Source organism: Suncus etruscus, chromosome 10 (genome assembly GCF_024139225.1).
Source record: "Suncus etruscus isolate mSunEtr1 chromosome 10, mSunEtr1.pri.cur, whole genome shotgun sequence".
Taxonomy (NCBI): Eukaryota; Metazoa; Chordata; class Mammalia; order Eulipotyphla; family Soricidae; genus Suncus; species Suncus etruscus.
The window spans coordinates 61,793,771-61,865,859 of NC_064857.1; the positions used below are offsets into that span (position 1 = coordinate 61,793,771).

Genomic DNA, 72,089 nt, shown 5'->3' on the forward strand with positions numbered 1-72,089 from the left:
TCAACATGTCACATCATGATAAATCAACCAGGCTAATATCTAACAATAATATACTGGTTCTAAAGAAAAATAGAAGACAGTGGCTTAGAGTATATATTCATATATGTATATATACATATATGTACACTATTTTCTGGGAATCCCCAGAAAACTGGATACACATTCTTCTCCAATGAGCATGGTTTATTCTTTTTTTTTTTTTTGATCATAGTGGCTTACATATTGTTGACAATGATATTTTAGGTACATATTTACATAAAATCAGGGGGGATTCCCATCACCAAATTGTCCTCCCTACACCTCCGTTTTTGTCCTACCACCCATATCCTCTTCCCTCACCCCCAGGGTAGCCAGGATGTGTGGTCTCCTCTGTATCTAGCCTACTGCATAGTAGTCTTGCACCTATTTGGTCCTGGTGTCTCCCTGTTTCCCCCTCTAATTGGGGGGGCAGGATTAGCTAGTTCAAGTTACGTGGTTTTGTTTAAAGGAGAGAAAAGTAATAAACTGGGGTAAAAGTCTAATACGCCGAAAATAAGAGGAATTCTTCCAGAGGCTCTCAACATCGGTTTGAGAAATTAAGGAGAGAAAAAAGGTGAAACATTCCACCAGTACAAAAAGAAGTGTCAAATATCCCGTGAGGACTCCAACAATAAGCACAAGCACCAAAAAAAAAAAAAAAAAAAAACCATAACAAAAAAAAATAAATAAATAAAAACCCACAGAAACAAACACAAAACAAAACAAAACAAAACAAGCAAACAAACAAACAAAAAATGTCATGGTCTTGATATAGGAAACCTGGCATAGCATACAAAGGAAGAACAGAAAGGAAGAGAAAGAATAAGTATAACTGGGGACAACTTCAATTATCACACCCAAACAGAGAAATTGACCAAAAATAGATAGGTAAATAAAAATAATAATAATAAATGAAAATAAAATAATATATATATAAAAAATAATGATTTGTGCTTTTTTTTCCCTCCTGCCCAGGCACAGTAAATATTGGGGTCATTCGAAAAGGAATTCACTTGGCCTAAGAGATATGGGGTTTCTCCGCCCTTGGAGTGTATTGTCATGGGATCAACTATAGACTCTGTTCAGGATCATTTACTCTCCCGGTGGTGCTTTTGTGGTGTTTGTAAGACCTCTGCTCTGTCCTGGGTGATACTATCAGGCCTCTGTGTCTAGGGATCTCAAAATCAGTTTCTCAGCCAGTATCTTTTTTTTTTAATATAATTTTTATTTTGATCATAGTGGCTTACATATTGTTGACAATAATATTTTAGGTACATATTTACATAAAATCAGGGGGGATTCCCATCCCCAAATTGTCCTCCCTACACCTCCGTTTTTGTCTTACCTCCCTTTTCCTTTTCCCTCACCCCCAGGGCGGCTAGAATATGTGGTCCCCTCTGTCTCTAACCAACTACTTAGTAGTCTTGCATCAGTTTGGTCTTGATGCCTCCCTTATTTCCCCCTCTAAGTAGGGGCAGGGGTGCTCAGCCAGTATCTTTATCTAAGTAGCTCCTCTAGATTGAGATATAGAAATGGTAATTGGTTAGTTTACACAAAACGGTTACATCTTACCTGTAGCTCTCCCTGACACATCTTTCTGCAGCCACATAGTCATTTCTGTGCAGATGTACAAAGACTTGAGCGATTGTTTTCTGAAATAAAAGAGGTGATTATGGCTCAAAAAAAAAAAGGGGGGAACCTGAAAGATAGAATGGAGATAAAGCGTTTGCCTTGCATGCAGAAATACAGTGGTTCGAATCCCGGCATCCCATATGGTCCCTCGAGCCTGCCAGGAACAATTTCTGAGTGTAGAGCCAGGAGTAACTCCTGAGCGCTGCTCAAAATAAAAAAGGATGTGTAAGAAGGACCTGAAATACAAGTGCTGTTTAGTTTTCTTCTGAGGTTTACTGATCAGTGTGGTCACTTTAACTTTATTTAGTAATTACTCTAGGAGATTTTACCTTTACTTATTTTTTTCATAACGTTTCATGATTTGCTGTTGGTTTCAAGTGAAACTACAAATCTGGCATGTTAGACCCCTAGCTAACACCATGTATGAAGGTAAAATCTAAATGGATTAAAGACCTTGATATCAGATCTGAAACCATAAGGTAGGTAGAACACTCCATGACATTGAGACTAAAGGCATCTTTAAGGAGGAAACAGAACTCTCCAAACAAGTGGAAGTAGATATAAACAGATGGGTCTATATTAAGCTGAGAAGCTTCTGCACCTCAAAGGAAATTGTTCCCAGAATACAAGAACCATCCACTGAGTGGGAGAAACTATTCACCCAATACCCATCAGATAAAGGGCTAATATCCAATATTTACAAGGCACTGACAGAACTTTACAAGAAAAAAAAAACATCTAATCTCATCAAAAAATGGAGAGAAGAAATGAGCAGACACTTTGTCAAAGAAGAAATACATATGGCCAAAAGGCACATGAAAAAATGCTCCACATCACTAATCATCAGGGAGATGAAAATCAAAACAACTATGAGGTACCATCTCAAGCCACAGAGATTGGTGCACATCACAAAGAATGATAACAAGCAGTGCTGGTGGGGATGTGGAGAGAAAGGAACTCTTTTTTTCACTGCTGGTGGGAATGCCATCTAGTCTAACCTTTATGGAAAGTGATATGGAGATTCCTCCAAAAACTGAAAATTGAGCTCCCATATGATCCAACTATACCACTCCTAGGGATATAGCCTAGGAACACAAAAATACAATACAAAAATCCCTTCCTCACACCTATATTCATTGTAGCACTGTTTATAATAGCCAGACTCTAGAAACAATCAAGATTCCCTTCAACAGATTTAGGGCTAAAGAATCTGTGGTACATATACACAGTGGAATATTATATAGCTGTCAAGAGAGATGAAGTCATGAGATTTTCCTATATTTGGATGTACATGGAATCTATTATGCTGAGTGAAATAAGTCAGAGGGAGAGAGATAGATGCAGAATAGCCTCACTCATCTATGGGTTTTAAGAAAAATGAAAGATATTTTTGCAATAATTCTCAGAGACAAGAGAGAGGAAGGCTGGAAGGTCCAGCTCACTCCATGAAGCTCACCGCAAAGAGTGATGAGTGCTGTTAGAGAAATAACTACATTGAGAACTATCCTAACAATGTGAATGAATGAGGGAAGTAGAAAGCCTGTCTAGAGTACAGGTGGGGGTGGGGTGGGATGGAGGGAGATTTGGGACATTGGTGATGAGAGTGTTGCACTGGTGAAGGGCGGTATTCTTTACATGACTGAAAACCAACTACAATCATATTTGTAATCACAAATAAAGATATTAAAAATTAAAGATATTAAAAAAACAAATCTGGCATGTTTAACTGTGTGTAAACGCTATTATAATTTTGTCTGCCTTTTGGATCTTTTGTTTTGTTTTGTCTGTTTTATTATCATGTAAAAAGGGGCCTTTCTACTGTTTCTATGCCTGGATAACTCTTCTCTTTAAAGTTCATATTAATCAAGGTGCTGACCAACTCAATCATAGTTAATTAAGTGAAAAATCTAAAGTGATCAGAAAATGCCCTTGAAGAGAAAACTCCGAAATGTCAATGTGTCAATGGATTTTGCAAGCCTTGGCAAATTGTAAAAATCATACGCAATTTCATCTTACCCCTTAATAATAATATATCTTTTGTTGGCTTTAGTTTTTGTTAAATTAATTGAAATGTCTTGTGAGGATATCTCAGTCAGACAGTATACAGATGGCAGCACATTCTCCTTTAGGACATTGTGAATTGAGAAGACAGTCTCTCATAGACTACACATTGCAAGGTTGAGGGGAAGTTATGGTTTGAAGTGACATGTGCAAACCTAGGAGCATTGTACAAAGCATCTTAAGTAATAAATTTTTCTCACTTAAAATATCAAAAAAATTTTACCATGAGCTGCACAAAGCTGACATATGTGGGCGTTCCAAATTGTCTAAAAGAGCACTAATTGGAAAAAGGGTTTGAAATGCTAGGACCCCTTAGATGCACAGCCAGAGGACATGTGAGAGGCGGGGAGTCCGAGCAGTTGGGTGATTGCAGTGGCCATGCAAGCACTTGATTTGCTAATGGATTCCTTCCTTCCAGCCAAGACAGTGACTCCTTAATCTTATGGAGGGGGATGCTAGATTAGAATTTAAGAACCTCATAATTGGGGCCGGAGAGATAGCGTGGAGGTAAGGCATTTGCCTTTCATGCAGAAGGTCAGTGGTTGGAATCCCAGCATCCCATATGGTCCCCCAAGCCTGCCAGGAGTGATTTCTGAGCATAGAGCCAGGAGTAACCCCTGAGCACTGCCAGGTGTGACCCAAAAATTAAATAAATAAATAAATAAAAGAACCTCAGAATTGAGAAATTTTCCTAGATGACTCAGTGAATTAACACAAATCAACTCAAAGGAATACATGATAGCACAGCAGAGAAGGCTGCCAAATTGGGTTTTTTCCTAGGCATCCCATGTGGCCCAGAGCACTGTTAGGAGCAATTTCTGAGTACAGAGCCAGGCATAACCCCTGAGTGCTGCCAGGTGTGGACCAAAAACAAATAAACAAATATACTGATCATGAACTGTAGTGGAAACTTAAAAACAATCCAGACATAGGTACCCACTGCTAGTTGCTCCATGAATCAGAGGGAGCAGCCTCTGTCCTCAGAAATTTCCAACATACACTTCTCGAGTTGTTTGTCTTTTCAAAGCTCAGTTGCTCCTGTGCCCTGGTCCCTTAATGAGCCGAGCCAGGTTCCCTAGGGGACAGTTTATTATTCACTGTTTTTCTCTAAGAGCAAGTCAAGCTTGGCTGCTATAGCAACTGATCCTATCTGCTATCTTTGACTTTTTAAAGCATGTAGATTCTGTGTTTTTCCCTACCAGGCTTTAACCTAGAAGCATTCAACCCTTTTAAAGTCTCATTCTCCAGAGCTTGTCCATCATCGATCCTTTGGACAAAAAGAGCTGGAAAGAAAATTCCCTGGGTGTAGTAGACCTGGAGTATGTCTCCTGAGAAAGGTGTGTGAGCCTGTGCAGAGCAAGATGAGTCTGTGTAGTGCTCAGACCTGGGCAGGTAGATGTGGCCACACGTGGTTTCAGCAGATGTTTGTAGTTCTTTTTTTTTTTTAAAATAATATATTTATTTAAGCACCATTATTACAAACATGATTGTAGTTGGTTTTCAGTTATAAAAAAAAGAATACCTCCCTTCACCAGTGCAACCTTCCCCCCACCAATGTCCCTAATCTCCCTCCTCCCCCAAACCCTACCTGTCCTCAAAACAGGCATTCTATTCCTCTTGTTCAATACCATTGTCTTGATAGTTGTCAGTTTAATTATTTCTCTAACTGGACTCACCAATCTTTGTAGTAAGCTTCATATTGTGGGCTGGTCCTTCCAGCCCTCATCTCTGTTGTCTGTGGGTATTGTTATTATACTCTCTTCTATTTTTCTTAAATCATACAGATGACACTATTCTGTGTGATATGGAGATTCCTGACACAACTGGAAATTGAGCTTCCATATGATTCATCTATATCAGGGGTCTGCAACTTTTAAAACACAAAGAGCCACTTGGACTCATTTTAGAAGGGGAAAAAAACCCTGGGAGCCACAAAACCATTGACATTTAAAACAAATAAAGCACTGCATACATTGTTTTTTTTTTTTTTTAATGTTGTATACAGGATTGTGCAGTAGCTGTGGATTTACCTTTTCTTTTTTTTTTTTTTTTGTTTTTTTGGTTTTTCGGGCCATACCCGTTTGATGCTCAGGGGTTACTCCTGACTAAGCGCTCAGAAATTGCCCCTGGCTTGGGGGAACCATATGGGATGCCGGGGGGATCAAATAACAGTCCTTCCTTGGCTAGAGCTTGCAAAGCAAACACCCCTTACCTCTAGAGCCACCTCGCTGGCCCCTAATTTACCTTTTTAATGAGATTTTTGCTCCTGAACCTCAGTGAACAGTATCTGCACATCAGGGTTGTAAGACATTACCTTCATTTTCACATAAGCTTGTAAGTTATCATCCATGAGGTGTGATTGATGTTTGTTTTTAATATAGCTAATGTTGGAGAAGACCTGCTCACATACATATATAAATATAAAATGTAAATAATAATTGAATTTATTTATTTTAAAATATTTTATATAATTTTATATAATTGCCACAAATTTCCTACAATGTCACCTTACAAAAAGACCTGTCTCCCATGCTTAACCAACAACAAAAATTAATACCTGTTAATTTTTTTTTGTTGTTTTTTGGGTTACACCCAGCAGTGCTCAGGGGTTACTCCTGGTTCTATGCTCAGAAATCGCTCCTGGCAGGCTCAGGGGACCATATGGGATGCCAGGATTCGAACCAATGACCTCCAAGCTATCTCTCCGGCCCCTATTATTTTTTTTTACCTGGCTGCTGTTTTTTCTCTTTCAGATTCTTGTTTTCCATTCACTGTACTAGCCAGTACAGACTCCCAGTAAAAGTCACACTACAAGCCCCCTCTTTCTCTTACTCAGTCCTCTCTGCCCTCTCTGTCTTTTTCTTTTTCCATCTTTCTATTTTCTCTTATTTGCTTTTTTTTATTATTATTATTTTTCATTTTCCCTTCTGTCAACACTTCTCTTTTCCCTCATAGTAGTCTTCTTGTCCCCAGCGCAGAGGTGCATGCTTAGCTTACCCTCAGCGACATCATTAGCCCCCCTGCTATCGGCCCTGCTGTTGGAGCCTCAGCAAAGCTTCAAAGAGCCACATGTGGATCTGAAGCCATAGGTTTCCAACACCTGAGCTATACCATACCTAGGGATATACCCTAGCAACACAAAAACACAATATCAAAATGCCCTCTGCATCCCTATGTTCATTGCTGCATTATTTACAATATCCAGAATTGAGAAACAACTCAGATGTCCAACAACAGATGAGTGGCTAAAGAAACTATGGTACATCTACACAAAGAATACGATGCAGCTGGTAGAAAAAATAATGGCATAAAATTTGCCTATACATGGATAAATATGGAGACTATTTCACTGAGTGAAATAAGTCAAATATTGCAGTTCTTATTCAATCTGGAAAGCAAACCCTTGAGCTTCCTCCAAAGGGATAGAAGCACAGTAAGGAGGAAAATTGCCCCAACTGGTAGTCAACACATTTGGCTGGATGCCCATTTTCATCCTTAATAGTTGACCCTCCAGAAGCTCTAACCTAAGACAATGATGTTCCCACTCCAGGCAAATGGCTTTACTTTCTATTTATTAGTAAAGTAAGTTCTGGTCCTTAACTCCTAAAGCTAATAGGGGAGATATCTACAGATATAAAGATATCTGTAGGATAGATATGTAGGAGAAGAATGGTGTTCAAATACATCTTTGACACTGGTAAATTTGCTTTCCTTTTGGAAGCACTGGACCCTTCGTGATCTAACATCATCTGTAGATGAGCAACAGGGTTGCTACAAATCAACAGGTTCTTAGCACTTTCTTCAAAAACGCTGTGATCTCCAATGTAATCTCTACCTTTGGTGCCTCTTTGTCAAGTGCCTTGTTTGTGATTTCATTCCAGTAGCTGGTACCAATCTCTTCTTTCCCTATGCTCTTGCTAACCCCAGGCTAAATCTTAAAGGAACACAAACAAGCAAATTTTTAATTTCTATTCTTTTGGGCAGGGACCCCCACATGGCATTGGAGGGGTGGTCCCTGGGGTTGAATGAAGAAAAGCTGGGGAGACCACATGGTGGCAAGAATCTAACACCACTGTTATCTCCAGCCCATATTTCAATGTTTGAAGGCTCCACTCTATGACATGAATGTCTCCTCTCTTCATTATTTATTTCCTTTCCATTCAGTTCTCATTCTGGGGGGCCCAAGAGAGGTCCAACAAGCTAACCACATACTTCGTATGGAGGGTGCTGAGATTTAATGTCCAGTAAAGCCAGGCCTAGCCTGAGCAACCTGTAGTAGTGATTCCAAAGCACAGAGCCAGGAGTAGCCACTGAGTACAGCTGGATGTGGGCCCCAAACAGAAAATCAGAAACATGAGTGTGTGATTTTTTTATCCAAAAACTAAAATCATGGGCAATGTGACACACACACACACACACACACACGCACGCACACACACACGCACGCACAAGGAAACCAAACAACTACCTGTTTCATCCCCAAAGGAACCTGGACCACACTGACTCATTAATATTCTGGACATAACTTATGTACTTATATGTGTATGTATGTGTTTATTCCTTTATTTATTTATTTTGGTTTTGGGGTCACACCCAGATTTGCTCAGAAGTTACTCCGGCTCTGCACTCAGAAGTTACTCCTGGTAGGCTCTAGGGACCTTATGGGATGCCAGGGACTGAACACAGGTTGGATGCGTGCAAGGCAATCACCCTAACCATTGTGCTATCACTTCAGCCCCAATATTCTTGACGTTAATTTGAAGTGGTGATGGTGTTTTAAGGATTGCAAACTCATAAAACAAACTCATAGAAAAGCTTCCCTCCCAATACTGATATTTGAGAGAGAGAGAGAGAGAGAGAGAGAGAGAGAGAGACTCAAATACCACTGCAATGTAGAGAATGCTATGACATGACTTTAAATGTAATTTAAAGTGTACATGCGTAATTAATAATAAAGTTGCTCCACTGTCTGCTGAAAATGGATTGGGCATTGGCATCTCACATGGACTAGACTAAGGTAGAAATATAAAATCCAAAATATACCTTTTATTGCTCTTTGGGCCACACCTGGTGATGCTCAGGGGCTATTCCTGGCTATGTGCTCAGAAATCCCTCCTGGCTTGGGGAACCATATTGGATGCAGGGGATTAAACAGCGGTTCATCCTAAGTTAGCATGTACAAAGCAAATGACTTAATGCTTGTGTCACCATTCCGGAATATAGTTTTGAAATTTAATTTTAAGGGACAGTAACAGGGAATTAAAGCACTGGCTTTGCATGGAGCTAACCCAGGTTTGATTCCCAACATGACTGCCATATATGGTCCCATATATATATATATATATATATATATATATATATTTATGTAAGCATAGACTTTATTTCCTTAAAAATTCAGGGATTTAGAAAGAACACTGATTCTATACAAGGGAAAAAGAAGGTAGATGCAACAGAACTTCTGCATCAGAAAACAAGCCAAGGCCACATTCAAGGGTTAATGAGAGCAGGTCACAAAAAAATACAGGAGTCTAATTAGAGAGATTTGCATGACAGTATTAGCATCAAAAATACAAAAATGACTATGGTTAATAAGTATATAGATATTTGGGTTTTTGGGTCACCTGGCCGCGCTCAGGGGACCATATGGGATGCTGGGATTTGAACCACTGACCTTCTGCATGCAAGGAAAATGCTTTACCTCCATGCTATCTTTCCGGCCCAGTTAATGGGTATATTAAGTCTATTAAAATCCTGGATCTATACACAAAACAAGAAGCATTTGATGTGCTAAAATTAGTCAAGATAGGAGGAATATTCCTGTGGGTTGTTATTGATTCTCTTGGTGTAGCTATACAAATCATCATATTGATGAATTAAATATTAAATATTAAATTTATAATTTGAAATAGATTTTCTGACTCAAGAAAATAGCTTCTAAATATGACGGCTAGTCACATGAAGACATACATAGCTTCAAGATTAAGCTATGGTGAAGATTTAGGAATTCCTCTGAGTTGGTGTAGGACCTAGAAATATGGCTCCAAACAATTTTATTACAAGCTCAGGTAAAGACATCTCCCCAGAAGTGAACAACCTACTTAACTGAAATATTCCATCATTGAGAGGGCAGCAGCCTCAGAAGACATTAGAAGAAAATATGTTTTATGGAAAAAATAGAAGCGTGAGGTTTTTATGTTTCTATATTTGCAACAGGTAAGAATATCATTAGAACAATATCCTGGGGCTCAACTTCAACTATAAAAGAATTCATTTACATGATGGTTTACATTTCATATTTTGTGTTAAGACATCTAAGAGAAACTTTAGTTGATTGCATTCATAAATAGAAATTTTACTTTCTTGAAGCTCTTCAAGAATTCCCAATATTCTAACCAAACCTCAAATAGAAGTTGGATAGCATGGCAGTGAAGTATTTTAAAAAACGTTTTGAAGAAATAAACATCATTTGGGGGGGGGGGCAACACCAGGAAGTGTTCCAGGGTTCCATGCTCAGAAATTACTGCTGGCAGGCTCAGTGGTTAAGGAATGCCAAGATTGAACCTAGTCAGTTGCAGCAAGGCAAATGCTCTCCCCCCTGTGCTATTGCTTTGGCCCAAGTAGAGCATCTTTTTTGTTTGTTTGTTTGTTTTTAGGTCACACCCGGCAGGGGTTACTCCTGGCTCTACACTCAGAAATCGCTCCTGGCAGGCACGGGGGACCATATGGGATGCCGGGATTTGAACCATCGTCCTTCTATATGCAAGGCAAACGCCTTACCTTCATGCTATCTTTCTGGCCCCCCAAGTAGAGCATCTTACAAAAAGATCCTTGTGTCTATTCTTTTCTAAAGTGCCTTCTCATGTGATTTCCCATTAATTTAAATATTTGCTTGATATTTTTAATTGAAAAAAACTTTGCTTTTGTTTTTGGAGCACACCCAGTGGTGTTCAGGGGTTACTCCTGTATCTGTGCTCAGAAATTGTTCCTGGCAGGCTCAGGGACCATATGGGATTCTGATTCAAACCCTGGTCTATCCCAGGCTGGCAGTGTGCAAGGCAAATACCCTACTGCTGTGCTATAGCTCCAGCCCCCATTTTTAATTGAATTTTTAATCACTTCTCTAGAAATATTTACTGCACATAACCATTGCAACTCTACTGCTTGTATTTTCACTTCCTTGATGGAATCATTCAATATATTTGGTATATATGAGTGTGTAATGTATCTAAATAACTGCACTTTCTTTTGGGCTAGCAAACTCTGTATGTGATTCTTTTCTAGGGCTTAGTACTCTGTATATGCTCAAATATTTTTGTAAAGGGTTTACTTTTTATGACTTCTTTTTCCTTATTGTCTTTGCTACTGGACTTTTTTAGTCCATGAAGTAAGATTTGGATCAAATTGCTTTGATGTAGAGCTATTAAATTGGCTCTCACTATGATCTTTCCTTTAATTTTTTTCCAGTGTCAAAAAACTAGTTAAAACATTTAAATATTTTAAACTTTAAAAAAAATCTTAAAAATATTAAAACTTTTTAACCTTTTTATTTTTGGTTTTTGGGCCACACCTGGTGATGCCCAGGGGTTACTCCTGGCTATGTGCTCAGAAATTGGTCCTGACTTGTGGGAGCATATGGGATGCAGGGCATCAAACCATGGTCTGTCCTAGGTAAGTGCATGTAAGGCAAATGCCCTACCACTTGTGCCATAATAAACTTCTAAAATTTGTCTCTTTACAATTATTTTTAGGGGGGTTCAGACACACCAGCAGCACTCAGCAGTTCAGACACACCAGCAGCTACTCCTGGCTCTACGCTCATCAATTGCCCCCAACAGGCTTGGGGAACCATATGGGATGATGGGATTCCAGCCATCGTCCTTCTGCATCAAGATGAACACCCTACTGCTGTGATATCTCTCTAACCCTCTTTACAATTATTTTTAAGACCTGTCATTTATATCTATGGAATGGCAAAGCTAGTTACTTTGGTAAGTGCTAATAATTTGCATGAGCCCCCCCTTTTTTTACATTTTACAACTCAGATTGGTTTTATCTAGCCAGAATGTGTTTCTTTCCTTCCAATGTTTACCCCTTTATTTATTTTCCTACACAGTAAAGGGCATTCAGTGTAACATTTATTTTCTTGGGTGAGGGCATTGCTTGAGGCTGCACTTGGCACTCCTGCAATGTGTTCTGAAATTAATCCTGGAAGTATTCAGAGGACCAGGAGGTGCTAGGAACCAACCCAGGCCTCCTGTATGCAATGCTTATACTCCTATGCACTGAAAGAGAGAAAGAGAGAGAGAGAGAGAGAGAGAGAGAGAGAGTGAGAGAGAGAGACAGAGAGAGGCAGAGAAAGAGACAGAGAGAGACAGAGAAAGAGACAGAAAATATCTACCCCAGAGGCAGACAGTGGGGAGGGTGGGAGAAAAACTAGTAACATTGGTGGTGGGAAAGGTGCCCTGGTGAAGGGTTGGTGGACATTATATGAGTGAGACTCATTTATGAACAACTTTGTAATTATTGTGTTTAAATAAAACATTAAAAATAAAAAAAATTCTTCAGCATTTAGCATAACTATTATATAAGGCTCTAACTAGAAAATAAACAATTCAGAGGAACAGTATTATAATATGACACCCAGTCATTAACCCAAAACAAAGGCATTCCCCCAACTTCCTCTTTCCCTTCTACTTATCCTTTTGATATGTAAAAGTCCACCTGGATCTTACCCTACCCTTCCCAGACAGGATGATTTGTTATTGGTTTAATTAAGGAAGGTCAGTCTGCACTGAGACCAGGAGAGGAGAAACCACTGATTCCATGACTCTGTCCTGTCTAGCTTGGTTTATTAATTCTTCCTGGCTACCCTCCCTGCTTCAGACCCATATGCTTGGGACTAGCATGGACATTTATTTTACACAGATTCTTGCCTGGTGCAAAACCCAGAGCTGGCCATGAGACATAGTTTTCATTTTGGGCAAAGACTTGAGTCCGTTGAAGGCAGGGAGTTGGCAAGTCAACCTGATCTCAGAATTACTGGCTGGAAAAGTGGCCCAAAATGCTGAAGAGGGACTCTCATACAGGAGATCCAGGCAATGCACATTTTCCTATGCTCAGAGCACCTCTGGGAGTGACTGCTATGGCCTTAGCCTAGCCAGATGTGGCCCAGCCACCTAGAAGGAACCCCCCAAATTAGTTGATGGAATTACAAAATAGCTCAGGAGACAAAGCCTAGTCACTACTCAATAGTTCTGGAAACTGGCTCTGGAGGGTCATCAGGCTGCCGGTAACAGGAAAACTTGGAATTCTCCAGAAAAAATGCATTTAATAAAATGCATTTTATTAATTTATATTCACTTTTCATCACTGATTTATTTTTTAGCACTTTAAGATGATCTAAAACCAGTGACATAATGTACAAATTATATAAATTACATTGTTACATATGTACAGTTAAGAATATCTTTAAGTTTTAATAGAAATTAGAAATGTTATCTTGGGGGCTGGAATGATAGCATAGCAGTAAGGCATTTGCCTTGCACGTGGCCAACACAGGATGGACCATGTTTCGAATTCCGGCATCCCATATGGTCTCCCGAGCCTTCCAGGAGCGATTTCTGAACACAGAGCCAGGAGTAACCCCTGAGCACCACTGGGTGTGACCCCAAAAAAAAAAAAAAAAAGCTAACTTAGGGGCCAGAGAGATAGCACAGTGGCAGCATATTTGCTTTGCAAGCAGCTGATCCAGGGTGGATGGTGGTTCAAATCCCGGCATCCCATATGGTCCCCCATGCCTACCAGGAACAATTTCTGAATGCAGAGCCAGGAGTAATCCCTGAGCACTGCTGGGTGTGACCCAAAAACAAACAAACAAAAAAGATATATTAACTTAATTCTTACTTTCTAGCAGTTTATTGAGGGACAAATAGCAACATATTGATTTTGATTATCTACTTAACTGACTTCTATTTGCAATATTTATATATAATACATAGTTACTGAGATTTTTGTGTTCCATATGGTAGAAATATAATGTATACTTAACATTTACTGTATACATTACCTCGTTTTATAAAACCTCATCCAAAATATTTTTCAATATTCCAATTTCCTCTAGTTGAATAACAGGCCCATATAACCAGGGTTTTCCAGATATACTTAACACTTTTATAGTATCTGACTCAAATAGCAGCTTTAAAATCTAAGTGGAGGCTGGAATCATAGTACCACAGGTTGGAAGCAGCCTTGCACATAACCAACTCAGAGTTTGATTATGGTCAGTCCCCTATACATTATCTCTGAGCACAGAGCTAGGAGTTAGTCCTGTGCACTGCAGGATTAGGCTTAAATTTTTTTTATATTAAGTTGAAGGGCTGGATTATCAGCACAGCAAGTAGGGCATTTGCCTTGCATGTATCAACCTGGGTTTGATCCACAACATTCTATGTGGTTCCCTGAGCCCTCCAAGAGTGATTCCTGAGTGCAGAGTTAGGAAGTAACCCTTGAGCACTGCCAGTTTTGTGTTCCCCAAACAAATAATAATATTAAGTTGAAATGAAATTTAGTAAATGGCATAATCCTTAGCCATATTTCGTGGGCTCAACTGGCATGTGTGGATGGCGATTTCACCATCCACCACCACCACCACCCCTTGAATGCTGTTGGCCTCTACATGCCAACTTAAGCTGCAAACAAATTCTAACAATTCTACATGGCAAAGTTCTGGAATAGAGGAGAATGTGCGCCCCCCCCCCCCACCAAGAAAAAAGCTATCCTTGAAGCTATCTTCAAAGATTTCAGTTTTTCTATGAACCTACATAGATCTATTACTTGAAAGGAAAAGCCTATTGAAAATAAATTGCAGAAGTCGAGATAGTATGATGGGTAGGTGCTTGCCTTGCATGTGACTGATCCAGGTTCCATCCCCAGTACCCCACATGATTATCCCCATTCCACATCCAACAGTGGTGACCCCTGAGTGTAGAAGCAAGAGTAAGTATAGACAGATATAGTTGAAAACACATAAACAAACCAAACATTTTGCAAGGATCAACTAATACAAAAGTTCAGGTGCTTGCCTTGCACAAAAGAGTTGAGCTCTGACCCCACCCACTGGCATCTCATATGGTCCCCCCAGCCTTGTCAGGAGTGGCCCCTGAGCATAGAGCCAGGAGCAAGCCCTAAGCAATACTGGCTGTGCCCCCCCCTGATAAAAAATAAAGTAGAATGGCGATATAAATGTAAAAATAGAAAATACACTAATACTAGCGAACTGAACTGACCATGAAGATTCATCAATAGATGGTACTCAAGTATCATCTGGGTATCAAATTACCATCTAAAAAGTCCAGGCTAGCTCCTTAGGGAACTGTCTCATGTCCTCTCTGGTTAGGGGAGAGAAGGTGAGTTGAGACAGAAATTGAACCACAGATGATGGAAGCATTGGCACATAGTTGAAATCTGTGAACTTTATTTTCACTGAAAAGAGGACTGCATTCAAAGATCATCCATTGATCCACAAATTAGAGTGAGAATGGAGGAAGAGAAAACAGGTTTTGAGTCAGTGTAGGAGGCTCTTTCAACTCAACAAAAGAAGAAGAGATGCTGATCCGGGTCAGAGCTGGGGCAATAAAGGGAGCAGATCTGGGCACTATGAACAATAAAAGCAGGATGTGATAGGTGAGTGTTGAGTGGAAAACATCATGTCACGAGGCAAAATCCTCAAGCCACTAAAGTAGTTGCATGCTTAGACAGCAATAAGGTAAAGGCAAAAAAGTGACAAAAGAGCAGAATGTCCTTCGTGGGCAGGGAGAAGTTCTGAGATCACCTAGTAGAAAAAGAACAGTTTCGGCTTTCTACTCCAAGACTGGTTCTTCAGTTTTAGTAATGGAGAGAACTGGTACCCCATAAACCCTCCTTTATAAATATGTCCTATTTTGAAAAATCATGAAAAGATTAACCATTTATATGTGGTTTAAGCTCTTAGAATAATTAACTGAAAAAGGAAAAAAAAGAAGTAAAATAAACAGCTCATATCTGAATCCTACTGGCCAGCACTGGTTAGGAGGGGATGTGCTTAAATGCAGATAATATCACTCATAAATAAGGAATGGCTGGATGTTAGGATTCTGCCTGTAGGAACTCTGAGCATGTGGTAAAATCAGCCAGCATTATAATCTATTTTTGTTCTCATGGAAATTCAATAATCATTATTAAAAATTCTCTGCTAACTTGTCCCGTGAGTACAAATTTCAACTAAGTCAGATGATCTTTGCAGAAATTAGGTATAGACCTCTATTGCTTTTATCCATTTAATTTGGGGGCCATACACGGTGGTGTTTAGGACTGACTCCTTGCAAGACTCAAGTAAATATATTGGATGCCACAGACTCAACCTGGGTCAGCCATGTGCCAGGCAAATACCATGTCCATTGTACCATCTCTCTAGTCACTATATTGCTTTTATTTTATTTTATTTTGGTTTTGGGGTCACACCCAGTGATGCATAGGGGTTACACCTGGCTATGTACTCAGATATTGCTCATGGCTTGGGGGACCATATGGGACACTGAGAGTCGAACCCAGGTTCATCCTGGGTCAGCCACTTGTAGGCCAAACGCCCTACCGCTGTTCTACACTCTGGCTCACTATATTGATTTTAGAAGTCATTTTTTTCATTGCTTAGTAATCAGAAACATCCAAGTTTTGTTTGTTTGTTTGGTGTTTGGGGCCACACCCTGTAATGCTCAGGGTTGACCTCTGACTGCATTCAGTGATCACTCCTGATGGGACCAGGGGGACTAACTATATAGGATGCCGGGGATCAAACCTGATTTAGCTGCTTGCAAGGCAAGTGCCCTTCTTACAGTGTTCTCTGGACCTAGAGCAAAGCATTTTAGAATGACGACTTAAAAATAATCAGAAAATGGAAAATTATCCTAAAAAAAAATCCTATGATCACTTCTCTATGTTTGATTTTTTTGAGCCACAGCCAGCGCTGAGCTTAGGGGTCACTCCTGGAGATGTGGGGCAGTACTTTAACCCCTATTATTATATTCATAAATCTATAATAGTCATTACTATATATCTCAGCCCCTTTTCTCGGTGCCCAAGAGTTTTTTAAATGGAAACTCCTTTAGGTGATTAAATTACTGCACATAGTAATATAAGATATATTACTATATATATGATCTCTCTATCCTTACATATATCTATATATCAGTCCCCCTTTTCCCATACCCAAGAAAATTTTAAAAGGCTGCTCCTTTAGGTAGCCAACATCACTATCTATAGTAATGCCTATGTATTCCTATAGTGTTTTTTACTATATTTACCACATGATATATGTAATATAATATATATTATTGATATATTATATCAATACATAATAATATATTATACGATATATTATTATATGTCATATATAATAATACTATATAATAGTATATTTATATAGCATATATATATACTATATAATATAAAAACTCTACAGTAATAACTGTATTACCATAATAGATCTTCCTATCTCCACTATATACCTCATAGATTACACTCTCTAGCTCTCAGCCTCTCTCCCCCAGGTCCAGGTCCAGGCGATTTCCAGGGGGCCCTGCAAAAAGCCAAGCCCTTTATGCAAAAAACCCTCTCCGGGTAGCCAGGAGCCCCGCGGACCCGGGAGGAGCCTACTGGGTTCCCACGCCCGGGCCAGGGCCAAGGCTGGGGCCGAGTTGAGCTACTGCGCCTGCGCCGGGGCCTCCGCGCGTGCGCAGAGAGGCGGCGCGGAGGGTGCGGTGCGGGAACCCCGGGCCGGTTCCGCCCCGTCCGCGGCTCCAGCGCCCTTTTGCTTCCTTTTCCGGGCGGGCGGGTGCCTGTCGCGGCTCCCCTGCACGTCGCCCTGCCCAGCCTGGCTCGGCTCGGCTCTCGTCTCCTGCGGCGACATGGCAGCCAGGACGCGCGGGCCCGCGCTGCGACTCAGCCTCTGCGCCGCGGGTAAGGGCGCCGCGGGCTGCGGGGCGCGCTCGGGTCCGGGTCCGAGTCCGGGTCCCGCCCCAGCGAGGTCCCCTTCTTTGCTACCCGGGGATCGGGGTTTGCTGGCTGCAGCGCGCCCGTGCCAAGGGCAGCTCATGGTCAGGCGGCGGCTCCCCAGACCTAGAAGGGCCTAGAGGGCTTTCTTCAGGCGCCCCCAATGCTGCAGCCCCCGGGGTTTGGGGGTTCACTCCTGAAGCCTGGCAGGCCCCCGCAATTGCACCTCATGATGATGCAGAGTTGGGGGTCCATGATAGGCTCTCCTTGCAAGCACCCGCATCCCCAGCGCCTCCCTCCCTCCCTGTTGTGCACCCCCTCCCCCCCTGGGGCCTACCCAAGACTAGAACCGAATTGGGGGTGCTTTCGCCCTGTCGGTGGACCTTGGGATGACGAGGTGCAGGGGATGCTGATGCTTCTCGAGTTAGAGAGAGGAAACCTTGCAAGGAGGGTTTCTGACCCTGCCTGTCCCCCCTATCCTAGTCCCCCAAAGTGGCTTGGGCTGGAGGGCTCTAGGCTGCTGGGCCAGGCAGGTTGGGGCTCCCTTTCTGGTCCCCCAAGGGACCTACCTTTCTCCCCTCCCTGCTGCATATTTTTTTTCTCCCCAAGCCAGCCTCCAATCCATCTTCCCCCACGCCGGTTGGGTAAAAGGTTATAAAAGAAACCTGTTGGTTAATAAACAGGCTGCGAGCATCATCTTATTGGCTACCCCATGAGGAGAGGGAAGGGTTGTTAAAATAAAAACATCAGTCACTTTCTCTCTTGGTGACTAAGCATGAAGTCCCTGACCCAGAAGACACCCCCACGTCACGTCACACGTGTGCAGTTTTCCTCTCATTGTGATTGTAATTTTTTTTTTTTTACCCTTGTTCTTTTTATATTTTCTTTCTTCCAGCGGTTTTATTTGGCTTGGCTTCCAGTAAAGGAATCGTGGAAGATTTAGATGACTCGTGAGTATCCTTAGGCTTTTGGGGGGGCCGTCTCAGTGGTTTCTTTCAACCAAGCTGGGGCGGGGTTCCTTCCTCTGGGTACTTGCAGGAAAGGAACCATCTAGAAAGAGACTAATGAGTAGTACCAGTTTCTTTCCGGAAGTTGTGACAAGTGCTGGGCATGCTAGAAGTGTGCCCTAAAGATAATCTGTGGTATGATTTCTCACCTAGGGCCCATATGCAGTAGGTGGGGTTGACCTGGGGCTCCAGGAAGGCCTTCCTGAGAAAGGAGAATCTTTCATTTCTCCGAGGCCTGGCCACAGGTGATTAAGAGACCTTTCCCTACAGGCCTCCGGGGACCTCAGACTGCCCCTCATGCAGACTCTGAGGACCTGTTGTGATAGCCTCGGTCCCAGGGCCAGCCTGTCATGGGGCATCTCTGCCCTCTTAATCTAGAGACATCTTATGGAAGACCTTACAAGTTCTAGATACCTGCTGGCCCCTCTGTGCTTTTTACCCCAAGTCTTTTTTTTTTCTCCCTCCCCAGAGTCCTACACTGAAGCAAAAGTGATGTTCACCTGTGTCTGGCACTTCAACCCTGAGGCTGGATGCTTTGAGTGTCCAGCCTCTATTATTTTTTAATTAAAAGCAGATTTATGGGTCAGAGTGATAACACAGCAGTAGGGCGTTTACCTTGAACACAGCTGACCTGGGACAGACCCAGGTTTGATCCCCATTATCCCATATGAGCCTGCCAGGAGTGTTTCTGAGTGCCGAGCCAGGTGTAACGCTTGAGTGCAGCCAGGTGTGGCCCCAAACCAACCAACCAAACAAAAAGAACCCAGATTTTATTAGGAGGTACTGCAGAAGGAGAGGGAGAAGAGAAGAAAAAATGAGAGCAACATGCTAGAGAGAACTCGCACGGGCTTTCCCAAAGATGGGAGAGACCCAGGACACAGCCCAGCAAGAAAGTGAGAAAGGCCACTTTTTAGGAGGGGAGAAGTGGAAGACACGAGCCCAAGAGCACTGTGTGTGAATTTAGTTCCAAGGAGTACTCATGCAGGCTGACACTGTGCCCCTTCCCTTGAAACATAGAATCTCGGGGTGCCTGTCCTTGTCATGGTAGCCTTCTTCTGGGACTTGCCTGGTCCACACAGTTCGAACCTCTGCCTTTCCCCGCTGGGCTCCTTTTTACTGACCAAGACCAGCGACTCAGAGGGGCAGAAACTGGAAGGTTTCATTGCCCCTTTAGCCATCCTCTGCTGCCAGAGTGTATGCAGGGGGTGTGACTCTGATTCTGGGAGCTCCTCTGTTTACCCTAACGTACTCTCCGGGACTCCCTAGGCAGCTGTCTCTGATAGAACATACATATAGCAAAAGAGCGCACATATAGCAATGTCCTAGGTGTCATTTCTATAGACTTGATTTTCAGAAACAGTTTCCTGTCACTGCAGCACCTACAGGGCCACTATGCAGAGCTTGCTATAATCCTCTACCCGTCCTCCTGGCAGCTCCTTGGGCTCCAGGGGCGGGAATGAGGCACCCCAAGAGATGAGGCCCTTGAGTGAGCTTTGAGCTCTGCCTTCTCGACCTCCCCATCACCATTTTTCCTCCTTCCTGGCTAGTCTCAGCCAATCAGTGACATCTACGTGTGAAGATCACCTATGGGTTTCTGGTTGGGAACAGATAGCCACACCCCCAGCCAGGCCCAGACTGCTTGTGGTGGATGCGGAAACTGGGCCCACATTCCCGCAACCCAGAGCAGAACTTTCACTTGTGTCTCAGCATCTGTGACACAGGTTTGCAGCCGATGAGCTTGATGCTGTGATGCTGGGACATCAGTTTGAACAACATCAGTTGTTCAGCCATGAGGTGCCCAGTGGCCCACAGGGTGCAGCATCTGGCGGGGATATACCCTGCCACACCCTCCTCTCCTTTAATCTAGGACTAGCCCAGGTCCTGGACTCAACCTCTTGAGTCTGAGGATCTTGTCCCCATCAGGGGCTGGAGATTCTGTATTCCAGCCACTTTAGCTGAGAGTTGGGACAGTCATACCTTCTGGGACTCAGTGCCCGGGTCTGGTGGCTGTGCAGTCCTGTGCCAGCATAGAAGGCTGAGCAAGGTGCCCACTGAGCTCTCCAGGTCTGTCAGTCCTCCTACCCACACATGATATAGGCTGGACAGGCTTGCCCACTTCCTCACCTTTCTTTGTTTTATTTATATTTTTGCTGTGTGTGTGTTTTGTATTTTTTGACCACCCAGTGGTAGTCGGTTAAGCCTGATTCTATGCTCAGGAATCATTCTGAGCGGTGCTCAGGGGACCCTGTGGGATGTGGGGGAATTGAACCCTGATCATCTGTGATCAGGTCAAGTTCTCTCCCTGCTGTGCTATTGCTCTTGGTTTAAGCTCCACAACTCAGCTGTGCTCAGGGCTGCTCCTTGCTCTGTCCTCATGACTCATTCCCAGGAGGGTTTCAAGCACCCTAAGGTACTGGGGCTCAGTCTTCTGGCAGGCTGTGATCCCTTTCTGCACCACTGGGCCTCTCTCTGCTCTATCCTCCAGCCTGCCATGTCATCCTCCATGCATGCATGCAGTCAGGGTGCCGTCATGCAACCATCTCGAGAAGCTATTTGGAGGACAGAACTTTCCTACCTGCCAGCTCCCAGGGGCTCTCTTCTCCTGAGCCCTGTCTCAGCTGCCCTGCTTAGCCTTCAGGGAAAGCCAGAGCGCTCATTGGCTATTTCCCTCTCCATAGCCTTCTCCATCCTGGCACTGGGAGGTCTTGGGTGTCTGGGGTTCCTGTCATGGTAGGTGGCTCATTCCCTCAGCCCTCAGCGCTGCAGGCCTGACCAGATGCAGTGTTTGGTGCTCTGCCTCCTCCTCTCCCACTTGCCCCTGTGCCCCCATCTTGCCTGTCTAGTTTGTGGGTTCCTTGGTGGTGATGAATGGTCTCAGCTATACTTTCAGTGTTCCCTGCATGCCTCTCCATGACCCCATAATCACACGCCTACCTATTCTTGGTTTTAGAAGGCCAGGGCGTTGGAATAGGCTCCTTGTGCAGGACTCCTGGTTTCTGCTCTGCTGAGAACAGCCCTTTTTGGAGAGCCCCAGGATGAATTAGATGGGGAGGCCCTTTGCACACGTCAGGCCCTGCACCTAAATGAAGTTCTTGGGCATAGTCTGGGAGATTATATGCCTTCTTGTTCCTGAGCGGGTCATTGCTGGCAACCTCTCCTATGCGAGCAGGCCATTGCAGGCACAACCTCTTGTTTTTGAGCAGGTCACTTTTGGCACTTTGTATCTCTCTGGCCCCTGCAGTGAGAACATGACTCAGCTATATCAGACCTGTTTGGCCACTGATGCTGTCCTGTCCTCCTTTGAGTCTGTCATCAAGGTTACCATACCTTTGGGGCCCCCAGCAGTTGGTCCAGCTAAACAACAGCAGGTCTCAGAGCCTTTAGCTATCAGGCCCCTGAGAGGCAATTTGGGAGCCTCAGCTCAGTGGCATGTCTGGGGCAGGGGCTACCAGACCTAGTGGATAGAGCAGTTCTGGGCTCTAGGGACAAGCAGGGCACACATGGGTACCAGGCAGGATCTTGTAAGCTGGGTTGGGTCTCTCCCATCCTGGGAATAACCCACAGTCTCTAGACAGCAGGGACTAACCTGTTGATTGCAGGGTAGTGGAGGGTGATATTGGTCAGTCTGTGTATGGAAATTTCAAGAGAATCTGTCTCATGTCTTTCCCTATGATTATCAGTAGTCACCTGTACTAGTGGATGTAAGTGAAAACTAGTGAAAACAAGCACAAAAGCAGACTTCTTTTTTCTTTTTTCTCCATAGGTTTAAAGATAGTCGGAAAAGCGACATTTGGCTTGTGGATGTGAGTATGTGAATTTTATGCTAAGTATCCATCCTTAACTGTTGGGTATGAATTTCTCTTCTTCTCTACCCCAGAATGATACTAATGCTTATGTCTATGACTAAGTTTGTTTTCCTGGGTTATTGGCATTTAAAAAAAAATAATAAAATGAATCATAGGTCTTGAGTTTGTTTTATTAGGGTACCTGTAACATTAGGAAACAAAAGGCATCTTTTTTTCATGAAGGTATGGCAATTTTTTAGAGCATGTAATTTGGGGAAACCAAGGCTCCAACCCCGGCTAGCTGGTGACAGGGAGGAGGTCTGTGCATTGATTCAGTTGAGTTAGGCTGACTTGTCATTTTGCCACATTTGAGCCATCATCTCATGGCCTCTCTCTCCACTGGAATCCTACTAAATTGTAAGTTTTGTTCCAGAGGTAGATCCTTTTCCATGAATGTTCAAGAGATGTGCTTTATGTTTGTACATTTGATGGGGACAGTTTATATTGAACATGGACAGACATTGGAACAAAAGGCTTTTTGTGTTTTGGGGAGGCTATACCTAGTGGTGCTCAGAGGTTGGTTACTCCAGGTTCTGCCCTCAGAAATCACTACTGGCAGGCTCTTTTGGAGGGGAAGGGCTCTTTCATTTGCAAGGCAAACACCTTCCAGCTGAGCTAAAGCTCCAGCTTCTCCCTGCAAAGACACTTTTATTGTCAGTCATACTCCTACTCAATATAAGCCCGTGTAGTCACTGAAAGCGAACCTAAAGTAACATCATTGGTTGACGTATATATACTAGATGTTAGCCTGCCTTTGTGCATGTGCATATGTGTATATGTGTGTTTCTATGACCACTAAAATTATCTAGATTATTTTTCTAAAATAAGTTTTCAGCCATTTCAAAATATTCTTTACAAATCACAAAGGATGTCTGATTGCACACCGATTTTGTGGTTGTCTTTCTTTTTCTTTCCTTTTTTTTTTTTTTTTTACCAGTTTTATGCACCCTGGTGTGGCCACTGCAAGAAATTGGAACCAATTTGGAATGAAGTTGGTCTTGAGATGAAAAATATTGGATCTCCTGTGAAAGTGGGGAAGATGGACGCCACATCCTATGCAAGTAAGCATTGCCTTGCTCAGTCTCACCTACCGTTTTCAGAGTGAAAGGTGCTTCATCAGATGAGGCGATAGTCAGGTAGGATAGTCAGGTGGGAGGAGGACAGACCAGTTTGTCTTGACTCTGGAAAACGTGTCTCAGTCACAGGAGACTGCATCCTTCTTAGAGCTCAATGAAATTACCATTGGACCGAGTATTATTGCAGAATAGGGAGGTTCATTTTTCTGGGTACAGAGGTGTGGCTTTTCCTCCTTTGAACCCACTTGGACGAAAGCTAAAGCAGCAGAAATTCCAGGGTAAAATCTTTGCTGCTGCTTGGTGAGTGGAGGATGCATTAGTTGGGAGTCTTCTGAAATGCCAGGATGTAGGGATGGGGGAGAAGCCAGTTGGAGTTTGCAAAGAGAGTGGACTGAAGAACAAGTGCTGGACAACTGTTTGCAGTAGAAAGAAGATCAGGGTTCAGTGTTCTTATGCACAACTGTGGGTGAAGCAAATGCCTTCAAACCAAGGTGAGCCATGCTAAGGAGAGTTCTCTGCTCCCAACTTTCCCTCATCTCTACGTGCATTCTCACTTGCTGCCAAGTTCCTGGGCAGAATTGAGAAGTCATAACAGGTTGAGTGAGGCTTATCTTGGCACCTTTTGCCCAGTTACCACTAACCGAAGTCATGAGCAGTGCGGTGTGTGCATAGCCTAGTCTCCTTCTGCTATCAAGTTGTTGTTTTCAGGGAGAAAACACGTGAAATTGGGGGCAGGGAGTTTCAGGTTCAACCTCATTTAATAATCACAAACTTTTCTAATAAGGAAATAAGGGCCAGAGAGGTAGAACAGCAGGCTAAGGCACTTAGCTAACAGGTGACTTGCCTCTGTTTGATCCTTATCACCAATGTATTCCCCTGAACATTACCAGCAGGGATTTTGAAACTAAGATGAACTTGAAGTTGAGTTTAAGTCTTGAGTGAAAGGTCGTCTCCACCCTACTTTTTATTATAACACTGATATACCAACCTGCTCAATAAGGCCATTTAAGGCATTAAATTTTCAAACATCAGTCCCACCACTAGTATGACCTTTCCTTCACCTGTGTCTCCAATTTCCCACCCACCACCCAGCAAATGTAGACTGGAACCTCCAAAACCTATTTACATCATAATGTCTGTTTTAGCACAAAGGCAGATGGAATTATCAGAAACTTAGATCCACAAGGATCTTTGTGAAATGATTGTTATGTCTTTCATTGGCCTCACCAGAGTCAGGGTCTGAGGATTTTCCAGGCTGTGTGGTTGGTTGATGTTCTGTGACCTTGTTTAGGCTTACTGAACTTGGTTGTGATTTCTGTGGAACTTTCTCATTGGATTTCCTGGGATCCCAGTGGGATGACACCACTATAAGATACTAAGGTGGACCTAGACTGGTGGGCAGTCAAGGATTTAGAGACCTTAACCAAATTTAGTGGCTTGGCAGTGTGATAAGGTTAAGTTCTGAAGTTGGGTCTTTTCTGGAAATTTCTTTTCAGAAGGGGTGTGGGCCAAGTCCCCCACCCACGCACCCACCCACCCACGCACCCACCCACCCACTCTGGCACTGAAAAGCCCAGCAACCTCCCTTGCTGGGAGGTTCTGGTAAATTCCAGGAGCCCAGCATTACCCCTTACACTTTTCTATAGAAACAGCCCAGCTTTGAGTTGAAGTTTCATCTGCTTTCTAATCAATACTGTTTTTCATGTTCCCTAATCTTTGTAAGTTTTACTTTTTTTGTTTTGTTTTGGAGCCACACCAGCACAGGGTTTATTCCTGGCTCTCCTCTCAGAAGTTACTCCTGTCAGGTTCAGGGATGTTGGGGATTGAACCTAGGTCTGCTGCGTGCAAGGCAAACACCCTACCTACTGTGCTATATCGCTGTAGACCCATAATTTACTTTCTTAATCTGAAAAAAGAAACAATAAAAACATAAGTACCTTCCTCCCATCCACAAAATTATTTTGAGGTGTAATCAAAGCCAACTCTAAGATGCTCTACACATGATAGCTGTTCAGTCTCTGAACATTGAAGTATCAAGATTATTGAGTTAAAGACCAAGTTCTATAGTGGGGAGGAGATGGTCAGGAAGTGGCGAAATCAGTCCTTACCTCACAGAGGTGAAAACTGAGGTCCAGAACGTGAAATGTTGGAGTCAAGGATGGCACTGGGACTGGACTCCTGCTCTAGTCTGAACCCCGTTACTCCCGCCTATACTCCCCCCACCACCACCTCTTCTCTGTTTCCTGGACTCCATACTTTTGTCTGTTTGGTATTAAAGCCCCATGTCGTGACCCTTCATGCAGATCGACCTTGTACTGGACTCTTCTTCCCTGCCCTGGTTTTGTCTGCTGTTAGGTTGTCTTCAGTCCTTGAGCATGCAAGACTGTGTCCCTGACTTCCTGCTTGGTTTCCTTGGTTTTTATTTTTATTTATTTGTTTATTATTTTATTTTGATCCCCCCAGTCCTTAATTTGTTTTTTAAACACAACTTTCTATGAACAAAAACCGTCAGTTTTTACTTATATCTCACATCTCAGGTGATGATTAACTTTTATTTTTAAGGATGTATTATTTTGTACATTGGGTTATATAATTTTTTGATCCAGGCCATTGCATATTTCCTGGAGGTGAGCACAGGTGAATTATGGCATTAGTCTGAATTCCATGACTGTCAGAGACAGCCATTTGCATTCTTATTATTGTCACCTCTATTATCATATTGCTTAAAAATATAAACAACAAAGAAACAAGACCAAGGAAATCCAGGTGGGGGACTCTACAATGGTGACTGCTGATAACTTACATACGGTGCTGAGTGGAAATTTGGCAAACCGAAGAAATTGCATCTTTGATTTTACATGGAAGCTCCAGTGAGCTCCAGGCATGTGTTGGGGCTCTAACCTGAAGACAAGGCTGCGGGAGTAGCTCAGAAGGACACTCTTGTCTCTTTTCATGTGCACAATTTATTGTTGTGAATAAACTTGGACCCAGCAGCTCATCTAACAGGACACAGGAAGGAAAAGATCTTGTCTGACATGCCAGGTTCCTGGGTTCGACTCTTGGCATCAGTCTGTGCCAAAACAGCACCGGGTGTGACTATACCATCACTGCTGGAAGCGAACCCAGTACCTCCTCCCCATCTCCTGTGGACAGGGGTTCCATACCCTTACTGGCATCTCTCTGGTGCATCAGTACCAGCTCTGGAGTTGACAGAAGATGTATGATGGTTGACATTATTTCTCCAAAATTCATCTGGTTTGGGATCCTTACATTCGCAAGGCACAGCGAGAAGCCAAAGATTATTAGCAAAGTGTTTGGTGCCTCCTTTGACAGTATTTTCCCTGTTATATTCGACTCTGGGGAGAATTTGTTGGTGGTATAAAACATTAATGACAGGAGAAATAATGTGAATGCTTCATTCTAGATTAATATGTTATAGGAGAGGTATATGAGTTGTATACAGTATATACTCTGCATCATTATAAGCACATTGTCCAATTTACAAGCATATTACACTAAACATGTTGTTTGATTTCTTGGGTATCTTGGTAGTCTGCCATTAGTAGGATATTTTTTATTTCTCTCTTGTCCTTGTTTCCTTGAATCTAAAATATCCAATACCTGCTGTCATGATTTCTCTGCCCTTTTAATATCTTAATCCTTTATTGCTTTTTTTTATTTTTTATTTTTTGGTTATTAGTCCTTCCATAAGACACTGCTGTACCTACTATGGCTTGCTTTTTTTTTTTTTTTTTTTTTTTTTTTTTTTTTTTTACTAATATGATGATTTAGAGTGATTGTTGAAGCAGTGGCAATTTGGGTTATTAGAAAAACTGGAGCTTCTAGAAGTAGATTGTTAATATAGATCTTAGAATTATTGCAGGAAATGGATAGTTAAGTAAATGTTAGTGATAATTTAGGTTACGATTAGTGCAGACTGGAGATGGATTTAAATGAAGACAGAGTGGGGAGGGAGAACTAACACTTTGTTTTTTGGCATTCCTTGACTCTTTTAGCATTTTAAGTAGACTATATATTGAAATATTTACTTTGTGTGTCAGTGCATTGTTTTTTCTTTGTATTTATTCCTAAAAGTTAAAAACAATTGTATAGTTTTTCTAAAAGTGTGTGTATATATATATATATATATATATATTTAATAAAATATTTATTTCCTAGTTTCTTATTTTACAAAAACTCAGAATTATTTGTTCTTTTCTAGATGTTGCTTCAGAGTTTGGAGTGCGGGGTTATCCAACAATTAAGCTGTAAGTTGTCTATGTTTCCATGTATAATTCTTATTAGTTTACTCTTTTTATTTTTTGTCATATTTCTAGCAGTTTCCTTTGAAAATTTGAGCTCAGTTCTTTCCAGGGGAAAATCAAGTTAATAAAATTAATGCTAAAAAGATCCTTTTATGGGGCCAGCGAAGTGAAGCTAGAGGTAAGGTTGTCTGCCTTGCAAGCGCTAGCCAAGTTTGATCCCTCGGAGTCCCATATGGCCATATGGTCCCCCCAAGCCAGGGGCAATTTCTGAGCGCTTAGCCAGGAGTAACCCTTGAGCATTAAACGGGTGTGGCCTGAAAAACCAAAAAAAAAAAAAAAAATATATATATATATATATTTTTTATAATCATGCTTTTATTGGCATTTTTTATGGATTTAGCATTATTTTTATAATGCAATAAATTTCCTTTATTATGAAATCTCTGATTTCAAAAATCATAATAATTAATTACTTCTTGTTTCTTGAATTTTATTTTTATCTCCCTTATCTCCAATATAAAAAGTATTTTTTGTTTTTGTTTGTTAGTTTTGGGGCCACAATCAGTGATGCTCAGCAGTTACTCCTGCCTCTGCACTCCAAAATCATTCCTGTTAGACTCAGGGGACCCTATGAGATAATAGGGATCAAACCTGGGTCAGCCACATGAAAGGCAAACACCCTCTGTATTGTGCTGTCACTCAGGCCCCAAAACAAACTGTTTCATGCCAACAATTATCCTTCAAAAGGACAAAGTTAAGGGAACAGTACTAAAGCTGTTTGGTAAAGTTAGATAGGACAGTGTGGGTAGAGGCTTGCCTTGCCTGCAGTGGACTCAGATCTGATCCTCATTCGGGTACCTCATAGTGTCCCTGAGCCCACCAAGTGTGACCTAAGTTCAGAGCCAGGAAAAAGCCCTGCATCTTCTGGGTATGGCCCCAAATTCAAAACACTTGTAGCTTGGATAGCCCGTCCTCTGTTCAATTAATGAGCCTTTGTGTGCTTTCTGTCTGATTACTGGTGTCCTAGCATGGTGGGTTTCAAAGTTTATCATAGGACAGTGACCTGAGGAAACTTCACATTCTGAAAATGGGTCCATACCTGAATGTGGCTGTGTACTTTGGCCTCCGCCGAGTCCTCAGACTTTTAGCCGGGCCTTAGCCAAAGCTTTCAAAGCTCTCCCATTGATTCACATGTCAAGGGAATGTTTTACTTTATTTTTGTTGTCTTAAAATTTTTTTAGGGCTGGAATGATAGCATAGCAGTAGGGTGTTTGCCTTGCATGTGGCCAACCTGCGACAGACCTGAGTTAGATCCCCGGCATACCATATGGTCCCCCAAGCCTGCCAGGAGTGATTTCAGAGCACAGAACCAGGAGTAATACCTGAGCACTGCCAGGTGTGGTTCCTTAAAAAAAAAAAAAATTATTTAGTTGTTTACATAAATCACTGGTGGGCTATCAAAATGGGAAAATTAGGGAATGATCTAGAAGTATTGCTGCATTTTGTAATCTTGGAGGAATCTGTCAGGTCATTCTATGGGTTGCTGAATATTAGTTCCTGTCCACCAGAAATAACCTTTCAACTCCTTGTTTTTTTTTTTTTACCTACCTGTAATACAGAAGAGAACCAAAATACTGGTGATGTGATATTCTCAGCTCTTGGTCTGAATGTGTATATTTGTTTTTCAAAAGTCACAGGCATGGGGTTGGAGTGGTAGCACAGTGGTAGGATGTTTGCCTTGAGTGAGGCTAACCCAGGACTGACCCAGGTTCCATCCCTGGTATCCATATGGTCCCCTGAGCCTGCCAGGATTGATTTCTGAGCTCAAAGCCAGGAGTAACTCTTTAAGCATCTCCAGGTATAGCCCAAAACATTGAAAGGAAAAAAAATCACTGGCACAATGCAGTTATCTACAGAGTAAAAAAAAAAAATGATGTTACTTTAGTACAACACAGCATTTTCTTTAACTTGTGAGCTGTTAGTCCCCAGAAGGTAGGTTCCCACTTGCATGTGGTTATCCTGTAGCTTCTAAAACTTACCTGCACTTGTTATTTAACATAATTTTTGGTGGTTTCTTTTGTGCGGGGGTGCGGAGGGCACACCAAGTGATGTTCAGGGCATTGCCTCAGGGCTCACCCATGGCTATCTGGGGTATAAATGCAGTGCTGAGGCAGAACCTGGGCTAGGCACTTTCAAGGCCAGTATAGGAACCCTCAAACTTTTAAAACAGGGGCAAGTTCACTGTCCCTTAATTTGTTGGAGGGCTGGATTGTAGTTTAAAAAACAAACAAACAAACCTATGAACAAATCCCTATGCACACTGCACATATCTTATTTTGAAGTAAAAGAACAAAACAGGAACAAATACAGTATTTAAAATGAAGAACAAGTAAAATGAAATCAACAAACCTGCCAGTATGTCAGTAGGAACTATGGGCCTGCTTTTGAGGGCAAGACTGAGAGGAGAGATAAGTGAGTGCAGCTCACTTATCCCACACATGTGCAGAAAGAGAGAGACAGAGAGACGGGGGGGGGGGGGGGGGGTGGAAAAGAAGAGAGTGAGGGAGGGAGAGAGAAGAGAGGAGGGAGAGGGAGGGAGAGAGACAGAGAGTCGGAGAGTGCAGCTCACATCCCACACATTTGCACTGTGGGTTGGGACTGCTATGCAGGACAGGCAGCAGCAGCAATAACACCCAGTGAGCCGGATAAATGTCTTCAGCCGTCCACATGTAGTCCACAGGTCATAGTTTGAGGACTCCTGCTCTACTGTCTTCATGGCACTAAATATAAAACACTTGAACTAATCTTCGTTTTTCTTTTTCTTTTCTGTTTAAGACTTAAGGGGGACCTGGCATATAGTTACAGAGGACCACGAACTAAAGATGACATTATTGAGTTTGCACACAGGGTGTCTGGGTAAGTGCTTAGGAAAAGTTTTTTATGACTTAAGAGTTGAAGACGAATATAAGATTATCATATTGGGTTCATAGTTTTAGGAACTTACACTTGTTTCTTGCAGAATATAGAAACAGCATAGGCATAGGTATTCTTGGGGAAAAAACTAAAATGAACTCTCATTTCTCTTATGTCTTGTCACCTTACATTTAAATTTACTTTGTATGTTGAAGAATTTTTTTCCTAGTGGATATCATTCCATGATCAAAATTGTTAAGGCAACTTCTTCATGGATCTTAACTTTGTACATCATCAGAATTTGGCTTTTTACTGTCCATTTCACGAGTTGGTTTTTTTTTTTTTCTTTCTTTTCTTTTTGTTTTTAGTGCCAGATATGACTTTCCAAACATGAGGGGCTTGCTAGTGGGTTGTATTTGACTCTTCCAATATTGACTCTCGTCTTTGTCTTGGCAAATCTTGATTTAACAGTTTGAGTCAAGTCTTCAGAGGGGCTTCTTCTGATGTAACCAGGGCCGACTCGATGGCTGATGAGATTTCAAGAATTGCTTCTGCTGTTTCATCACTCTCCAGTTAGCGACTCGGGTGTTAAAATAGGACAGTGATGCAATCACTCCCCTTCAGGGTTGTGCAGTTTGAAATATTGGCCCCTGAAAATCTGAAAACGTGTTTTGTTCTTTTTTTTGTAATGTTGGTAGAGTAAGCTATGATGCCATCGACCATATTTATAACAGACGAATGGCTTCTTGGTCTAATTATATTTTGGAAGAGATATTTTATAATTACCTTTGATTCACCAGTCTGATTAGGAATTATGCTTGCATAATAAAAACTAGTTCCTTTTTTCTTTTCAGGAAGCTCTTTGGCACTGTATTGCTACCATCTCCTTTCATTGTTGTTTTATTTTTTAAGAGCAACTTGATTCTAAACATTTGACCTCAGTATGGCATTTTTAAAACTAGGGTATTTTATATTAATATACCATTTAAACTGAGAGAGTCAAAAAACCTAAACAGTCTTAATATAGTCTTATAAACTCCTGGGATGGTATTTCACTGGGTATTTGAATGATCTTTTTGAAAGGGATTAAAAAGGTGATTCTCCTGTGGGTTGTTTGGCCCTGAGCTGGGGACTCCTGATGAGGTAGACTTCTTTTTTCACCTTTCAAATTATTGACTAAGGTGTTATTCCCTAAGCAGTGATATGCCAAGTTTCTTTTGAAGTGAAGGATTAATTGGCACGTTTTTTTTTTGTGTGTGTGTGTATTTTTTATGTGGGCTTAATAGTGGTGATAAGCTACAGTTTTTATTTGTCTGCATGTAGGTTGTATGGTTGAGTGATGCACTTAAAGGCAGCTGTAATGTTGACTTGCCTGGCAGTGCCATTATGTTGTGTCGCTAGCATGTTAATGGCATCCCTCGACCCATCTGTTTGATTTCCCCACAGGGCACTGATCCGCCCACTTCCGAGCCAGCAGATGTTTGAGCACGTGCAGCGTAGACACCGTGTGTTTTTCGTGTACATTGGTGGAGAGTCCACGCTCAAGGTACCCCAGAGGTTTAAGTCTCATTCCTTAAACACATCTGGGGGCTGCTTTTGTTCTCAGAGGCTCCAAACCTGTTTTCTTCAGACTGAAAACAATGGGGTTCTAGAAAACACACTGCATATACCCCCAAAGATATGTGTACACCCCCTTAGATAGGCATATTCCCCCTTAGAGAATAGTGTACATACCCTTAGATATGCATATGCCACTTAGATATGTGTATGTCCCTTTAGATAGGCATATCACTTGGATATTCCTACACCTCCTTTGTGAGATAGAAGCAAGCACAGAGTGATTGCTCCTTGCCCGGACCCCTTCCTAGGGTCTAGCTTCTTCAAATCATGTCACCCTTACTTAGCAGTTTATGTCTGGGAGACTCTGACCTGCAGTCTGAGTTAGAGGCTGAGGGAAGGTGTGAGTATATTGCTGAGGTTTTTGACAGATGTATGTGCAACTCCTGTCCTATAAATCAACTGATTAAATATGAGTTGGATTGGGGAGAGGCAGGTGGACAGAGCAGTTCTCGAGCACCAAGCCAGAAATAAGCCCTGAGCTCTTCCCTCAACTAAACAGAAGAAAAAAAAATAATAATGTGACTTGAGCTCCTGTTTTACATTCAGAGACTTTATTTTGAGGAGCATGAAGGCACTTAGCTGCAATGTTTTGTTGGTTTTTTTTTTTAACCTTAGAGATTTGGGCTGCGGGGGTGGGTGGGTTGGGTCACACCTGGCAGCAGCACTCATGAGTTACTCCTGGCTCTGTTCAGAAATCGCTCATGGCAGGCTCAGGGAACCACATGGGATGCCGGGAATTGCTGCGGACTGTTTTATCATAATGGGATGAAAAGTCCCTAAGCATAACCTTAGTGGGTTCTTATCCCACTGAAAGTCAAGCGGGAGCACGAAGAGGCAAATATGAAATATGAATTATGAAATATGAATGAGACCACACAAAATGCATGGGGACTTGCGTCTAGAAAGACGAAGACAAATTTATTTTTTGAGCTGGGTAGCTTTTAAGGTTGAGGTTTGGAATGCAGGGTGTAAATTTTTGACATCAAAGAGAGTGGGAGATAGTTAGGGAAACAGAATGAAAGACCATGGATAAAATTTGCACATTAAAGAACGGATACTGAAGTTGAAAAGAAGTTTTGTTTTGGGTTAGCTTTGTTTTGGGTAAGCAGGGGAAAACCAGGTAATTTTCAGGGAAGTGGGAAGAGAGAGGAATGTTTTAGAGTTTTGGGGGAAAACTGAAAATTGTTTTACTATGAGCTAAGTTTTAGGAAAAAACATGATCTTGGCGCCAAGGTAGCAAAGATCACAGGGAGCTTGGCCAGTGGGAGACTTTTGGCGGGATTTGTACTGTCCTTCTTTGTTAGAAAGAATTACTAAGGCCTGATTTTTAGTAATGGTTTAAAATAAAGAGAGAGATAGTTACAGCCACTTTAGAATTATGGCCAAACACTCCACGCAAAGGGTCAACTGATTTTGACTGCTCTAAGCGGGCCTTTTTGGCAAATAATTCCTTTTCAGGAGTGCAACACTTTTTTGATGTGCGCCCTTCCTGAGTGGGGCGCAACAGGGAATCAAACCGGGGTTTGTCTTGGTTGGCCACATGCAAGACAAACGCCCTCCCACTGTGCTGTCACTCTGGCCCCAGAAACTTTTTTTTTTACATGAGAGGATTTCAAGTAGCATCCTTTGGTTGCCATACTTAGCAATATTTTCTTCGAGTAGTTAGGAACCTGTTATGTATGGATTTTGCCGTTTTCATTACTAATTTTTCTTTATACTTAGCATATTTGAGAATTATTTCTGATTAGAAATCAGTTTTGAACTTACATCATGTTGGCACTAATTCTTACATATATATATGACAGTATATTCAGAAAATTATTTCCCTGGATAATTAGGAATCAGATTTGAACTTAAGTTCTATTCATTAATGCTTTGTGTACATATTTTTTAATACTTTGTATTTTCTGAAATTTATTTTCCTGAATAAATAGGAGTCAGTTTTGAATGTAAGCCATCCATTATTAATTCTGCATATACTACTTTGAGTAGTATATTAAAAATATTAGGAAAGTCATTGCTATAATAATTAGGAATCAGTTTTGAACTTATTCTACATTATCACTAATTTTTGTTTATACTAGTATATTTGCGAAATTATTTCTCTGAATAATTAGGAATCAGGTTTGAACTTAAGTCCTATTACTATTTTTTATATTCTGCTTTATATATTTGGGAATTTATTTCTCTGGATAAGTAGGAATCAATTTTGAAGTTAAGCCATATTCATCATTAATTCTGTATACACTACTTTGAATATTGGAAAAATTATTGTTCTAATAATTAGGAATCAGTTTTGAATTTATTTCATATGAATTCCTGATTTATTTTTTTATTTTTTTTATTTTGTATCTTGGAGCAGCCCCTGACTAGCTCTGCCTAGCCCTGGCAGGATATTTCCCTGTCATCTCTTTCTCTGTGTTTCACCACAGGAGAAGTACATAGACGTGGCTTCAGAATTAATCATCTACACGTACTTCTATTCTGCCATAGAAGATGTGGTTCCTGAGGTAATGTGTAAAACAGAATTTTAGTGACTTTGTTTTGCTTAAAAACAATTCCTTGATTGTATCTCTTCAGATCCACTTTCTGGGAATTATTTTCATTCATGGGGGAAACAAGGGCTAACTTTTTGCTTCCCTTACCAGGTTGCCCGGCTAGTAAGGTGTCTCAGAGTTTATAAATCTTTAAGGGGCTGTGATAATTTCCTAATAAAAAGTGATTATTCTCACTTCTTTTACTCACTTTAGACCAATCAGAGAGACGGGTGGTACCCCTGACCTTTAGTTAGTTTCCAGAGTTTGTTTTAAATCCTTATCATTGATTTAGGCCTTGCAGGTCTGGTGGAGGGCCAGCTTGGCCTCCAAACCTTCTGATGTCTCTGCCTAAAGCATCCCCTTGATGGCTTCAGAGGGTGTCCTGGTTCTAGTTCCTGAGTCCCACTAGTTACATCCCATCATTTTCTTAAGCTACTTTCCTCATGCCTGGAAATGTCAGTGTTGCTTTTGTCTGTTCTTGACTTCCTGAGTACAGTCGCAAGACTTTGCCAAGGAGATGTTGAAAATTCTCGATGAAGGACGGGGTCCCCAGTTTCCTGCCTTAAGTTCTGATACTCACTGTTGGCTCACACCCAACATCCCAGGTGTGAATAGCACTGTCTCATTTGACAGTTGGTGACTTCTGGGCAGTGAAAGATCATTGGAGAATATCGGCATGTAGACAGACAGATAACTATTAAAAGGTAGTTGAAAGGGATCAAATAAAGAGGAAGGGGGATTTTTAATATAAAAATATATTAAATATTTGGCTATTAAATTTCAGCTATTCAGTGGTGTTTTACTTTGACCAACTCACCAAGGTAATTGAAAAAGAAAGTGTAATTTTTTTTTTTTAAGGAAGAAAATATTTCCCAAGCATTCTGTGGGTAGTTGTGAAGAATTGTGTGTTCTGTGCATTGTCACAACCAGACTAACCCAGGAGCCTGGCCACCACATTTTACAATATTTATTTTCATGATGCTGCAATGTTTTTTACTAGTAATGAATCTAGATCATTCTGTTACCTGAAATAATTGTCCCACTCCATTTAGAAAAAATCTTTCCAGGATAATTATTTTATACTTCTCTTATTCATTATCTTCTTACTAATTGTTTCTTTTAGTATTATCTTATGTGACCCATTTTTTTTTTTAGCTTATTATTATTATCAGTCTCTTCCTCTCTTGACAGCCCATCTGTGCCAAAGATGGAAGAAATAGGTGCCTTTGGGGCGAATCTCTTGGTATTGGGTTCCATTTAGGAAACATTGGATTGGAGACCTGGTTGGGTTTGTGTGAATTTTCTGGCCCTTTAGAGTCCTTTTTGAAGCCAGTGTTCCCCAGGACCAGGATACACACATCCCAAGGCTGGGGTGGAGCCCTGGCCTTTAGGGACACTGGGTCCAAGGCACCATCAGAGTCGGAGCTGGTTTTGGGGTGCAGTAGGAACTGTCAGTTAAAACATCTTGTTTTGGATCGTTGGGAGTATTTGTGTATGTCTGAAATGGCTCAGATTTGAGTGACCAACGGTTTTCTGTTTTTTACAGTATGTGAAGCTGAAAGAGATACCGGCTGTGCTGGTGTTCAAGGACGGAACCTACTTTGTTTATGACGGTAAGTGAAAGCTGTGTCCATATGGGCCAAAAACCCCCAGTGACCCAGTTTTTTCTGCCTATAGCGCAGCCTTCCTGACTAATCTCTCCTCCCTTTTTTAAAATATACAAAATTATTTTTTTAAAGTATTTATTTGCCTTCTAGCACAAAAGATTAAAGTTGTATTTCTGCCCCTTCCTCTGTTAGGTCACATATCTTAAAGGAAGCAGGTACTTGGTTCAGTTTAAAAATATTTTTAGGGGGCTAAAGTGATAGCACAGCAGGTAGGGTGTTTGCCCTGCATGCGACTGACCTGGGTTCGATCTCCCATATTGCATATGGTTCCCTGAGTACCACAAGGAGTAATTAATTCCTGAATGCAGAACCAGTAGTAATCTCTGAGCACTGCCAGGTGTGACCCAGAAAATCCTATATATCTCTTTATGAATATATATATAGATACATGTATTATATATATTAAATATAGAATCATAAAATATATAATCATCAATATATAAATATTATAAACATAAACTATATATTATTTACATTTGTACTTATATATTAATATATCATTTATATTTATTTTAATTATATTATTTAAATATTTGTACAAACATAAATATGCAAATATTTTATATAATCATAAATATTACATATATATTTATGTATTTATAAATTTATAAGACATTTTTATTCTGTCAAACAGCTGTCATAGTAAAGGGAATGGCAGAATAATAAAATAATATTAATAATAGCAGGATAAATAAACACTTTGTCTATACCCATCACCCAGAATAATAAAACCCTTTTTCTGCACCTGTCACTTTCTCAAATTGAACCCTGTTTGCTTCTACGGGCTTTTCTAGGAATTATCCTCAGCATGTCCCCACAGTATTCTATCACTTGGAGCTGCATTTTGCAGTTACTTTAAAGAGGAACATGAGCACCTGCTATGAAAACAGTAGAAATGAGTCATAATTCCCAGCCATGACTAAACACCTACATCCACCCTTACTCAGCTCTGAGATCCCATCTAGAGCAGCATGGCAAACCTTGGTGGAGACATTTAAAATTCTTGACAAGGGAGCCAGAGCTGTAATTCCAGTGAGTCGAATACTTGCCCTACACATGACAGACATAGATTCAGAGCAGGGAAAAAAAGGGCAAAAATTCAGAGTTGTTTTTTTTTTTTTTTTTTTTTTTTTACTTCTTATGAACCACCATGGTAGCCTTATGGGGGTTTGGTGATGCCATGTAGAAGAGTCGGATGCCAAATGTGGAGTCACTGAATGTGTGTCCTTGGGCAGTGGTTTATAGAAGCTAAAATTGCCGGGACCAGTGATGGCTTATCCAAGGCATAGCTATATTGCTCTGGTAAAATTCTTTTAGTGCCTCTGATGATCCTAAATGAGGACTGTGCACGTATGGAGTCATCAGCTTCTATTCGCCTTTAAGTGGGAGGACTGAGTCTTCTTTGGACACCACTGACAAGCTTGTTTGTCTGTGTTTCCTGTAGAATGTGCTTCTGTCACTGACCTTGAGGCTAGAGATGCATCTCTGAGGGAGACGGAATAGCAGGTAGAGTGAGAGTTGGGGTGGCCCAGCCATGTTAGAGGTTCATGAGAAGAATCAGGTGTCTGTTAGTCCCAGAAATAAATGAGCACTCAGGTGCTGACCCTGCCTCATGACCCTAGCGCTGAATGCAGTCCTCTGAGCACCGGCAGGAGTGCTAACTGAGCACAGAGGCAGGAGTAAGCCCCCAGTGATGCACCACTCAATGTGACTCAAAAACCCATCAGCAAATCAATTAAGTTAATTCTCCTGTTTACTTGTTGTACATATAGTTAAGTGTTATCAAATGCCGGACTTTAAAATTTTGGGGGCCAGAGAGATGGAACAGTGAGCAGAGCACTCTGCTGGCATACTGCCAACCTGGGTTCTAACTCTGACACCAGGTATGGTCCCAAGGTGTGATCTAAGTGCAGAACCAGGTGTGGCCCCCAAACAAAAACTGCATAAGACATTTAGAAGGTAATTTCCTTAGGAGACAGAGCAGGGTAGGAGCGGGGCCCGGTGTATTTGCACTTTTGAGGTCTCAGCACTGCCTCTTACAGCAACTTCTGGGATGCGGACCTCACTGTTGTGCAGATCTAGAAACGAGGGGCTGAATGACACTGTGGGGGACCATTTTTTCCTCCAAGTTAAAACATCACCCATTGAATTCTGATTAGTCCTTCAGTCTCTCATCCTGGTTCTGACTTGGGTTTCCTTGAAGCTCAGAAACCACTTTGTTGCTTTAGGAAAAGCCTGACCCTGTGGGTATGGACCATTGGGTTCTCTGAACTGTCAAGGGGCCGCTGCTCTGCTCTGAAGGAAAGGCCAGCAGGGGTTGCACACCCCAGCGAGGCAGCAGGCATGGGGTGCTCTCAGTGAGAGTACCTAAGTACCCTTAGTCCAGTTTCATGCTGCTCGTGATCTATAAAAACACTGGGATAGGGGCTTGAGAGAATTGTCCACTGTATTTCTGATTTTGTTCGTTATAATAAATCTTCAATTTTATTTTGACCTGGAGTAGGAATTTATCAGCTTTTGATCTATATTTATTTCATTTTTTCAAATCTCTAAAGATTTCCAGATTTGCTTTAGATCACATTTGTAGATGTGAGCATTTGAAAATGTTTTGATTCACAATGCTGTTGACAATGAAAGTTCAGCTTTTAAGAAACCAGTATGGTCCAGTCCTCATACACTCACAGTTTGCTTTATTACATCAGCTTCTTTATCCTTCAGTTGTGTAATTTTTCAAACTGGCTTTTGATTTACATTTCTAATCAGGACAGTATTTTTGTTGGACTCATCAGTAGCTTATATGCTTACCAGAGAAAGGACTTGATAAAGGAGGGAAACTTGGCCTTTACATGTGAACTTTGTATGTGTGCAGTCCATAAGATGGGGATATAAATTGAGTTAGAAATGCCATAAAATGTAGGTAAGCAAAGAAATTGACATCGAGTTGTACCCAAAGAACAGTCACTAAAGTTTTCTCTGTCCCAAGATAACCAGTCTGTAGGTATCTGTGCTTTCACTTACTTATGAGATCAGTTTCTCTCTTCCTGCTTTATCCTTTACCTTTAACAGTTCCTCACGCCATATTCCCAACCCTGGATGATATGGTCTGAAGCAAGGTCACTGCACAATTAATAAACCAAGCCAAGCATAAGGAAGAGAATCGAGGGATCCGGTGGCTTCTCACCTCCTAGTCTTTCTGGGTCCACCAAATCGAAACTTCTCTTTATTTTCCAGTTGAAATTCAACCAGGATGGGGAGGGTCAAGTGAGAGACAAAAGTACCTATAACAAGCTAATCTAGCCTAGGTAGATTTTTATATGTCAAAGGTATAGGTGAAAAGGAGGGAGGAAGCTCAGGAAAGCTTGTTTTGCTGAAAGCCAAGTTGTAAATAGATACAAGGAAATGTGGGGTAATCTTTGTTTTGGGTAAAACAAAGTGTAATCAAACACTCCACAAAGTCATGCTCCCAAGATACTGTTTAAGAAACTGCCTTACTACAGAATCATACATCACTATGATGCTTCTTTTCAGTCTTTTAAATGCTCTTCCTCCAGATTGCTATGGGTATGTGATATGGACACCTCTTTCATGTTAGGTATTTAATTCATTTATTTTGTTTCAGTCATGCTGTATGATAAAGAATTACATTGTATATTGCTCCTTTTTTGTAAACTCTGATAGTTTGTCTAGATTGGAACCTCAAAGTGACATTTGTACATTATACAGGATTAAAACTTCATAACTATTTACGTGGAATTAATTTGTTTTTCAGAGTATGAAGATGGTGACCTCTCGGCTTGGATTAACAGAGAACGGTTCCAGAATTACATTCCCATGGATGGATTTGTCTTGTACGAGCTTGGGGAAACTGGTAACGTGCATCTTTCCAACTCCTGTCACTCAGAGCTTAAATCTCACTCCAGAGAAAAGGCATTTAAAAGCTATTTCGCAGAAGCTTTATTACTTATTTCTTCTCAATTATGCCCTTTCTGCTTTATGGGAATGTAAATGACTTTTGGCCAGAGAACAAGCTTTTTGTCATTGTTATCAGAGGGTCTTCTGCTTTAGGAAAGAGAAATGTGACTGGGAGAACAGTCTGGATGGTGGGGTAAGGGAAGAGAAGTCAGAGGCTGGATCCAGGAGGCTGGCTCTTTAAGCCCTGATTTTTCTGGTCAGAGAAAAGGTGCGTGATTTCTGCTCATTACATGATTGAAGAATTACCGGTCAATTACAAGTATAGATGCAGAAAAGAAAACTTTTTTTTTTTTTTGTCTTTTATTAAGAAGCTATGTGGCTACAAATAAAAACTGAAAATTTCTAGAAGATGATATCCTTAAATTTTGTGTTTGTTTGGTTTTGGGCCATATCCAGTGGTACTCAAGGATTAGTCCTGGCTCTGTGTTCAGAAATCTCTCCTGGCAGGCTTTGGTGACCATATGGGATGCCGGGGATGGAACCCAGGTTGATCCTAGGTTGCCAGCATGCAAAACAAAATGCCTTATCATCTGCAACCCCTAATACCTTCTAAGTTTTTCTTTTTTAATATCTTCTAAGTTTTAAGAAGACATATTTTGGAAACTGATATTAAATTGCAAACTAGGATTAAATTCTAGTAATCCTGGTCAATTTGTGTTCCAGACACAACTTTATGGTAAAGAGAAAATGATTTTTTTAGGCAAAAAAGTGTGCTGAAGCAACAGCTGCCGTGAGCCCCATATGGTCCCCTAATCATTCCCGGGCATGGCCCAAATCTGCACACACACAAGCAAAAGAAAACAAAATGGGAGGACTGGATTGAACGGGAAGACTGGATTGACTCCAGCTTTCTTCTTCTTTCCCTCATGTGGGAAATGATGAGCAGCTGTTGCCTTTATAATAAGAACCAGAAACGTCCCCAGTCATCCTCTTATTTTGTCCTTCTGATCTCAGCTCCTGTGGCATCTCTGTGAAGCTCAGTGTCCACTGTTGTTCTCTCCTTGGCCTACAGAGGGAGCCTGGGATTGTGTTTGTCTCATCTGTGAGCCAGTTCAGACTCGATGATGGTTTTATTGTTGGTACAGTCATGGCAGGAAAGTCTGACTACCATGGCTCAGGCGGATGCCCCGAATCCACACTGTGCCTTCAGCCAAGGGTAGATTGTTGGCAGAGTGGCACTCTGAGCCCTGCCCTATCCCAAGTGTCCTGCCTCTATGTCTTGAGATCCGTCAGCTCTCTGGGCACTAGTGCTGTATGTCTTACACCTGGCTGCACCAAGCCTCCTGCACCCTCCTTCCTTAGCCTCTGTCCTTCTCAGGGCACGATTGTATTTACTTCCCTTGCCCAGAAGGTGGTGCCTGATTCTCTGTCCTGTTGAACTCTGTTTGCCTCCTGGGATATGAAGGGCTCAAGCTCCACTGACTCCACCAGCTGCATTGTTCCCCAGCCTGATGGGCTCTTCTCCCACCCTTTCATCCCCTTTTCTAAGATCTCGTCACCTGCTCTGTTGTGCCCTGGGATGTGTGATCCCAGGATCCTGCTGTCCAGGGCAATTTCAGTCACAGTGCACCGACCCTGTCTGGGGGACCGGGCCTCCCATGTGGTTTGGTGCTTGCTTTAGAGTTAACTCAGACACAACTTCCTGAGATACTGCCTCAGTTGACCTGTACAGGGATGTAACTGTGTTTAGGAAATTTTTGCAGGGAAAGAAAAAAGAGACTTGAGATCTGAGGAGCAGGGTTGAGGCTCAGTGACTCAGAGACATGCCTGAGACCTGGGCTTGATCCTTAACTCAAAAATAAGCAAATAACACTTAGTGCTTAATAGTTGGAGGGACCAGCAGAGAACCCTATTCTGAGCAAAACAAAATCCAACCGCATCTTTGGCCATGTGCCTTCCGAACAGCTATTCTGGAGATCATCAGGGCAAGCAGAAGTCATGCCACCTAGCCTTTATTAGCACGAAAGGGAAGAAACTAGTCACTCTCTTGTTGGGTATCATTTAAGAATGACAGGGACTCCGAGTAAATCTTTATTCCTTCTGGGTTTTTAGTTTGGACAAAAGACTTAAATCACCCTTGCCTTGTGTGAAAATTTGAGTTTGAGTAAACACTTGCTTGAATTTTTCTACGTGGGGCCGATAAGGTGGCAGGTATCTCAGAACTCAGTTTCCTGACTCGCACTAATGAAGGGACTGTGTTGGGTCATTGGGATGAAGCCAAAACACATTCAATTCATTCCTTAGCCAGAGTGACAGTAATGGTTGAACTTCTGTAGAAAACATATTCTTGAGTTTTATTATGTCATTTCTTGTTATAGGAAAACTCGTGGCAATCGCCGTCATTGACGAGAAAAATTCGTCACTTGAACACACCAGGTAGAATTGCCTTAAATAGTGGGAGCTTCAGTGGCATACAGTCTGGACATTTTGGGGGCTTTAGATAAGCGTTCTAGTTCTAACTTGTCCCTATGGTACTTGATAAGGCCATAGATAGGTAACTGCAGAATTATAATCGGATAGTTATGTTCAAAGGCAGGGCGGTGAGCTACTCTTGTTTTTCTTTTTCCACAGACTAAAGTCCATTATTCAGGAAGTTGCAGGGAATTTCAGAGGCCAGTTCCACAGGTAAGTGTTCACATTCTAGAAAATTCCTTTATTTTAATAGTATTGTTTCTGTGTGAACAAACAAAATTTGTGTTTTTGTTCCTTTTTTTTTTTTTTCTGTGAATCAAAGGTACATGTTATAGTTCGGATGAATTGGCTGGACTTGAAATTTGATTATAAATAGAACTCAGAGTGCAATATTAAAAAGAAATTATTATGTTTATGCTGTGTGATAAATTATTCGGTCCTTTGCTTCCATCACAGTTAATAAAAACATTTCTTATATTACCATTTTATTTTTTGTTTTTCATCTTCACGGTGTGCCAATGTAATTATTTTTCTGTCTTGGTGTATGCAGCATCTTGAGTTAGTCCTTTTTTAGAGTCAGAGGATCATTTTTCTTAAGCACATTTCAGGAAGGAACATGTTGATTGCCATGTATTTTAAGCAGATGTAAACTTAAATTATCTTTGAATTTGGCTAATACTGCTGAAAGTTTATCTCATAGCAAATATAATTTACACACTATTATATCATAATATATTATGATTATATATTATATTAATATAATATATTAGTATATCACTGATCATATTAATACTTATGGAATGTGTAGTGATTTGCATTGTTTACATGTTTATATTTATTGTTGCTCTTTCCTGGTGTTCAGGGATCTTCAGTTTGGCCACATGGATGGGAATGAATATATAAATACTTTGCTCATGGAGTAAGTATAGTGCTGAGTTTTTTCAATGATTTTTGTTACCCATGTTTTTACATTTTTGTTTCTCAGAGACACAGACTCTCGTAGCTGTGAAAAATAAACTGTTGGTATATTCCGATGTAGATAGTCATCTTAGTAGTATTTTCCATTTTTACATCTATATTTGAAACACTGAAATTTAGGGTTAGCCTGCTAAAAAAAAATGAAAGCTGTTCGTTTGTTTCTCTGTAGTGTTTTTTGTAAAGAAGACATTTAGGGACTTATATATGTTATAGTTTTATGTAATGCCAAACAGGAAAAAAAAAAAACATTGGTGTTGTGGGGCCACACTTGGTGATTGCCCATAACTTACTCCTAATTATGTGCTTAGGAATCTCTCCTGGCTGGGCTCTGGGGACCATATGCAATGCCAGGGAGGGAAATGGGGGTCATGCCTTATCCACGGTTCTTTCTCCTTGGCCCTAAAATGATGGTGCATTCCAGAATAAGTGGCTAAGCTGGGGAATGTAATCCTTGACAGCTGTGGGGAAAGAAGCAGTTTCAGAATAACCTCATTAGTAATATCTGTGATGTAAGATCTTACTCGTCACTTACAAAAGTCAGAACACATTGTCCAGTTTTGTGCTGAGTGACTCACTATCCAGGTAGAACCTGTTTGGCTCAGAGGGCTGGATCTGCCCAGTGGACACCCAGGAACCCTCCATCCATCCAGAATGCCACTAAAACACTTCCCGGGACAGCAAAGGAGAGAGAGAGAGGGAGGGAGAACATGAGAGCAGACACAGCAGGGGGTAGGGCTAGCCTTTGTGGAGCTGGAGAGGGTACAGCAGTCAGGGGACCCTCCCATATCTGCCCTGTCCTGGATCTCTAACTTCACTTTAGTAGCAGCCAGCCTCACCCAGTCGTGTGGCACTAAACATTGTCCAGTTGTGCTCAGTGAATCCAACGTTCTCCATTCTGCTAGCAAGGAGGCTAGAAAAGAAGGCTTTGGCATCCCAAGATACCCTTGTTTCTAACGACACTGAGGCTACACAGGGTTCCAACGTGGGTTCACTTTAGCCCATTTTTTTAGACATTTGCAGTTCACAGGGTTCTAACTTGGATCCATTTTAGTCTCTATTTTCTCTCAGACCATCTAAGAACTGTCCACCATTCTAACTTAGACTCAGTGTGAGAAGCTCCCTTGTTCCAAAATGCAAGGAGTGGTCATTTACAGTGACACCCAAAACTATTCTTTTTGTTTGTTTGTTTGTTTCTGGATTACACGCCACAGTGTAATTAACCTCAGTGGTTACTTCTGGCCCTCCACTCAGAAATAGCTCCTGGCAGGCTTGGGGGACCATATGGGATGCCAGTATTTGAACTGGGGTCTGTTCTGTGTAGGTCGCATGCAAGGCAAACACCTCACCGCTGTGCTGTTGCTCCGCCCCCCATTTCCAATACCATTTTATTGTAGGAATCCAGCCAGATGATAGTAGAATCAAGGGTCCCTTCAAGCACTGAAGGGCCTTGAGGAAGGTGGCACTGAATTTTGAATACTCCAGGGAAACCATCATTCCCATATTTTCTGTTTTCCATGCGAATGGCCTCGCAGAAGACTTCTGTGCACCTTGTTCTTGTCAAGGGAGAGAAATGTTCTTTAGTTGGGTTCCCAGGGTGTGTGGAATTAGGACTTTAAAACAGCCATTTCTTAAAAAAAAAGAAAAAAGAAAAAGAAGAAAAGAAAAGCAAAAAAAACACCTGGCATTTAGTTTCTCATTTGCAAAATAAAAATCCACATGCTGTATTTCTACCCCTAGGTGGAGGGGTCTGATAATGGTAGGGTGGCCACAAAGGATTAAGCTAAGACAGTCAGGAAAGAGTCAGGGACACAACCAGTTTGCTTCTTGCTTCTTCTCTCAGAACATTGAGTCAAACTGACTTCTTTAGCCTCGGTACAATATCAACCAGGAGGGGCAGGGTGAAGTAAGATCCAAGTGAACTTTTACTTTTTATTTACATTTGGGTTGTGGGCCACACCCAGCAGTGCTCATGGGTTACTCCTGGCTCTGCACTCAGAAATCGCTCCTGCAGGCTCGGGACCATATGGGATGCCAGAGATCGAACCCGGGTCTGTCCCGGTTCGTCTATGTACAAGTGTACAAGACATATGCTGTACCGCTGTGTTATCGTTCTGACCCCATCAGCTGAACTTTTATATATTATAGGGATAGGCTTAAAGGAAAGAGGAAAATGGGGAACACCTTTGTTTTGGGTTAATAGCTGGGTGTCATCTTACAATTACTTAACACTATGTTTTTTACCACTGTCTTTTTTTTTTTTTGCTACTTATAGGTTTTCTTTGTGCCCTACCCCACTGTAGTGAGGAAACTCATTTTTTTCCATCCTGTAGGCCAGCACCGTCCAGGTCACAGCCCACTGAGCAGATGTTGGATTTTTTCCTGCATAGTGAGGAGCATTGGGAGGAGCATAGTGAGGAGCATTCATTTAAATTTTTTTCCTGCATAGTGAGGAGCATTTTTCCTGCATAGTGAGGAGCATTCATGGCATTGGGGGTTGCCCAATGAGGGTGTTTTGTTGTTGTTTTTTTTTTTTTTTTTTTAATTTTTTTTTTTTTGGCCACATCCGGCAGCATTCTCGGGTTACTCCTGCCAGGTTTGGGGGACTGTATGGGATGCCAGGGAATGAACCTAGGTCTGTCTCAGATTGGCAGCATGCAAGGCAAGCACCCTACCACTGTGCTATCACTTCTGCCCCTGGGTGTTAGGTCTTTTTCTTTTTTACTCGCTTTACCTGATTTCATCTGAGTTGCAGCATAGTGCACAAAATTACTTTCTTTTTACAGTCCCAGAGAATTGTATTACGTGTGCCTACCACAATGTCTTTGTCTTTTCTTTCACCTCCTGTCAGGAACTTGGGCTGAAATAACCATTTCTTCCTTTGAAGATATGCCTCCGGAGCACTTTAGTGACATGGTTTGGTCAAAAGGACAGAGCGTTTGGGTCCAGTGAGCAGTTGTTTGCTCCAGGATGCTAATTCATAAATTAGCTAGTGATGCCTGAGCCTGAATTCTAACTCAAATTTCCTCAGTAAAAATATTCTTCACACCTAACCACTGTACCTTTTATTTGTGGATGAATGAGAACACTTAGGAACAGGCCAGCTTACCCAGATAGCAACTTTCTGTTGTTATTCCAATGACCAGAGCATACATATTGGTGTCTTTGTTTACCTGTGTGTTTATTTTTAATTATCTTTTTTTTTTTTTCTGTTTTCAGTGAATTGTCAGTCCCAACTGTGGTCGTGCTGAACACTTCAAATCAGCAGTATTTTTTGCTGGACCGGCAGATCAAGAATGCCGAAGACATGGTCCAGTTTATCCACAGCATTTTGGATGGCAGAGTAGAAGTAAGATTCTGGCTTCTGTGTCAGAGGGACGGCAGGGGACAGGGATGGAGGTGTCTGGAAAGAGACTTGGATAGTTAGGGCTCTCGGGAAGGTTGGCCCTCGGCTGCTGTGAGGTTTAGGCCTTCAGACCTAGCTTCTCTGACTGTAGGAGGAAGTTATTTCTGGGTAAAGTTTCTTTAAAGGACATTTGAAGGGCATTCAGATTGTTGGAATAAGGGGGTGCTTCCCCAGAGTCCCAACTGTACTCATTGGCCTGGGTCAGTCATGCAGACCTTTAGCTTTTGATGAGCACTACGAGGACACGTTCCTCAGATTGAATTTCTAGAAAGATTCATCCCAGACCACAGTTTTGGGGAGAAGTCGAGTTATCTTGAAACAGAATTTCCCTGGAGAATTCCAGACACAGTCTGTTCCAGAAAATGTTTTCCGCACTCAGCGCATGGACCATTTTAGCTCTGTTTTTTTATTTTGTTTTGTTTTTGTTTTAATTTATTTTTTTTTTTAACAAATTCAACAGTGGTTTCTTAACAAAATCGCAATGTGTGGCCACACAAGAGGCCTGTGGGATGCTTTCAGTTCGGAAACAGTAAAGTCTGACTTCACTGGGCTCAGATGGAATGGGAAATGTGTGCAGCATCCCTTCGCTCCTACAATATATTATTTGGTGAAATTGGTTTCTTGCTTTAATCAAACTTGATTTGAAAGTTGGCTGACAAAGTAAAACCTCTCTCTTCTCTGGAGACAGTCACCTAGTAGGAATGTTGTGTGTGAATGGAACCCTAAGTGAAATAGTTTCTTTTATAATTTCTTTTTAATTTTTCTTTGTTGCCACAGCAGGCTTTGTTCAGGGCTTATGCTGGCCGCTGTGCCCAGGGATCTCTCCTGGCAGGACTCAGGCCCATAGCTGGTACTTTTTACCCATTGTACAACCTCTCAGAAACACTACCCGATGAGAAATACACTTGTATGCTTGAGAACCTGCTATTTCTGTCAGCACAGCCCAGCCCTCTCAGACTAGAAGGAGATGGGTCTGTAGCCCTTACGACTGGGATGTTCTTTTCGGGGGCTCAGCCACTCTTCGGAGAGGGCAGGAACCAGGAATCTGATTCATTGCCCCCCCCCCCCCAATGTTTCTCTCTGCGTTATCTTCCTTTTGAGCTTCCAGGAAACTTGCCCATATAGTAGCAGCAGCTCACACAGTGTCAACTGAGTCTAGAGATGGACCAGTCCACCCTTGGGCTGACTCGCCTGAACCTGGGCTGGATGGCTATGAGGAGGAAGAGGATGATGGGGAGAAAGGAGCCCGTCTTCAGAGGGCACAGCAAGCAGAGGCCGGGGAGCAGAGGATTGTCCAATATTCCTTCCCATGCTCACCCACCTTGTGTTTGGGGCCTGCCTGTCAGATTGTATAAACATCAGAACATAAGATAAAGCCCTTCAGTAACTTCCTTTTTTCTATTTTTATTTCCCCTCTGTTCAATTTAAGGCCCAAGGAGGTGACAGCATTTTGCACAGGTTGAAAAGAATAATCTTCGATGCCAAGTCTACCGTTGTGGTAGGTAGCAGCAGGTTGTAAATGTCAGTACTGTATTGTGTGTCTTTCTGGGGCTGCTGTGTGTGTATGTCTTTGTGTCTCTTTCTCTACTTTGTCCATGAAATTCCATCCAGAAAAGCCACTAGTGGTTAGCCAGTGCAGTTGGTTCCTGTCTAGACAGGTACAAAATGCCCCTGAGAGGGACTCTGTTTCCTGAGTGACCAGCTGCATGGAGTTCCTGCAAGAACAATGAGGGGTAGAAACTCAGAGGCTCTTGGTGGTCCCCACCCATGCTGCTTATTGCTAGCAGCTAGTTTTCTGCTTAGACATGCTCAGTTTGGGGCCAGAGCAGTAGCACAGCAGGTAGGGTATTTGCTTTGTGGGTTGGGCATTTGTGGGACTAATTTAAGTTTGATCCCCGGAATCCCGTATGATCCCCAAACCTGCCAGAGTGATCTCTGAGCGCAAAAACTGATATGCACAGATTATTAACCAACTGGGCCAATGTCTTGAGTCGTGTGTGTGTATGTGTGTGTGTGTCTTGCTCATGGGAATAGCAACAAGGCCCAGTTTTGTGTATATGTGTGTGTGTGTGTCTTGCTCATGAGAGTAGTGACAGGGCCTGGGGCCAATGTCGTGTGTGTGTGTGTGTGTGTGTGTGTGTGTGTGTGTCTTGCTCATGGGAATAGTGTGTGTGTGTTGTGTGTGTGTGTCTTGCTCATGGGAATAGCGACAGGGCCCAGGGTTGGGGCCAGGCTACAGGTAGCCAGTGTGTATGTCAATGCCTCTTCTCCCACTTTACCCCCGGCTCACTGCCACCTTGTACTCCACAGTCAATCTTCAAGAGCTCTCCGCTCATGGGCTGCTTCCTCTTCGGGCTACCGCTGGGTGTCATCAGCATCATGTGTTATGGCATCTACACGGCCGACACAGAGGCCAGCTACATTGAGGAGCGCTATGACCTGGCCAAGGACATGGACGGCAATGACCTGCTGGACGAGGCCCCAGAGCAGCACATGGAGGTGCGGAATGGGCACCCACCCATGCCCGCCATGCCTGAGCCCAAGGATGAGCTGGAGAAGAAGACGGACTGAACCTGGGCTGGCCCACCACCCTTTGTACAGAACAGACCCCGGTGTTCGCTGCTTGCCTCTTGTCTTTCGCCGATGTCGACTCTGCATGGATCCAAGTCTTCCCTCCCTGCAGCACACCAGGGGTGTGGGGGGCCGGAGGGGGCCGCCAGGGAAGGGGGCCCTCGGACCTCCCTCCACAGCCCCCGCTGCACCCTCTTTTGTTTGCATGTCTCTGTTGGGTTAGTCTGTGACTCAGCGAAGCCCTGGGCAGCATATTTCATCCGATGGGTCGGGGAGAAATGGGTGGACGTGTCTGATGCGGAAAAGCAACCCTCTACCTCCTCCTCCCGTCCCCTCGCATGGACCTGGAAGGGATGAAGGCACTTTAAGGAGAACTGAGAGCTTGTCCCACAGAACCGACTCAGTTGATGAGAGCATTGACTCTTGTTCTTTTTAGAACAAGAGTGCTTTGCTTTCTCCATAAAGGGGAGAAGGAGCCCTTCTGTTCTTACTCCTCCTCTTGGCTGTGTGACCCCCTCTTGTTCCCAGGAGCCTGCAGAAGTGGGGAGAGCTGGTCCTGGGTCTCATCCGGCCTCTGTCGACATAGAGTGGATAGAGTCGGGGTAGGAAGCCAGGCCTGCTATGCTCGCTCAGGACAGCTGTCCCTGACACCACTGTGGGAATGAACGAGTTCAGGCCTTGCTAGTCTGACTCCTGATCTGTGCCCCGAGCCCCCCTTCCCCCTCTCCACAAACACCTGCTTTGTTTTTTGCTGCCTTGTCTCTCGGTCCAAGTTCCTTTGCCTAAAAACAAAAACGCTCCTGCTGCTTTGTGAAGAGTAATTAATATATGTCAGTTTTTGTGTTAATCGTGTAGTAACTTATGGCCTAGTAGAGTGTGTGTGTTTCAGCACACATGCACATATATATGTATATGTGTGTGCACATGTGAATGTTCTGATGAGCCATGCTGTGGCCACATTCACAGAAGGAGTGAGTGAGTGAGTAAGTGAGTGAAAGTCAGCCCCAGCCCCTTGCTGGATCTGCCGCTGGCTCCGTGGTCCTTAGACCCGTTGCCCCCCCCCCCCCAAGACCCCCGTGCCCTCTCAATCTGTTCTTGATGAAGTGATGGAGTGACTCAGTTCTCAGAGCTTTACAAAAGTCGCATTGTCTCCTTTACGTAGCAGGATCATCCTCTTGTCGGCTCTGCATTGGGTTTTAATTCAGTGATTTCCTGGGGCCAGATGCACCCTGGAGTGACTGAGTTGGTCCAGGAGAAAAGGGTTTTAGGAACTCAGCATGTTGGATCCATGTAAGAAGTACTGGATATTTAGTCTTGGAACTGAGGCAGCTTGTCTCTTCCTGGCCACCATGGTGCCTTCTGCAGTCAGGCACATCAGATGGTGACAAGAATCCAGTTGCAGGCATCAACTAGCACGAGGCTGTGCCTGCCTCTTTTGGTGCCCCTCAATAGCCTTTTTCCCAGCAGAGAGGTTCATGGCCTCTTGGGTACTTCAGAAAATGAGAGCCTGGAATGTGCTCAGATGGAAACTGGACACAAATGTTCAGTTAGCAAGTAGGTTCTGTCCTAGGGCCACGTCTGGCAGCCCCAAACCAGTTGCTTTCCTGGAGGCTGAGAAAGGAGTGCTGCAAAGTGCAGCATTATAGGGCTGGTGGCAAATGTCCCTGCTTTTCTCTGTCTCTGTCTCTCTCTCTCTCTCTCTCTCTGTCTCTCTGTCTCTCTGTCTCTCTGTCTCTCTCTCTCTCTCTCTCTCTCTCTCTCTCTCATCCACATGTTCTTGTGTCACATGAAACATCATCATAAATGAAAGCCCTGGGATGGTAAGAAGAGAAAATCTCACTGTATAGCTGTAGAAAAAGTTCCATTTGCTTCTCTGTATCTGAGAGTTTCTTGTCTCTTATGTTGCACCCGGATTTCCTGTTCATGCTCTTTGCAGAAAATGAGATTTCAGAATCTTGTAAATTGTGCGTGATCATGGTTGTCGGTACTCTTGTTTTCAGAGTGGCGGCTTGGGACTCAGGAAATATAGATAGAGGGTTTGTCCATGAGTATATTTATTTCTAGGAGCATTTTGTATTTTTTTAGTTGTCCCTTCTGAACGATATTGTTGGATATCTCACACAAGACCACCTACAATTTCTATTCACTGGCGTGTGCTTTGGCTTTTCTCTCTGATGTGATAACTAACAGAGCTTCCAGAAATTGGCATTTTCATTTCAGGAAAAATTACCTTTCAAAATATAGGTAGGTTTCTTCATGAACCAAGTGGAAGAATCTACTATTTTCCTCACTAAATATTCAGTGATGGATCTGACATGAATAGAGGAATATCTTACAGAGTTTTTTCATCTTCTCTTTCAGTTGCAATAAAGTCCTATTTCTGGTTTCCAAAATTCCGAATTGTAAATGCCTGTTGTTACTGAATCCGGTGCTCAGACAATATTTACAGATAATCTAAAACTATTTTAATCAATAATTTAATCACATTTAACCATGCTAGTAGGCAGTTCATTTGTTGGTCACAATAGTACATATGAATATTCCTTTAGCTACTGCTGTCTGAGGCTGCTTGAGTTTTGTTAGACCAATAATTTTGGTTTCTTTCTCAACACATAAGGTAACTGACACAGATGTGAAATTAAGAGCCAAATTTATTAGAGGTTATATATGCATCCTTCTATGTTGTGACTGTTTTAGTTGGTGGTATTTTAGGGGTGTTTTGGTTTTGGCTTTGCAAAAAATAAAAATAAAAAGTAAATATTTTTTATCATTGCTTCATATGAAATGGGGTCAGGACAAGGAAGATGTGCTTCACTTTTATTATGTAGGAATTGATCAAATAAACCAGAGTTGGGTTGGGTGATAAAACCAGCAGTTGATGGAAATAGGTTGGCCATTTTATTTTTATAAATATCTATTTTTTTCCTGAATGTGTCTGAGTCCAAGAGTGGGCAAGAAATAATTTTCTACTTTGGACTGGTAGGTAAAGGCTTTGGCAAGACTGTATTACTTACTAACTTGTTTGAATTCATGACATCCTGCCATGTGGCACCAATTGTTAAACCTTTGTTTTCTAAAATAAATAAATTTAAGACATTCGTAACTATAATTGTTACTGCTGTCAATCCTTTGATTGTGATATGTGTACTTGTCTTTGTAAAAAAAGAAAAAAATAGATGATCAGCTGGGACCAGTCCTACCCAAAGCATGTTTTCCTTCTGATATTAGTAAATATTTTTGAATTTTAAAAAAGGAATGTTGAAATCCTAATTCCCAAGGGCCAGGATGGGAGTTGGTGTACAAGTAGTGTGTTTATGGTGGTGATGAGTGTGTGAAGGCCATCTTAAAGAGTGTAGAATCAGATCCCTTTCTAGACTCAAGGATCCTGAGTGCTGTCAGAAGAAAGTTGAATATAGAGTGGACAGTCTTACATGTGGGACTTAGAGATTCACAGCAAGGGAACAGCAAGTGGGGAACTGATCCAAACAGCTGAGAAGAGCGATGTCAGGGGCCGCTTGTGGTCCCTGGGAGAGGAAAGTGAGGATGTTGGAGAGGGTTGTGGTGTGGGGGTGGTCTGCATCAGAACTCAGCAGTATGGTAAGCCCCAGAACCCCAGTCAATGAGACATACAGGAGAAAGGTCTAATGTTCACATGAACTGGAAAACCAACTATTGGCCACAAACCAGAAGCCTTGAGTGGACAGATGGGGTCTCCGAAATATTGAGCGGTGCATGGGGAGGTGGGAAGCACGATCATGAGCACCTGAATATCATCCCTTTGCAGACCACATGTGCTGGTCCCCCAAAGCCACTTGGGATCCTCATTCCTTTGTCACGAATCGAAGCCAGAGAAGCAGAATTTATGTAGGAAACGAGAGGGGAAAAGTGGAGTGAAAGGAAGTAGTTCCCTTTGGGGTGAATTGGGATGTGGTTGGCCCCAAGGGGACTGACTTGTCTCCTTGAAGTCAAGGAAAAAGTGGCACAGTTACAGGCCAGGGTAGGCATCTTTGAACCAATTTAGCCCTGACTTGTACAAAGCTGGTTTTAGTAGCCTTTGCTCAGGCTCCTGGCTGGGTGGGGCCTTTGGGCCTCTTGCTGGTATTTTGGTAAGGGTAGGGCCTTTAATCGGGGGTCTATAATCTGTCAAGGATCTGTTCCTCCTGAAACTTGTCTGGCCAATGAGAGTGCAGCCTCTGGACTGGGTCATATTAATTTGAGTCTCTGTGAAATCACCTTCGAGGAGCAGCCAGCCTTTGGCCTTGGAAAATAGCCACAGAGTGAGTCCCTTCAGAACAGGGCTTATTCCTTCCAAAAACTACACAAGGGCATCTCCACAATTCTCTGCTGTCCACTTCATGGGCCCAACTCTGCCCACATACGGATTGTAGACTTCAGCCTCAAGAGTTGCAAGAAATCATGGGAGGTATATCAAGCTCTGTGAAGGCTACTCTGAAGGCCAACAAGACCTTTCAATTTTCCACTCCCATCATCCCTTTACCAGGGTATCTTAATGTATCTTAACTACCTCCTCACCCCCGGCCCTTTCGGGAGCACAGAGCTACTTCCTGGGTCATTCCCAAGGTCTAGTTGAATCACAGAGCTCTTCCTCCTTGATGTGATCTCTCTGGCATCCAGTGGGTCCAGCCTGTGGATAGGAGACCAGACCTCATGCCCTCAGTACTCAGTCTTTAGAAGCCACTTACAATTATTTCAACAGTACAGTGTTGACTAACTGAATACTCTTAAATGCAAAAAGCAAAATACAAACTCAAAGGAGTTGACTCTAGGAATCTCCACCATTCCTAAAGCTTGCTGGATGTGGCACATATGATTGCATTCTTTGTCTTTTTCATGATCTGTCATTCACGCACATTCAAGTTGAAAGAACATTCAAAGGCATGCACTGTCATTGAGGATTTTAAATTGATGTATATCGCTGCTTAATGTTTGAGCAACAGGAAGATTGCTACTTAGATATTGCCATGGGAGACTTTGAAACTATATTATATTTTAATATGCTAGGTCCATTTTCACAAGAGTTAGCTTACTCCCTAAATCTGTGCTATAGTTGAAAATAGGCCTTGTTTAGAGGCCAAGAACCATGCAAACTACTTAGCCAGTTCTCCATCTTCCTCAAATACTACTTAAAAAGGGAAATCACTTCCAGATCTTTATCTTTCTTCCTTAGTGTGCAGGGTTAAGTTAGGGGTTCTTCTGTTTTGACTTTGCAGCCCCTTCAGGCAGTGCTCAGGGATTACTCCTGGCTCAGAGATCGCTCCTGGTATGAAGGGATGAAACTAGGGTTGACTATGTGCAATCTTCTATATGTAGCCCTAAATCAGGGATTCTTAAATGCTATTCCTATGATATATGTATATATAATATGTTTTATATGTATTTATATAATATATATGTATTTATTTGTGTATAACTACATATGTGTGTGTATTTAATGAACTTGAAGTGAAGCTAAACCAGCAGAGGAATTAAACTTTCCAGGATCTATTTAAAGACAAACGGTAAAATAGATGTTAGTAACTGGTTGGTTATTCTAAATAAACACAGGTCTATTTCAGAGACCTTTTGCCTAGAACCTCACCATGAAGAATAGTGAGTACAGTTAGGGAAATAGCAACACTAACAACTATCATGACTACCTTAATGAGTGAGAGAAGTAAAATGCCTGTATGGAATACAGGTAGGGGTTGGGAAGGAGGGAGGGGGGTTTTAGTGGTGGGAATGTTACACTGGTGAAAGGGGGTGTTCTATTTATGACTGAAACCCAACTACAATCATGTTTTTAATAATGGTGCTTAAAGATTTTATATAAATAAATAAATTTGATAAATCAAAGCATAAAAATAAATAACAATTTTTGTATGTTAATCTTGCAACTTTTATGTAGTTCTGAAGTAGAATATATATTGTATGGTAGTTTATTTTTTTATGATAATCCTGAATATATATCCAGGATATATAAATATATCCAAATATATATTTGATTTAAAATATCAAATATGCCTAAAATATGCATAATAGCTTTGGATCAAGTGTCCAACAAAAGCCAGGATTTTTAGAACTTTCTATTTCTCAGGTAACTGAAATGGCAAATAGCTTTATGTAAAATGAAAGCCTTGATTTCAAAAATAGATGTACATAAAAGGCCTGATTGAAACCACCACTTGGAAACCCAAAGAAGTCTTCTGTTATGCATTATTGATAAAAGATAAAGTATATTCTGAAGCCATGAATATAGAGCTAAAATTTTGTCTTATTCAACCTTATATGTAATAAATTAAAAAGTCAAACACTGGGACCAGAGAGATAACACAGCGGTAAGGTGTTTGCTTTAGGCGCAGAAGGATGGTGGTTCAAATCCCGGCATCCCATATGGGAGCCTGCCAGCCTGCCAGCCTGCCAGGAGCTATTTCTGAGCATGAAACCAGGAGTAACCCCTGGGCGCTGCCGGGTGTGACCCCCCACAAAGAAGTCAAACACTTATGATTTTCCAGAAAGGGCTTTAAGCATTGTCTGAGTACTGCCACTTAGAGTATGACCAGAGTATTACTGATATGAACAAGAAAAAATTTAACCTCATTCAAAAATTTCCCTTTGCCTCATTCACTGCCTTATCTCTGAAATAGTAAGGCTACCTCACTTAGACTAGACTGGACATATAAATTATGATTTTATATTTAATATGCAGCAATGATATAATTATTATAAAGTCTATACTATTCCTAAGAGTTGAAATTGTGTTACTTGGCTTCATTACTCATCAAGAGTTTGAGTAGAAATGTTTGAAGCATTCAATCAGTAGATAGAATAAAATTTATTTTACAAAAATGGAAATATCTGAATAACATTTCTCACCATTAGTACAATGGTCAAGAACTTGATTTGCAGACAGGTAACCCCAAATGAATTCAAAGCATCTTATATGGTCCCCTGAGTATCACTGGATGTACACCCCGCCCATCCAAAGTCAAATCAAAAGGATTTAAATATTGACTGGAGATGAGAACACACACACACATATACAATATTTTTCCATGTGACAGTGACATAGGTGATGCTTCCACTACACATTTCCATGAAACTAAGAAGAACTCAAATGAATTTGGGGCATTGGTGGAGGCATAAGTTTCCCCAGAAAAATTCAAATGAATTCTGGGCAGAAAGGCATTCTGTGGAACTCCAGGTTCTGCATCTTGTGCTTGAATATGACATCCACACAGTCACAACAACCCACAGTGCTATGAGAGTATCAGAGCGGGGAGCCCTGATCCTAGTCTACTGTCCTGCTACTCTGAGCATATACTAAGTGCCAATACTTAGTTCGCTGACATTAACAAGTGAGGATCTTGGGGACTCTTCTGGCTCCAAGAGGGTATCAGAAGAAGGAGTCCAGAAAGGAGAGTGCTCACAAGCTCATCAAGATCTTGTAGCCTTGCAGTGACTGGGCAGGTGAGTAGCATGTGAGGTATAAGCATCCTTAGTTTTTATCTCTCTGCCCTCCATCAGGAAACATGGGGGACAGAGAGCAAATGCATCTTGGCATTGTTCTGCAGAGCCAAGGGCTCATGCCCATGCCACAAGCACCTACCTGTGGTCCCTGGCTCCTCTTCTAGCTCCTGAAACCAAGTCACCCATAAGTACAGGATCTGAATCCTGCTCTTGAGCAGTGGAAACTGAAATCGTGCTGGGGCCAAACGCAGCTGGTTTGCGTTGCTTTTGAGAAGGGGCTGCAAACTTCCTACTCTGCAGAGCATTTTCTTCAGGCTGAGTTCACTTCCCTGTTTCAGGTTTGAGCTGAAGCACTGAGGTTGCAACTGTACTACTATTTATAGGGTTCATGCTAAACAAGGAAGTGCTGTTGCCATGAGCTTGTCCTGACCTCATGTTTGGCTCTGTGCACCTTCCACTCACAAATTCCCTCTCATCAGAGAATGGCTCAGTTTCCCAGCAGCAGAGACTGACACCTTAATTGTCATTCCCTCTGCTGGGGCATAGCACAGAGAACCCAGAGTAGCTTCTGCCTACAGCCTCACACACGTTTGGTGAATTTTGACATGCTTGGTGAGTGGCTTCAAGAGCACCTGTCCAAGGGAGGCATCTAAGCTTCAAATATCCAAAGAAATTTACTGTGAGTGCAACTGTTTTTATGGTGAGGCCCAAAATCAAAAACACCCTCCTTCACATGCCCAGTTCCTGGGCTATTTATGTGGCATTGCAGAAGATCAAGAGATGTCAACTGTTGTGGGATTCCTACTCCGGTGACCAGCATCCTTAGTGCTTCTGTTCAGCAGAGTTGATCTCTGTGTGTGGTAGGTTAAGTTGGGTTTTTCAAAGATTCACATATTGAAGTTGTAATGCTCAGACAGTAGCTGGAGAGGGCTGGAGGGATAACACAATGGTAGGGTGTTTGCCTTACACACAGCTGACCTGGGACTGGCCCTGGTTCAATCCTGGACATCCTATATGGCCCCCCGAACCTGCCAGGGGTAATTTCTGAGCATGGAGCTAGGAGTAACCACTGAACATCACTGGGTGTTCATCATCCTGGTTCAATCCTGGACATCCCATATGGCCCCCCGAATCTGCCAGGGGCAATTTCTGAGCATGGAGCTAGGAGTAACCACTGAGCATCACTGGGTGTGACCAAAAAAATAAAACAAGAACAAACAAACCAAAAGAAAGTAACTGAAGTCAGGCAAAGGACTTGAAAGAGGTGAACATGCTGGAAGGCCCTGGGCAAAAGGACTAGACTTCCAACAGCAGGAATTTGGGGGCCTGAGAATGTGGCTCAGTGGTAAAGCACTTAGCTTACCAAGGTTTGATTTCCTGTTACCAGAGCAAAGCTAAGTGGAACACAGAACCTCTAGGTGCTATCCCAGACGTGATAATTCCCCAATTCCGACACAACAGTAATATCAGCAACAAGAGGACATTTAGGAGATTGAGGTCAAGGAGTGACCCCGGGAAAATAAAGTTGACCCAAATAACTAGTCATGAATTGAAGAATTTCAGGAACCGTCTTACTGAGGAGGGCGGGATAGTAGCAGAACTAAAACACTTTGGGCATGAGGCTCACTAGTAAGACTAAAAACCAAAGATATGCTCTGACCTCTCATTGATTATTTTGTCTACGGGGTCACGTGGGAACAGAGCAAACAATAGGCAAATGGATGGTGGGTGATAGGTAGGATCCAGGTTCATTCTGCTGAGTTGGGAACCTACTGCACTCCAGGGGAGAAGCTAGCATGATATAGAGGGAAATAGAGACAGCAACCTGAGCTTATATTTATTTAGCACAATCCAAAAACACTTCCCTACAGAAATGCTCCCCGATATTATGCCCGTGGAAGTTTCCACACACGCATTTCTTGTTCTCTCAGCTAAAGGGCTGAGAATTGAGTTTATCTCCAAACCCTCATTTCCCTGAAGGTGAGACAACCAGAATATCCGGTAGGGGGCAGTAGCAGCCTCCAGAGCAATAAAGAACTCAGATTAAAATAGAGAGCAGAATTTCAGGAGAGCACTGAGTGATTTTTATTAATTTTTTTTTTTCTGTGTAGAGGACGGTAGGCCAAATAATTCAAGGGACCTCTGTTAGGGGCTGATGACACTGAATTTTCTTGTCTGAAGTTTCCCTTCGTTTTCCTTAGAAGTTTGTGATGGAAAATCAGCCTCGGGTTTTATTTTTTTCCTTCCGAGAAGCAGTACCTGAAACAGGACTTTGAGTGAAGGTAGCAAGTGCTGTGAAGGTAAACTGAGGCCTAAATTTCCACATCCAAGAGTTTTTTATGCTGCAATAGAAAGTGTCTTCTGTTGTCTGGGACACCCACACTTTTAAATGGGGTATTGTATGGCCCAAGTAAAACACGGAGAACAAGCAATGACTCTTGGAATACCCAAAAGGTCCATCTTGACTCCTTTTGGAATATAAGAAACAGGATATTTTGAAATTTTGATCAGACCTCATGACTTTGTGTAAAAATTCTACATAACTTATTTCAAAGGGCCATTTTCTCAAATGCTATATAAGGGATAAATATTCTGTCCCTCATAAGCATGACCTTGGGTATGAAACAAGGTCATCCACGGCTTATCAGGGACATTTTCTGCAACAGGACTCAGCTCTAACTGCTTCCTCTCCTGCTGAAGCTAAATCCAGAGCCCTGAGCTCTGAATCCTGCCAAAGAGTTAAGAGTGAAAAGGACTTGCTCTAATTCTAAGCCAGATCCCTCAGAAGATCCCTTACTGTTTATGTCAGCTATCCTTCAGTAAAACTACGTTCTCTGGAAAAGATGTTGGTGTCTTTTGGCAGGGTCTCGTTTCACAATTTGCAGCCAATTCTACTGTCCAAAGGCAGATGCTCTGAGCAAGGCAAAAAGATGCTTATTAATGAGTTTCTACCTATTGTGAAAACAATACTTGGGCATCCTTCTGACATTCACATCTCTGATATTCACCATCAGACATGAAAATAGAGAGTCCAGTGGGCAGCATAGAAGCATGAAGAGAATCCCAGGTTTAAGCTTAAATGAATCCCTCCAGGAGCCCAGAAGTTTGTTTCTCTAAGAGCAAAGAGAGCAAGAACCTCTTGCTCTACTAGAAACTACCAGAAACCCTCTGGTTAAAACTAGCCTGGAATGTGGTTTTCTTTTCCTTCCCTATGTGGACACCTTAAATATCTCACCACCAGGCAGTTTAACGAGTACATTTTAGGAACAACTCAAACCCAAATATTTGTTCTTGAAATTTGCCCAAGAGCTTCTCACTTAATCTCTAGTTGCCAGTAAAAAGGGAGAAAAAAATATCTGAGAAGCATTTTCATGTTTTATAATATAAAAATTTCATCTGCTTATTCCTCCTCCAACATGATAATGAAGAAAAGAGCTCACTGCATGAGATGAAGTTGTGAGCAATCACTGTCATATTGATCAAATGAAATTGGTGTGTGTCTTTAAGAGTATGTCTCTGCTTTCTGATTCTGAGGGATGAAATGGAGAAGCTTAGAATTCCCAACCACTGAGTGAAAGCATAGCCACTTTTAAAATTTGCGTATGAATAAAACAAGTCACTTTTCAGAGAAAAAACCTCAGTGCCTAACATCCTTATTAATGTCTGACTATCCTCTCATATCCCAACAGATCTTTTCAAAGTAGGCTTTCAAGCAAATCAATTCACGTTCAGGTAAAAAAGAAAAGGGTGGAATCTAAAATCTGTTTGCCAGATGTACATAGATGTGTGTATTTTAGAGATAGTGATAGAAAAGATAAATATCTGGCTTCTATTAAGTGGTTGTAATTATTTTAGACATCTATAGGATACAAGTTAGATGATACCTTATTTCCCAACAAATCTGTGGTCTATTTGAAAAAATTAGTCTTCTATGTTTCAGTAAACTATAAACATGCTATTTTTGAAAAGCAAGCAAAACTGGATAGATGTAGAAATGGTTTAATAGATAACCATAGATAAATAGTCAATGTGAGAACCATTTACTTATTTACCTTTTCTGATTTAAGAGGCCAGAATTTTTATTGCCCAGTTCCTTTGACTTAAACAAAACTGAGATATAGCTAAAACTGCACAGAACAGTGAAAAAATGGAGCCAGATAAATTCAAATCAAATTAGGGAATGAAAATAAGAATTTTGAGCCATGGAAAATATCCACATTCTGACGGTCCCTTGCCGTTTGTCCCTCTCTAACCAAGCTCAGTGTCAACTTTGAACATTGCAACCAATGTCTTCAAAGTGATTCCAATTGGTTCTAGCCTGAATGTATTAATGAAGCCTTTTACAGAAATAATTTGTATCTTTACAGCAATATTGACTAATCAAAAGTATGTTTTCCATCCTCCTAACCATCCACATGAACATGTCCCCCATTATGAATCTCATTCCCTAGAATAGTACATCTTTACCAAGATAACCCTAACCTGACATCATAATGAACTTATTAGAGTGCTGCCCAATCAAATTAAATAAAATCATGTCATAGAGCCCTCATCACAGTGTTACAGAGTAGTTCTACAGCACAGAATTTTTTATATACAACATGTTTATCCATCCAACATCCTCCTTCCTTCCTGTTTCCTGGTATTGCTGATCTTTTGACTGCCTTTATTAACTTTTCCATAATGTGACAAAGCTCAAATCATATAATGTGAAGCCTCTTTAGGTTAGATATTTGAATAATTATATGCATTTAGCTTCTTTTCATATATTGCATATATGAAAATATACAATATTGTATAAAATACATGTGTTTTCATATATTGCTAATACATGCATTTTAGCTCTAAATAGCAGGTCCATTGTCCTATGGTTTACTTCACTATTCATTTACTGGAAGCCATCAGAGTTGCTTCCAAAGTTGGCAATTGAGAATAAAGCTGATATAAACAACTATCTACATGTTTTGGAGTGGACATACATTTTCAGCTTTATTGCACAAATACCAAGAAGCACTATTTCTGAATTTTATGTTTCAGGTCTGCTCAGTTTTGTAAAAATCTGACATATTATCTCTCACAGCGCTGTGCCATTGCTTTTTTATTTTTTCTATTCGCAATTTTCTGTCTGTCTTGTAAAAGTATTGGACTTCTTGTTCTAGTAGCTATCCAGTTTTGTTTTAACTTCAGTTTTAACTTGCACTTTTAATGACCAATGTTGGTTTTTTTCTGTTTTTTTTTTTATTTTATTTATTTATTTATTTATTTTGGTTTTTGGGTCACACCTGGCAGCTTAGGGGTTACTCCTGGCTCTATGCTCAGAAATCGCTCTTGGCAGGCTCAGGGGAATCAAACCACTGATCTTCTGCATGCAAGGCAAACACCTTACCTCCATATTATCTCTCCAGCCCCTGTTGAATATATTTTTATATATGCTGGTTCTCAGCTGACCTCAGGGATCCCTTCAGGAGTGCTGATGTTTGGGTAGGAGATGTGGTACTCAGGAGTGAACCCACTGGTGTGCTCTGTCCATTGAGCTTTCTTTCCAACTCCCTGACTATCTTTTAGAAAATATATTGAGGCATTGTGATTTAAACTACTGTGAATAGTTGTTTCATGCATCAAAACCACTATCATAGTACCCACTTTCCTCCATCAAGTTCCCAAAGACCATCCTGTTCCAACTCTCTCTCTTTCCCATTACTGTTTTGTGAATCATCTCATTAGTTCTGTTGACTTTTGCCATTTGTTGCTTCCTTACTGTGTCTCTTTATGTCCCACATATAAGAAAGATCATTCCCTTTCTGACTGACTGATACCTTCTAGTTTCATTCATGTCATGGCAAATGAAATTAGTTAGTTCTTTCTCACAACTGCATAGTATTTTATTGTGTAACTTCTTGATTCTTTTGTCTGTAATTGGTTATTTGGGTTATACTGTAACTAGTCTAAATATAGGTAGGCATATGTTCCTCAAATTAATGTTTTTGTAGTGATTTATTTGGGTGAGTTAAGATGCCAAGAAATGGTATTGAGAAGTAATATTGGAGTTCCATTTCTTTTTAGAAATCTCCATCGAGGTTAGATGACAGAACATTCCTAGCAGCAGGAAAGCAGTGGATTACGTCTGTACCCCTGACAAAATCTGGCTGCTTCCAGACTTTTGCTAAATGCCATGCTCAAAGGTTAAAGATGATATTTCAATGATGTATTGGTTGCTATTTCCTTAATCATAAGTGAGATAAGCATTTGTTCATATTCCTATTGTCATCATATGTCTATTATGGGGTAAATGCCTAGTAACCTCTTCTTCCTATTTTTAAATGAGGTTGTTGAACTTTTGTTATTGTGGAAATTTGTAATTTTTATAGATCTTGAATATTAGCACATACCTAATGTGTACAAATATTTTTCCATTTTGATTGTTTCTGTTTGCATTCCACACTTGTAGGTGTTGAGGCTTATTCTTGCATTTCTGCACTTAGGGATCACTCCTGTCATTGCTTGAAGGACTATACATTGTGGTAGGAATTCAGCCCACATCACTCTAGAGGATGCTCCACATCAGCCTGACATCGATGAAAGAAATGCACAGAATCCAGAGTCTTTAAATATAAGAATCTGATACCAACAATAGCTGAAGTGTGAAAAAGTTTCACCTGGACCTCGTGAATGACTCGAGTTGGATGGACTGGTATGCCTGGAACCCAGAGTCAGTCTTATGCCAATAAACTTCTGGGGTGAGGCCTTTTTGTAATCAGGTCAAAGATTTTATTTCCATTTTTCCATTTTTCTGAACTTATGCAAACAATGGTGATTGCCACTACCACACCTTTACTATATATTTTTATTCTTGCCCGTTAAGGAAAAAAAATACAACTAACTGAACTTAAAAACAAATAACTATAGTAGAATGCCTGTCTCGAATACAGGTAGGGGATAAGAAGGGGGGAGAGGGTAATGTTACACTGGTGAAGGGGGGGTGTTCTGGTTATGACTGTAACCCAACTATGATCATGTTACTTAAATAAAAATATATTAAAAATAAATAAAAAAAGAAAATAACCCCATTCACAATAGTGCAACACAAACTCAAATATATTGGAATCAACTTGACTAAAAATGTGAAGGACCTATACAAAGAAAACTATAAAACTCTGCTCCAAGAAATAAGAGAGGACACGTGGAAATGGAAACACATACCCTGCTCATGGATTGGCAGGATTAACATCATCAAAATGCCAATACTCCCCATGGCATTGTACAGATTTAATGTGATCCCTCTAAAGATACCCATGACATTCTTCAAAGAAGTGGATCAGGCACTTTTGAAATTCATTTGGAACAATAAACACCCTAAAATAGCTAGAGCAATCATTGGGAAAAAGAATATGGGAGGAATTACTTTCCCCAACTTTAAACTTTACTACAAAGCAATAGTTATCAAAACAGCATGATATTGGAATAAAGACAGGCCCTCAGATCAGTGGAATAGGCTTGAATACTCAGAGAATGTACCCAGACATACAATTACCTAATTTTTGATAAAGGAGCAGGAAATCCTAAATGGAGCAAAGAAAGCATCTTCAACAAGTGGTGTTGGCACAACTGGCTAGCCACTTGCAAAAATTGAACTTAGACCCCCAGCTAACATCATGTACAAAGGTAAAATCCAAATGGATTAAAGACCTTGATGTCAGACCCCAAACCATAAGATATATAGAACAACACATAGGCAAAACACTCCAGGACATTGAGACTACAGGCATATTCAAGGAGGAAACTGCACTCTCCAAGCAAGTGAAAGCAGAGATTAACAGTTGGGAATATATTAAGCTGAGAAGCTTCTGCACCTCAAAGGAAATAGCGCCACCCACTGAGTGGGAGAAACTATTCACACAATATCCATCAGATAAGGGGCTAATCTCCAAAATATACAAGGCACAGACAGAACTTTACAAGAAAAAAAAAAAAACATCAAATTCCATCAAAAAATGGGGAGAAGAAATGGACAGACACTTTGACAAAGAAATACAAATGGCCAAAAGACACATGAAAAAATGCTCCACATCACTAATCATCCTGGAGATGCAAATCAAAACAACTATGAGATACCACCTCACACACCAGAGATTGGCACACATCACAAAGAATGAGAACAAACAGTGTTGGTGGAGATGTGGAGAGAAAGGAACTCTTATCTACTGCTGGTGGGAATGCCGCCTAGTTCAACCTTTATGGAAAGCGATATGGAGATTCCTCCAAAAACTGGAAATTGAGCTCCCAGATGATCCAGCTATACCACTCCTAGGAATATACCCTAGAAACACAAAAATACAATACAAAAATCCCTTCCTTACACCTATATTCATCGCAGCACTATTTACCATAGCAAGACTCTGGAAACAACCAAGATGCCCTTCAACAGACAAATGGCTAAAGAAACTGTGGTACATATACACAATGGAATATTATGCAGCTGTCAGGAGAGATGAAGTCATGAAATTTTCCTATACATGGATGTACATGGAATCTATTATGCTGAGTGAAATAAATCAGAGAGAGAGAAAAAACACAGAATAGTCTCACTCATCTATGGGTTTTAAGAAAAATGAAAGACATTCTTGCAATAATAATTTTCAGACACAAAAGAAAAAAGAGCTTGAAGTTCCAGCTCACCTCATGAAGCTCACCACAAAGAGTGATTAGTTTAGTTAGAGAAATAATTACATTCTGAACTGTCCTAATAATGAGAATGTATGAGGAAAATGGAAAGCCTGTCTAGAGTACAGGCGGGGGTTGGGTGGGGAGGAGGGAGATTTGGGACATTGGTGATGGGAATGTTGCACTGGTGATGGGTGGTGTTCTTTACCTGACTGAAACCCAAACACAATCATGTATGTAATCAAGGTGTTTAAGTAAAATAAAATATATTAAAATAATTTAATTGTAGTAAAGCCACTTTGTCAATTATTTCATGAATAATGCTTTTGAATCTAAGATAGTAATTGTAGAGAATTTCTGTGGAGTTTTATAGATTTCTATAGGAGTTTTATAGATTTGTATTTTATATTTAAGTCAATGATCTATTTTGAATTACTGCTTTCATGAGGCCTATTTAATAAATTATTTAAAAAGGCATTTGTACTCTATGACATGGAGTCATTACAGATGACTACTTGAGTTATTTGATATTAGAAAAGCTTTTAAAATACATGTCACATACATATGAGATAAAGGGTTTACAACTAATCATGAAGAAAAATTGGAGTCTTTGGATATTTGCTTAATTTAATTTTATATTCAAATTGATTTGTTAATTAATCTTTTTAAATTCTCACAGGGGTCCTCAAACTTTTTAAACAGGGGGCCAGTTCACTGTCCCTCAGACCATTGGATGGTCTGACTATAGTAAAAACAAAACTTATGAACGAATTCTTATGTACACTGCATATATCTTATTTTGCAATGAAGAAACAAAACAGATACAAATACAATATGTAGCCTGCGGGCCATAGTTTGAGGACCACTGCGAGAAAATAGTTAATGTTTTAAACTTTACTATTCAGGGGCCAGAGTGATAGCACAGCGGTAGAGCTTGCACATGGCTGACCAGGGACAGACCTGTGATCTATCCCTGGTGTCCCATATGGTCCAGAGCCAGGAGCGATTTCTGAACACAGAGCCAGGAGTAACCCCTCAGCATCACTGGGTGTGGCCCAAAAACAAAACAAAACAAAATAAATAAATTTTACTATCCAAATTTAGAAACTAGCAGAAAGCTTGCTTTAGATAACATTGAAGATGTTGTTAAAGGGGCTAGGGAGATAATACAGTGGGGTACCTCATGTGATGCCCCCATATGGTAAGGAGTGATCCCTAAACACTGAGCCAGGAATAATTCTTAAGCACTCCATGGTGTGCCCCAAACCAAAACCCAAAAAGCTAAAATCTATTTCTAACACTCTAAATGAGATGTTCTTATAACCATTGTTACAGATGAAGAAACATGTGATCAGAATTTCACTTGTGTAAGTTCTCAGAGCTCTGATGTGAGGGTTACCAACCTCAGTTTCCCCTCAGTTCCCCAATGTCTCTCATTGTAACTCAAACTTGAAGGGTTATAAGTAAACTCTTTTCACAGGCTATTTTCTTCCACAGCTATGCCTAATCCCTGTCAAATTTTCCCAGTGGAAGTAATCTTCTATGCAATGCCTTTTATTGGTGCTTTATCCTCAATGTTTCATTCCTATTGCTAAGAGCTTGTCTGTCTTGTTTGGTTTTTATTCTTCTAATGTCTTGTTACAGAAAAACAAAAAACTTCCTTTAAAAATATCAGGAGTTTCAGTGTTTTCTGAAGAGAGGAGACAATGAAATATCAAATAAGATACATCAACTTACATTCATCTTTTATCCTATTTCTTTACCTACTAGGATGATTAAGAGAAATGGTCAAACACATTAGTTTTTATCAGGTGTATTACTGAACATTATTTAGCCTCACAATATGATCTAGGCTGGATTTAGAGAGAAAAAGAAAGTAAAGAGCATAAGACACGTGCATTTGCCTTCTATAAGACAGACTCTGGTTTAATTCTGTTTATCATCTGATCCATGAGCTATAGTGGGCATAGTCTAGAGGCCCACAAACATTCCCAGGTGTGACATGGATCACCTGAGCACTGCTGAGTTATTGAATGATCTCTGGGACTACAGGACCTGAGCAACACCCCATCCTCAAACCTTTGCATTGAATTCAGGCCTATTTAGTAGTGAATTTACTGGAGGACCCACTGGGTTTTCTGAACTCTCATTGGGACTCTGTACCTTCATAGACATAAACAGAGTCAATTTAACTGGTGGCTTATAGGGATCCATAGTTTCCAGGAGTCTAACTTAGGAAAATCACAACCAATTTATAAAAAACGTTTGAGGCTTACTCTTTTGTAAATGAATGTCCTTTGAAATCATTGTAGACTTAAGAAATAGTTAAATTTATCCACTTTTAGAAAAATACATCTGTGACTAAATATAATAAATAAGGTGCCTAGAGTTACAAGAGTATGTCAGGACACAACACAAAGCTTCTTGAATATTTTCTCCTGCTATTTTTCTACAGATATCTGTGCATTGTAAACCTTAATATTAGAATCTTGAGGTGGCATTGGACACTAAAAATATATAGGCAGTTAAATGTACTTTGATAATGCAGAAAGAAATAAGCTATTAAAGGCTATAGCTATGAAGGCCTGTGATAATGAATTGTTTTGCCTTAATAATTATTTTTATAAGTGAAAATAAGTGAATGGCTGTGCATGCACTGAGGGTTCATGATTGGTAAAAGTGATAAATAATACTTTATTTTACCAACAGCAATCAATGCTGTTTTTGATTTGCGGTTCTATCTTGCTAGTTTGAGGTCCTCAAACTTTTTAAACAGGGGGCCAGTTCACTGTCCTTCAGACTGTTGGAGGGCCAGATTATAGTAAAAACAAAAATTATGAACAAATTTCTATGCATATTGCATATATCTTATTTAGAAGTGAAGAAACAAAATGGGAATAAATACAATATGTGGCCCGTGGGCCATACTTTGAGGACCATTGAGCGCAGTCATTTGCTATTTCACAAGTGCTAAGATCTATCGACAGATAATCTAGGCACATTGGAGCAAATGATGCTGAAAAATGCTACAGGCATCCTGATTCATATCTAATCTATTTTTGAAGCTGTGTATTTATTGGAATCTCAGAATAAAATCTAAGTCTACCCATTAGATAATCAAGTTTTATTTCTTTCTTTAATGGAAGATAAAATATGACTGTCCTAAGGGGTTCAGAATTCCTGATGGGAGAGAAAACAAGAAAAAAAAAAAACAACTAATCTGAAAACCATGATCAGATCAGTGATTTCTTGTCATGTCTTATCCAGCATGAACTTGGCTTAGTTTTACATTAATAATAATAATAATAATAATAATAAAAATTACAGGGAAGTGACGGTGACTTAATTTATATTGTATGATATGTTTTAAAGGTTTTTACTTGGTCGTAATATGAGTACTTGGACGAAAGCTCTCAAGCTAATATTGTACAAGGACAACCCACTGGTCCCTTTGTCTTTTCCTTGGAGGTGGATAGAAATAACCAATTAACAGGTAAGAAAGTATATTTGAAATATGGTTCCCCATCTAAAGTGAATACCAATTTGATAAGAGTACTTAGCAAATCCAAAGTGTTTAGAGAAATGCTAAGCATAGGGCTGAGGTTGCCAGGAGAGGTGATGCCTTAAGTAATTGCATGGGCATTTCATCCTTTTAGAGAGGGCCACGTGGGTGGATGTAAAAAAAACACACAGAGCATTAGATGAGTACACTGCACCTTTACGGAAATTTGCATCCGCTGACCCAGAGACTACGGCCAGCAGGACCTCTAGACATTCCCTTGAGCCAATGGTGATATCATTTGTAAAAGGAAATTTAGAAGATGCTTTGAGTTTCTTCCTCCCTTCTTCCTCCTCTATTAATATAAAGGGGCAAAAAAGCTCCCTATAAACACATTAAGGCTTTTTGCAAGGTAATTATTCCTTTTTGTAAGACAATTATTCCTTTGTTCCAGACTTCAATTTCCTGCTATTTCTTGAGGGAGGGAGAGAGAGAGAGAAAGAGAGAGACAGAGACAGAGGCATAGACACAGAGACAGACAGATGGAAAGAGAGAGAGAAAGCATCATTTCTGTACAATTGCTCTTTGATCTATGCACCATTACTTAGTAAGATTTTAAAATTAAATAAGAAAAGATCAGTTCTTATTGGAATGCAAAAGGGGTGAAACCATGAGTTTTAAAACCCTAGAAAAAGAGAAACACAGTTTTCCTTTCAGGTTGATCATTTCACATTGGTTCCAGCAACTCACTCAAAGCTTGTCTTTGTTAGAACTACCCAGACACACCTGAAGTTCCCACATTTTTTTTTTTTGCTAATCCAAACTTTGTTACAGTACTGTATTGCCATGTCTTTGTAAATCAGTTGATTTTCTAACATAGATGTTTAGGAAGATAGGCATTGAGGTGAAAACATTCCTTTGATTGTTTATTGTCACTTATTCTTTTAATGAAAATGGATATTATTTTCAAGTTCAAAAAACTGTAAATATGACTGTTGGAAGCAGATGGAATGTGCATACCTGTGTGTGAGATGTATATGAAATGCACAGGAAAGAAATGAATCACTTAAATGATTCCATCCCAAATGTCTGTCATACAGTGGGAGCTCTTTATTGAGTTAAACTCAGTTTTATTTATCATCATTATACATCAGACAGTGTGCAACCTAGAATCACAATAGATTTAGACATTAAATTTTCTGTCTGATGGGAGGAGTAAAAATGTAAATATATGGTGAAACACTAGTGAGGTGGTTTAATGTGCAGAGTGATTGATTCAGCTGTGGAATCCCAGAAACATCTACCATCACTCTGACCTTCATCCATGTTCCTCCTTAGAGCTTCAGCCGACATCAGCAGGATTAAATAATGTCTTGGGGCTTCTCTGATGGAGTCTTGTTAAGTCAATTTTAGTTAAGATGGCCAGAATTATGTCTCAGTTAAGGGTAAAAATTAACAAAAATTTGATTTTAATGTTAAGGGTAAAAAAATATACCTATCACAAATTCTAGAGAAAGTTATGAGAAACAAGTATTGATAAAGCATGACCAAGAAAGCTTGTAATCATAAATGATGAGGGTGTGAGACAGAGATGTGTCCTGGGTGACAGGGCCCAAGGTCCTAGGAAATGGGTGAAATTCCAGCACTGCAGAGCCCAGGTCACTGGAGGGTGTGGTTTTGGTGACTCCTGAGTCTCCTGATCACCTTGAGCCCCCAGAGGGTTGTTGTTCTTAGCTCCTGCTGAGCAGCCAGGTGTGGTCCACACAACTGAAATGAAATGGTTCACACAACTGTTATGAAGCCTAGAGCATAAGGGACTCCATTTTGTGGAACTAATGTTTTCATTAAGGTTAACAAGGCTTAGTTTCCACTTAAGGCTAAGTTTCTATTCCATTAATGCAGACCCCCAAGAACTCTATAAACCACAATATACTGCCCTAGACATCTAACTATAAAAGGACATGATAAAAAAAAAAAAAACCTAGAAACACCCAAACAACAGCCAATCAACTTAAAGGTCAGGACTTTCTACTTCTAGTCCTCTGTAGACTGGCTTGTGACCCCAGGAGTGTTGCCTCCTGCAGGAGATGACTCTGCTGGCCAGTTTGTAGCTTATTGGTAGATGGAAGAAAGCTTTGATTTGCTTTATTTCAATGGTGTGGTCTTGTGCTTGGATTCAGGACCCTAACACCAAAGTTTTGGTTATTTGTAAGATTTGGAAAAGAAATGAAAGCTAAACATGTTTTCAGTTGGAGAGAGGATAAATGTGGGAATTATCACTACCATGGCAGTGGTTACAGTAGATGAAGGGCAAGTTAAGATGCTGCTCATCTTGCATTAACAGTTCTATGTTAAATGCATTTATGCAAATTAAAAGCACTTTAGTAATTATGTTTAGTGGTCCAGAGAGATAATTCAGTGGACAGGGCACTTGCCTTGAATATGGTCAGCTCAAGCTAA

General features: G+C 41.2%; 1 protein-coding gene across 2 annotated transcripts; it reads left to right on the top strand.

The window, feature by feature from the left end:
• Positions 1-17,500: 17,500 nt before the first annotated feature.
• On the top strand, positions 17,501-50,720 carry TMX3 (thioredoxin related transmembrane protein 3). 2 transcript variants are annotated; one of them, XM_049782179.1, is made up of 16 exons: positions 17,501-17,703; positions 18,632-18,686; positions 22,507-22,546; positions 23,526-23,649; positions 27,887-27,932; positions 30,765-30,845; positions 32,289-32,388; positions 34,895-34,972; positions 36,546-36,612; positions 40,436-40,534; positions 42,957-43,014; positions 43,210-43,263; positions 43,913-43,969; positions 47,245-47,374; positions 48,861-48,929; positions 49,742-50,720. In XM_049782179.1, the coding sequence occupies exons 1-16, from the start codon at positions 17,652-17,654 to the stop codon at positions 50,000-50,002; spliced, it is 1,371 nt and encodes a 456-aa protein (XP_049638136.1). In that variant the 5' UTR covers positions 17,501-17,651; the 3' UTR covers positions 50,003-50,720. The 2 variants fall into 2 exon arrangements, with proteins under 2 accessions (XP_049638136.1, XP_049638137.1); XM_049782180.1 differs by having other exon boundaries at positions 17,684-17,703; positions 18,632-18,690; positions 22,481-22,546.
• Positions 50,721-72,089: the final 21,369 nt, after the last annotated feature.

Excerpts from the sequence above, each read along its gene's own strand:
- TMX3 (XM_049782179.1), top strand. The coding sequence starts at position 17,652 with ATGGCAGCCAGGACGCGCGGGCCCGCGCTGCGACTCAGCCTCTGCGCC. Across the intron at positions 17,704-18,631 it reads ACTCAGCCTCTGCGCCGCGG|CGGTTTTATTTGGCTTGGCT; the intron begins GTAAGGGCGCCG and ends TCTTTCTTCCAG. Across the intron at positions 36,613-40,435 it reads AACCTACTTTGTTTATGACG|AGTATGAAGATGGTGACCTC; the intron begins GTAAGTGAAAGC and ends TTTGTTTTTCAG.